The 72,089-nt window shown below is 37.8% G+C and overlaps 1 protein-coding gene across 1 annotated transcript; it reads right to left on the bottom strand.

Annotated features, from left to right (window-relative positions):
- Window positions 1-33,227: 33,227 nt before the first annotated feature.
- Window positions 33,228-54,722, bottom strand: MACC1 (MET transcriptional regulator MACC1). Its single transcript, XM_045865016.1, has 4 exons — window positions 54,608-54,722; window positions 50,884-52,925; window positions 46,488-46,676; window positions 33,228-33,440 (listed from the first exon to the last, which is right to left on the bottom strand). The coding sequence occupies exons 1-4, from the start codon at window positions 54,720-54,722 to the stop codon at window positions 33,228-33,230; spliced, it is 2,559 nt and encodes an 852-aa protein (XP_045720972.1).
- Between the last annotated feature and the right edge of the window lie 17,367 nt (window positions 54,723-72,089).

Raw genomic sequence — 72,089 nt, 5'->3', positions numbered from 1 at the left:
TAAATAAAGATTACATTTTTTAGAAAGTCAATTTAGTTCATTAATTCTCTAGTGATAAAACTAGTTCATGTACTAGCATATTGGAAGTATCTGATCAGTCAGGAAGAAAAGGTGTGTGATTCTACAGGATTGTTGAGCTTTCTGTAAGAATGAAGGAAAAAAACCACTTTTCCTTAAATATCTAACTTAAATTTCCCACTTCCTCTGTAAAGCTTTCCCCTCCCCCAGCTTCCTTCAACCTTTGGTCATCATCTGTTTCCCTTTAATGTTTTGTTTGTGTGATGGTCATAGCCCAAATTTGTATTTTGGTGCAATGTGTACAAATCTGTTCCCTAGCTAGTTGGTGGGCTACTGGAGAACAAGAAAAGCAACTATTCATTATATCCCTAGGGCCAGGAACATTGTGAGGGATCTATAGATATTGACTTGAATTAGAAGGTGAATTAACTTCATTTCCCTAAGACAAGCTGAACAGATTCTATTGATTTATTCCAAGGTCACAGATGTTGATGGTTTAGAATGAAGCTGATTCAGCTTTCCTGGTCTCATCTAAACAGGCTGATTTGATACATACCATTCAAGCATTTCATTAAACCATGTCCCTAAGAAAATCTACTAAGCTTTCCTAGTCACAGTATGCATAAACTTTGCATTTTAGTACACTACATATTGGATAAGGGAACATTTTTCTATCAAAATGGCTCTCAGATGCACACCATAGATGATCACGTATTTTCTCTGAGTCATTGTTCAGCAAAAGCCTGGACACACATAACCATCATACAATTTTTAGATCATAAGTTACACTTTTTAATTGCCTGGATATTTTCTCAGGATTGTTCCTTGCTAGGTAAAGAAACCACTATAAGCTTATTGAAATACAGCAAGCTGATACTATTATACCAGAATAGTTTAATAATAAATCAAAAGAAAATCTCCCATCCTGGGTTGAAAATGAGCAGACTAATAAAAAATACATCCAAAGGGCAAAATTAGATATTTCTGTAGCAGATTACTGACACCAATATTGCAAAATCTAAGACTAGGACACTGCCACGAGATACTGGTACCATTGGGTGATCAAACTTACATGGCGCTTAACTGGATTTAAAGATACAAAGCTAAATTCTGAAGTCATCTAAAGAAACACAGAAGCAAGAAAGTATGAGGCACAAACCTGTAGATCCTGGGTGGTTTAACTATGCCTCCTTATCCCTCTGCGGAGTTGATTAGCAGAAGCCTACACTCCCTGCCCTCCTAAAGAGAAGTGATTATGGATCAGAATGGACATCTGCTGAATAAAGAAAGCAATCAACCTAGGAATAGATTTCAGTGGTGTTAAGCCACTTCTGTCATACTCCCCCTTACCTTCCTTATGAATTTAGGGACTGAGCCCCCACAAGACCAGTTCTTTGGAGGGACACTCAATATATGAGAAATATGTACTGAATTATGAAGTGTATGAAGCAGAATACTTTGAAATTCTATGCCCAACTAAGTGACCTTCTACGTCTTCTGAGCTTTAGTTTTCTAATGAATAAAATTAAAGGACAGAATTTAATGATTTCATCTAGCTCCTTAAATAATAAGCAGATTGAAATCAACTTCATATATTTAGTTCTTCCTATACTTTATTTATTAGAATTTGTCCATAAGAGACAAATTCTTATGAACAAATTCCACTCACAGTTACTAGTGAGGAAAACTAAATAACCATCATCCTCATCACCACTACCATCATGATTACTGTTTTGTTATTATTATCATTATTACTATGTTCATGACAGCATAGCAAAATATTTCTCAGAGTTCCATCCTCAGTCTTAGGGCAGGCAATCTGGTATATTTGGAGTTAGAGTCCTTGACCAGTACAAAAGAAAAAAAACTCACCTCTTATGACCAGATCCTTACATAACTTTAAGTGAAGACCTATTTGTATATTTATTTTTATTATACTTCTTAAGCAAGCCACCTATCCTTCCTGACATCTCTTTCATCACTTAAAAGTTAAGATAATGGTTACTACATATGTAATGTAATAATAATAGTAATGATAAAAATTAATAATAACTTGGTGATTGATATTTCATAATATTTTCACTCAACTCAATTTTCTACATATCTTTTGCATTCTTTCTCAATTAGAATGTGTTACATAAGGAAGGACATCGTAGGGGTGGCTGGGTGGTTCAGTCGGTTAAGCATCTGCCTTCGGCTCAGGTCATGATCTCTGGGTCCTGGGATAGAGCCCTGCATTGGGCTCCCTGCTCAGTGGGGAGTCTGCTTCTCCCTCTCCCTCTGCCTCTCCCCCAGCTTGTGCTCTCTCACTCTATCTCTCAAATAAATTAAATTAAATTAAATTAAAAAAAAGGAGGGACATTTTAGATCTGTCTCCAGGCTTTGCTGCTATATACCAGATGCCAAAAATAATATACACTAGAACTCTGGAACTCTCTGAAGAAGCCATACAGAATATTAGTGATTCTTTTCTCTGTGTCCCTTGTAAAAAGCAGTTGATCTATTACTGTCACATTTGAGTCTTAGCTCAAGTTTGCATCGATTTTTTAAATTTTAGATATGAAAATAACTCAAATTATAAACAAGGGTTAAACACAACCCCCTTCCACTATCCCGGCTGTTGAATCAAATGCTGCCAGCTAATGTAATACATATTATTAACATGATTTCCTTAATCATTTAGAGCAACATTTTCACAATGACATAGTGACCTTCTAACATACAAATCTGACTATGACGTCATCTTTCCTAAAACACTTCAGTGTTGTTTCACACCTCTTTGTTGAAGTTAAAATTCCTTAGCATGAAATATAAGAGCTGTTGTTATTTTGCTCTTGCTTATTGCTCCATTCCTTGCCACTTATTGCCATATTCCACATTCTTTCTCTTTGCCTTCTAGCTCAGCCTGCAGTCTTGCTAAAGTGCTTACAGTTTTCCAAAACACACCATATCTCCAGCTCCCATTCCTGCCTCTGTTCATGTTCCTTGGAATGCCTGGAGACCCCACCTCCACCTCTTTATTTCCCTAACTCAATCAGAGGTCACATATCTGGAAATGTCAACCCTCTAGAATATTGACTAGAATCTGAGATAAAATTAAACAGGTCCCCAAATACGCTAAAATCAATGTTACGAACACCTAAGAGAAATCTAACTTAAGAGTCTGTTGACTCTAAGTTCCTATAAGAACTATTATCTGGTTTCTGTGTTTACAACAGATTAGAAAGAGCAACTTTGAAAAAAGAAGTGGGCTGACAGAGAAGCCTGGTTATCAGCAAGAGTTGCAATATGAAAAGCTGAACAACAGCAAAGGAAAAGACCAGAAAAAATTTAAAACTTTTATAGATTTTTATGGAGTGCAATATAGAGTAACCTACATCATTCAGAAATAAATTATTTTTAGTGTATACTTAATATACATTGGTAGGAGATTTTGTAAGACATTTTAGAAAGACTGTGATAAAATGTTTAAAAACCATGAAGGGGATGGTACATAAAGAATAGGACTTTATTATCTAAATGGATTAAACTTATGTGGAATATTACATAATCTAGATAAGTACAGTACTACTTTATTTGAAAATCTTGACATATAAGAATAAAGTTGTTCTATACCGGTGGAAGTTTCCAAATCGCCAATGGCCATATATTTCTTTCCTAACTGTACTGAATTTTGACAATAACTTTTCAAAGGAAAAAAATTTATGTCATTCATAGGTTTTTACCCTCAGTGATACCAATTCATGATATTTGTATTTAAAAGAGATCTTGGCAGGGGTGCAGAGGTGGGCTGGCTTAGTTAATAGAGCATGTGACTTTTGACCTCAGGGTCAGGAGTTTGAGCCCCACATTGAGCATAGAGATTATTCTATTTTTCTTTTAAAGATTTTATTTATTTATTTATTTATTTATTTATTTATTTATTTATTTATTTGAGAGGAAGTGGCGGTGGGGGCAGCAGAAGGAGAGGAGAGAGAGAATCCCAAGCAGACTCCACAAGGAACATGGAGCTCGAGGTGGAGCTCAATCCCACAATCCTGAGATCATGACCTGAGCTGAAATCAAGAATCAGATGTTCCACCGACTGAGGCACCCAGGAGCCCCTAGAGTTACTTTAAAAAAAAAAAAAAAAGGTTAAAAATAAATAAATAAAAAGAGATCTTAGGAGCAGGTCTCCATATATAATAGCAGTTTCAGTTTGCCTAAAGTATATTCTAAAATCTTAGCACAGATGTTTTATGATGTAAATACCTATAAGGCTATAGAGGCAAGAAAAACAGCATATAGGGACTTCCCAGGTGTCCTGAAGATACTGGAGTCACGCAGTTATAAGAATGAATGATAATTAACTTGACTGAATGAAATGGTAGCTCAGAAGGACATTCTATGCCCTTGCACAGTTCCCACACAAAATTTGGGAAAAGAAACATTAGTTTTCATTAATGCATATTTCTGTAAAAAAAAAAAAAATCCACAGGGGGTCTTGCATTCTGTCACAAGAACAGGAAACAATGTTTTCAATGACAAAGGGTCACTTTCTCTCTTAGCATTAACTAGATATTTCCTTCTGGGATGAATGATATCACTACTCAATTATTTCCTTCTGAGCTGTAACTAGAAAAACCCTTTCATTTCACTGCCTATTACCAAGTAGGGGTGAAAAGTGAGTCTCCCTAAATATTTCTGAATCACACTCTCCTTTTTCATTTCTCCATTGTGACCTGCCCACACATAACACATTTCTGTTATTTAAGGTTCTTCTTATAGTTCTTTTTTTAGCATTCCCCCAATACCATTTTATCTGTCTTTTTATATATATGATGAAATACATGCATTGAAAAAGAGTAAAGATATATATTCTCTGTAGCAACCTACTATTTCTCCTCCTAAAAGATTGAAATTTAAAAAAATAATTAAGAATTAAAATAGCAAACATATGTAGTACGTGCCTGGAAAATTTATAATAAATTCAGAAAATAATATTCTTATAATAGGTCCTTAATCAACAGCCTAATATCATCTGTGCCTTTTCTAATATCCCTATAGCCATCTCCACTGAAAGACAGTTGGGAGCCTCATTGCATATGAGAAACACTGAAGTAACTAGCTAAGGCAAGGCTGTTCAAAATGGACCCTGAATCCAGGTGGGGAGTCTTCCTTTTCAAAACTATCTTATTCACAAAATCCAAATGGAATCTGGGAGCAATAGCATCCTTGGATAAATTGCAGCCTTTTATAAGAACACTCTCCAAATGTGGTTCTGCGGGAATCCGAACACTCACTTTTAATTCCAGGGTCTATCACTTAACACAAGCTGTGTGACCATGAGTTATTTACTTCTTTGAGTTTCAGTGTCCTCACTGGTAAAACATATATGATAATAGTACCTATAACTCACACATAGGTACCATGTACATGTTAAAGCATTTATTAGCAATGCCTGTCATGCAGTTATTTCTATCATTAAGGTAAGTGGTTATGTAGAAAAGAGACACTGGTAAAATAAAGATCAGTTGTAGAATCCATTTTCGTTACTTTTAGGTGATAACATCAGAGAGTACACAATTATATCCTTACTCTCCTTAGCCACATATGGTTTCGTCATGGTCATTTCAGGAAGAGGTCTGGATATTCTGTGTTTGTGTAAGCCCCAAGTAAGGATAACACAAGAAAATACTCAGTTCCAGAAATGCCATCACTAATGGAAGGCTATCAGAAGCTTGGGGTCATTCTCGGAAGAGCCGCCTTCTAGCCATTACTCTTTTGAGACCAAAGCCACACTAAGAATACAGAGAGGACCACGTGCAAAAACAGAAGTCAGTTATCAGTTCTGTGTAATTTCCTTTCTGTCAGAAATAGTACTGCTTGTTTGTTCTTCCTTGTGAAAGGCAGCACAAAAGAGGAGATGGAAGAGTTTCAAAGATGTGGTTAGTTTTGTAGACTAGGGAGCCAGCTGAGGTGAATAAAAGGATTAGTATGAGACAAAAGGAACACAACAACTCAGTTTGGATTCTAAATCAGATTTCTGAGATCACCTGACTCAGCTCAATGCAAAGCCTCTTCATTCAAAATCTTTTTACACCCACTAACATGAGAAAAACGAGTAACCATAAAACAAAGTGAAACAAAAATTGATGTTGGAAGGACATGTTCAAGGGTATTAGCAAAGGAAAGTTGTGACCCTCACCGAAACAAAATGTTAATAAATGTGGACAACAGACTGGACTGGGGAGACAAACACCATACCTCTTTAAATGCCAGGGGCAGTGAAAAAGAGCAGTGTGCCACTCTTCTGCTCATAATAGTCTTCTCTCTTCTTGACTAAGGTCTTGGGTTGTTACCTGAATTATTTGAAATGTGAATTTCTTCCTTACATTTTCTAAAGAATAAAAGTAAAACATTAAATATCACAATTTTGAAATGCTGTGGTTTTTTACTTCAGGAAAGAGCAAGGTAATGGGAACTAATATGGATATTTTTAATTCTATGTATCACACACATAGGTAACCCTTTTTGATTAGTTACTTTGCTAAGTATTTGCACGAATTATCTTGTCAATCTTCACAATAATCCAGTAAGGTAGAGCTATTTTTTTCCTACTTTACGAATAAGGGAATAGTCTTAGAGAAGCTAAATAATTTGCTAAAATAAGCTCAGTAGCTTGTGGGAGGGGAAAGGTCCACCAAGATCCACCTGCCTGTGAATCTTGTTTGACTGTAGTTTGCCACAATGCTGGAGAGACTCGGGATAAACTGGCAGAGCCTGATTTCTACAAGGACTTAATGGCTAGCTTTCCAAGGGTGGCTGCCTTCCTACTAGGGAGGGAAGGCATTTACCATTCTAGACAACAATGGTGGGCAGTAAGTCTCTGCTCAAGGCTTACTTCCTCCTTTTGTGAGGGCTGAATTATCCTCCTGATTCAAACTAAAAAGCGTAAGACCAAATGCATTGCCACATTGAGCAGATCAGTAATGAGCATGCACAAGGATTCCTGGCAGAAAGGATTAAAAAGTAAATAGCTTATTTTGAAAGAGTATTTGAGCCTTAGGACAAATGAAATTCATTCTTTTAAGTGAGGGAATGTAGATTTTGGCACATAAACTTCTTTGCTTAAGAAAGAAGTTATTAATCCATGCCCCAAGTTGTAAATAATTAAGTCAGATTCTTTCAGAACCCAGAGCCCTCCGTGTTAATGATGAAAGCAATCAGGACTTTGTTATTCCATTCTGTTGTTAGCCTTGACAATGGCTGAGAGGAGACTAAGGTAACACTGGATCCTGAGATTTAGCTAGGTTCCCATGTTAGTTATTGAATCATCTTTGTTCCAGCTCACCTCCAACACTGTTGTATCTCATCCCCAATCTCCTCCTCTAGACTGGGTGTGAACCTCACCCATAGCTCTTCACCACATAAAGCCTTATATGGATTAGCAATGATCTCATGTAATTTACCTGTTATATCTGAATGACACTGTTAATTCCTCAAGGCCCAGGACCAGAGCATATATGTCTTCTCAATCCTGGGATGCAATGCAATAGTGTGAAAGTACTTTACATGTGATAAACCAAAATAAAACATTTGGTATTGTAAGTTTTCACAAGCCTAGCATGGTTCTGAGCATACAGAATCACAGCATTTTATCACGGCAATAAAAAGAGCTGAGCCCTTTAATATTTGTGAGGCACTTCAAATATGAAATAGTTATAAAAAATGCTATGCTTGTATTATGTTATTCAGTTCTCATAAACACCCTGTTAGGAAGGGATGACAGTCTGCTCCAGTATCATTCCAGAACCTACTTCTTTAACACTCTGCTACTTTGCCACCTATTGAAAGGACCCAGAGCTAGGAAGAATTTCAAGTCTTCAATTTACAGATGGAGAAGTAAAGACCCAGAGAGGGTAACCAGCTCGCATATGGTTAACTACTATTAAATGGCAGAACAGAGCCAGAACCTAGTCTCCTAGTCATCAACTCAGAGTTCTTCACAACACGACTCCCTGTATGGGAGGCAATCCATATATGTAATTTGTGTGCAGTTTTAGTGTTTTAAAGGAAAACTGAGTAATCTCAAAATTTCTTGGTTCCTCGCGTACTTAGTTATCTTTGCATATGAGTTATCTTTTACAAAACAGGGATACATAACTAATTGTTTTAAAGGTAGCATCCTTGCCACTTAATGTTGGCTGAAAGAGTATCTCTCAGCTACTAAGCAGAGAGGTCAGTGAAGAGAGTTGAATGATTTGAGATTCTGCTTGGTGAGGAATTCAAGTAAGATTCTGCTTGATGAGGCATTCTGCTAAAATTTTTTTCTAGCAGAAAAATGGGGTTTAGGCTTTTTTTTCAATTTGTTTTAATTTTTTTAGATTTATTTTTGCTTACCAGATATTTGAAACATAAGAAAAAGTACAGAATGTTTGTTCTGTTTGTTCATGTTCATACAAGCATCCATGTCCAAAAATAAGTAGATTAAACACATCTTAATATTTTACTGTATGTGGTTCAAAGCCCATTTAGAAAAAAAAAAAGTAATAGAAACAGCCAATGCCCCACTACTCATCTGTTTCTTCCTCTCTCTAAATGTGATTGCTCTTCTGAAATTGCCATGCATTTCCCCTATGCATGTCTTTAACACATTTACTACATAGGTAAATATGTACTCATAGATAATATAGAATAATTTTGCATACTCAGAAATGTATATGAAGGGCTACGTATTGTGTAAAACCTTTTTAACTGTACTTTCTTCACTCATCATGTTTTTGTTTTAGCTTTTAGTTAGAAGGAGTTGTCTTTAGGTACATAAATTATATCCTTAGGTGTGAAGGCATATGACAAGTGTGAGCATAAGATAGGATTATGAGGAAAAACACATATTTAAATGGCAGCTTCCCATAAGGCAAAGGCTATTGTGTATCTTAAATTATGTATTCATAATTTTGATGCAGGTGTTGTACTTCTTAAAGAAAAGGAGAAATTGACATAATAAAATTGGAGTGGAGACATAACAATGGCAAGTATTAGGCATAAGGAACCAAGCTGTAAAACATCGTAAGAGAATCTAGAACAGAGGAGACCCACCGAAGAAGGGTGAAGAATTCCAAACGGTCTGGGATCCTAGTCCTACTCAGCCCTTAGGCTAATTGCCCCTTCACTGCCTCACCCATACTCCTGCCCCTCCTGCCTCCATCTCTTGTGCTTACAATGACTCTTTATCCTCTCTCTGTCCAGTTTTGAGTTACAGTCCTGGCAAGAAACACCAGTGGAACCTCCTTCTCTTCCTTTCCTTTGAAACCTAGCCGCCCAACAAAATCTAGAAGTCCCCCACATGCCCCAGGAGCCCTCTTGCAAATGTCTTCCCTGTGACAAATTATTTTGCACTTCTTACTTGCTGCATTATTCATGCATTTAGTCTGAGAAAACTCCTCAAGGCATTTTATTCCTTTTGACACAAATTTCTCATTTCCCATACCTGTTGTTGTGTGACTAAAGCATAAGCAATTTTAAGTAATTTTAATAACTCAGTGGCTTCTTGGGTGATATTTCTCCAGGACTCTACTGTCATACCATATAAAATGTATGCTACTGGTTTTATTACGGGTAAAAAGATTAATAAGAAACTCTGAAGGTGAGACCAATAGGAGTGCTGGTCTCTCACCCAAATGCTAGATAAATGCCAGAAGCACCACCACGGGGAGCCAAGCTACCTACAAAGGAATGATCTGTGTACATCCTTAATCACTTTGCACATCACTGTTTACAATTCCTTATTTGATGTTCACAAGAGTAAGAGGTTAAAAAAAGAGTGATATTTAAAGCCGCAGACTGCTCTTCCTCCTAATTTGCCACTATCTTCACATGTATCATTACAGAGAACTGAGGCAAAAAGCTAGTTAGAGTCTTGCTTTTTGGAATGCCAAATCGAGGAGGTAAACACAGAATGCACTGAGTATAAGAAGCAGTATGAGGACAGTGTTCCCTAGAGGGGCCTGCTTACCCTGATAAGGTCCACTTGGCTGTCGGTATTTTAATGAAATAAATAAATTCGGCCTAATCAACCTAGATATCTGTAATAATATCTGGAAAGTTTTATAATTCCAAACTGCATTAAGATCACAAAAGATTAGGTGAGAATATAATAATCTGCAGTTGGGACTGGCAATTCTGTTTTGCTACTGTAACCCTAGCCACACATCTCTGATAGAAGGTGTAGAGTATGTGTGGCCCATAATAAACGTTCTTTCTCTTAGTCCCATACACACACACTGGCACCTGGAGAATGTTCTCTCACTCCACACGAAGTCTAGATAGTGCCTAGGACTTAGACATGTCTTCTCTAGTCTGTTTATATTTGCCTCTTACGTGCCTTACATGGCAATGTCATGGGTTAAATTATGACCTCCCCAAAATTCATATGTTGAAGTTCCAGTGCCCCATACCTCAGAATGTAGCTATATTGGGAGATAAGATTTGAAAAGAGATACCTTAGTTAAAATGAGGCCCTTAGGGTAGGGCCCAAATTCAATATGACTATGCCCTTGTAAGAAGAGGAAGGGACAACAGGGCTATCAGAGAGATGACCATGGGAAGAGACAGCAAAAGGAAGGCCAGCTACAAGCCAAAGAGAGAGACCTCAGGAGAAACCAACCCTGCTGGCACCTCAATCTTGGACTTGCAATTTCCAGGACTGTAAGAAAATAAATTCCTGCTGCTTAAGCCACCCAGTCTGTGGTATTTTGTTATGGCAGCCCTGGCTAATGAATCTAATGGCAAAGAACATAAGTCTTGGAAACTTTGAATGTACTAAATGGCCTACTCTGTAATCAAAAGAAAGCATCACTTGGGGTCTGGAGTTCTCAAAGACCCTCATCGACACACCCAACTCTTTGCGTTTTATCCTACACCAAGAACTGACTCTTCTTTTGTTCGGCTTTGTGCATGGCTTGTTAATCATCCTTTATATCATGGATTCTTGTGATTGATAAAGACCCAGCAGCTTTAGATCCTGAGCATTGAGAAGAAACAAATTCTACATGGTCTGCTCTCAGGCACACTATCTAAAAGATAATCAGAACTTTTCCATGAAGAATAACCTCTTGTCATCAGATCTTCTAGGTACAGAATATGTCTATCAACTTCTTCACTGTGATTTCCACTAATAAAACAACCTCCCTTTTGTTAAAAACTTTTATATACAATGCATTCTAAGCAGTTTCTTGAATTGGTTTTGGGCAGGGTTAGAAAATTCATCCTACCACACTCACAGTACTGTACAGTTAAATTTGGCATAAAAAGTATATCCTTGTCCGGTTTCTGAAATCACTCTGCAGCTTCCAGTTCCTTCTTATCAAGGTACCAGTGATGATCAGTAACTGAGGTAAGTTTCTGTTTTCATTCTGCCTGAACTCCTCTTCATCTAGTTTGTTTTTCATGCTGTTCTTTTCCCTTTGGGGATTGATCCCTTCTCAGTGTTTGGATCCTTACTTCTGAATCTCTGCTTATATAGTTCCCCAAAATGTATGCAAGAAGAACATTTAGCAATAAATGTCTATAAGCATTTTCATATATTTTTTTAAAGATTTATTTATTTATTTATTTGAGAGAGAGAGAATGAGAGAGAGCACATGAGAGGGGGGAGGGTCAGAAGGAGAAGCAGACTCCCTGCCGAGCAGGGAGCCCGATGCGGGACTCGATCCAGGGACTCCAGGATCATGACCTGAGCCGAAGGCAGTCGCTTAACCAACTGAGCCACCCAGGCACCCAGGTTTTTGTTTTTTAAAAACATGTATCTGTATTACCTATTTAAAATAGTTAAAAATTTTTAAAAGATTTTATTTATTTATTTGTCAGAGACAGAGAGAGAGCACAAGCAGGGGGAGTGACAAGCAGAGGGAGAGGGAGAGACAGGCTCCCCAGTGAGCAGGGAGTTTGATGTGGGACTCGATCCCAGGACCCTGGGATCATGACCTGAGCCGAAGGCAGACACTTAACTGACTGAGCCACCCAGGCGTCCCTAAACAATTACATTTTTTTTTAAAGATTTATTTATTTATCTGAGAGAGCTAGAATGAGAGAGAGAGCACATGAGAGGGGGGAGGGTCAGAGGGAGAAGCAGACCCCCCGCCGAGCAGGGAGTCCAATGTGCGACTCGATCCCGGGACTCCAGGATCATGACCTGAGCCGAAGGCAGTCGCCCAACCGACTGAGCCACCCAGGCGCCCAGCACTTTCATATTTTAAAACCTTGGCTACCTATGTATTTATCGCCTTGGAAATGACGCATTTTTCCAACTCAGCGATACTGCTCACCAACCCAAGCACCTGTGCCTTTTGCTCCATCATGGTGGGAGGACTGGAGGATCACTGTAAATCCCTCATGGGACGAGCCATTTCCAAATGATGTCTGAGCTGAAAGCTGATCTCATGGTGGAAAGGGTGATATTTACAATATTTAAAAACAAGTCAGGCCTAGGTACGGACTGATCAATACTGATAACTAGTGTCGTGCAGTGATAATAAGGCATCTTTAAAATGATCATAAGAAAGGCCCAAAGGTATATTAAAGTTCATCAAATATATTCTTGCAGGCCCTGGCTTTGTTAGGTGCATAACACCATAACACTTGCTAGTCACTCGAGAAGCACAGGATCAAGTCATAATTATAGCCACCCGTTTCACATTGGACTGGTACTCTTGCAATATCCCTGACACTGTTCGCAGCATTTCCCCATCACAGACTTAAAGCTTCATGAGGCTGCAAGAAACCCAAGTTCTGCTCCTGCCTATCAAGTAGACAGATCTTAATCTACTGAGGGTTGGTCAATTAGGTCCTTATCCATTCATTCGCTCACTCCACAAAAGTTAACTGAGTTCCAAATATGAACCAGGTACTAAATTTATTTTTAAAATCTAATGAATAAATGAAATAATATGAATAAGTGTATGAGTGAACAAATGACTTCAACCACTTTGCTCACTAACTTTCTTTGTAGCACAAGTATGAAATCTTCTCAAAATAAAAAGCCTTAACACAGAAAATGCAGTGGGCAGAAAACCTCCTCTCACTCACAGAGACTAAGAGAACCGAGAAGGGACATTTGTATCCAAGATGCCATTGATAAGCTGTGTTTACAGACTCAGAAGCTGTCATTATTTGAGAGGAAGAGGAGGAAACAAAAACAAAATGTTAATTAATAATGATGGCAACATGTAAAGCTATTTGACTTGTAACATAAATATGTGTATGTAGTCTTCTATTTTCAAATTAATACTGACTAGAGATATATTGGTTTTCCACAACTTACTACAACCCCAAAGAGGCTGATGTTCCATTTTACATATAAAGAAAGTGACTACTTTGTAGTTTGCATTGTTTCTCGGGTCTTCAGTTGCAGATTACTGGCTTAGCTCAGTGAATTTTGCTGTATTTGGGCCTGGATCTGGAACCACAATTCCCTAATCTAACACAAGAAGAATTAAGTCATAAGCCCCTGAACACCCATTTCCTTATCTGCAGAGGACAGTCAGAATTAACGGGATTGTGTTAGAAGAGCAGTTATTTGTGCATTCTGGAATTTCTTTTAGTACACGAACTTCTTGAAGACAGAAATTATGGTCATATTCACATTTGCCTGACACATGACAGGTGCTAAATAAGTGTTCTAAACAAATGATTGGATAGATCAGTATACTCTGGACAGACTTCCCCAAGAATGGGCTTAGTACTGGGCAAATATTTGAAGAAGAGCATGGGCAAACCACAGTAAAAGTGACAAATGCAGGGAAGAATCTGGAATTTCTTTATTTAAAATGAGGTAGCCTAATGGGCACGTAAGCCTAATGAGGAAATGTGTTAAAGTTGAAGAAATGTTGATTGTCTCAAATGTCTGAAAGAAGTAAATATAGAATAGTGCTGTTGGGATAGACTTTTCCCACTGACTGTAAGATCCATGAGAGCAGGAAATATGTCTCATTTATCATTTTATCCCCTTCACTCAATCAGTATTTATTAAATGATGAATGAATGAATGAATAAATGAATGAATTCAGTTATGATGTTCAAAAGGTAAGCTTTGTGCTTAAGCACAGACAACCTTAATCATAAAAGGAGAAATGATCAAAAGTAGAATGTCCTGCCTTTTGAGTGGGGAGTTTTTCAGTATTCAGGCTGTTGAAACAGAACCTGGATGATCATACAGTGGGTTTCTTTTCAGTGTAAGATCTTCTGACCTATGCACTGCATTTCCGATGAGTTACTATATATTTGCTGGGTCAACTGATTCTGATAATTATACCCAAAATGAATGTGACTGATATTCACTCAAACTGCTTCACCGGTGAGTTTATCCAACCATTTTGGAAGTCATGATATTAATCCAGGAACATCCTATGATTACATATGTTCCTACATAATACATAACTTTAGATAATCCTTTCACAGATATGCCTTGATAGTCCATGATTTCATTTGGTAGAGTGTTTTAGAGAGCTGCATGCATCAAGCCCCTTGCTCCAGGGATTCTTTCCAGTTACTTTATCCAATATCCAGAAAGTATTTATTTTTAAAATGTTTACTTTTTTTCCTAAACAGAGGAACAACTGTCAAAGTCACATCTTCAGAGTTGATTATAACTAGGCCTCTCTCAAGGTCTACTTCCTGTACAAAGTACTTTGTCACAGAACTATTTCTACTTAAGCACTGTTTAGTCAGGATTGTAGCTTTTCTAAAACTTTTTTAAACAGTGGAATGTTTTGGAAATGCAATCTCCTTTACTAATGTAAGAGCGCTGCCCGTAAACTTGAGTTAATTCTGTTGAGTCAGGACTTACTGATAGATTCCTGAATTTACCCAGAGTTTTAAACATTGTGTTCCAAGTGCCCTTTGCCCCTAAGGAATCAAGGAGCGCATTAATGTAGTTGTCACGGTAATATTTAATAAGGAACCTTGTGTAAGATTTTAGAAACTTGCCATTTGAAGGTGTTTTTTGCTCCTAAATAATACAGACACTATCAATATACAAATAGGGCTGGAAAGGCAGGAGAGCTGGTCGATTGTACTTACTCTGCATTCTCAGGACGCAGGAAAATTGGAATTTAAGGAGCAGGTAGTCCAGACAGTAGAAAAGTCTTCAAGTCCACTGTTTTTACTACGTGCAACAGTTGAAATTAACTGTCAAATGAACTTTGAATCTAGCTAAATGCAAGTATACAAAATAACAACTTATGGTTAACACAAGCACGTCTGCTGTTTGCCACAAAACCACAGGGGAAGCAACAGGACGGAATTGTGGTACCGATGACAACAGATCTCACTACTTTCCGTGTTTAGCATGTTTTGTAAGTCCTTTAAGATAATAAGCATTCATTCAAGGACTTTCTACATGTGAATTCAACCACTGACCAATTATTTTTTCTGCCATGTTTATAATTATCTGTTTACACGCTTAGCTCTTCCACTAGATAGAAGATGATGTAATAATGGAAAGATTTTATTTATGTCTCATGCTGTGTGTAATGATTTAGACATGGTAGACAAACAATGAATATTGTTTTCTCAGAAGTAGTTACTTCATGTATTGTTTTAAGAATAATAGGCCTACTTCCATTCACTTTGCCAATGAGAAAAAAGAAGAGGGAAAGAGGAAAAGGAGGAAGGTGAGGAGGAAGAGGAAGAAAAAGAAAAAAAAATTAGAGGAGCCTGGCATTGACTAGAATCCCATAATTAAAGTACTCAATTCCTAGTGAAATTTATTTGGATCATTGCTCCTGCATATGATGCCAGACAGCACAAATTGGTGATCCTTAAAGGCTAATTGACAGGTTGGTTGATAACTGCATCCATGTTAAGTCACTGTCATGTTCTAGGTAGCCCTGAGAAACATTTCCAAAGACTCTGCAAAAATTGCATTTAGACATTTAAAAGCTTTTCACATCTTCTCCATGTTTTAAATTTAATGTACAGATGAACACACCTAACACTGGTCTTCATAAATCAAAATAACCACTTCAGCAAATAAGCTTTCCATAAACCTGCCAGTAAAGTCACAACTGGTTTGACTACTACATATTCTTTTGACTGAGTTAAGTTAATAATTCAGTGTTTTGTAGTCAGTAAAATTGGCAACCGAGCAATAAACTCACAGATAAATATACTTAAAAGATTTTTCACATCAGCATGGTGTGGGTTTTATCAGGCCTGGCCCTCAGCCAAAATTTTAATTAGCAAGATCTGCTTCCAATATCTCTCCCTATCACCTTTGCACCTTGTATTTACTTCAAGTTTTGTCTTTTTCACAAAACAGCCTGTCTCCAAGTCAGGGGCACCTTCTTGCTACTTCTCATGACTCCCTTCACCTATAAAAATAGCCCATGTCCCTTCATTAACATGGGTTTAACTACTGTAATTACTTGAGATATGGTACAAAATGCCAGGCAACGATTTCAAAGTGTTATCCTTCCCAGTTGTCACTTTTATTTTTTATCAGTGACTTCCAGTGTTTTGCACCTGGGGTAGCCAACTGTCTCAGTTTGCCTGGGACTTTCCTGGTTTCAACAATGAAAATCCCAACTCTCAGGAAACCCCTCTGTCCTTGGCAAACTGAGAAGGTTGTTTAATCTAACCGCACTGGAAAGACTCTCAAAAAATGATAATTGGGGAACACTTTTTTACCCTTCTCTCTCCAATTGCAGTTCCCAGTTGGAGATTTTTCTACTTCCTCTCAAATCCCTGTTCAGAATCATCTATTTGGCCCCCTCAGGAGTCCAGCATATCCTGTCTTTCTTCCCCACCCACCACACTCTTCAAGACAAATTTCCCAGATTTGCTCAGTGTGCTTTCTGGGTGATCTAAGCCTTCTATTATTTCTGTTTGCGTAATAAGAGACATTTGCCTTCCCAGGCATCTCCATGTTCACATTAAAAAAATAAACAAATAAATAAAGGAGTCCAGATTTATATCACAGTCCCCACCCATGACACTCAGTCTGTTCTTAGACTGTCTTCATATTCCCCACCTGTCAAAAGAATGTACTTTATCTGCAGCACTCAGAACCTTTAGCGACAACAAAGAAAGTCCAAGGGAAATTCTCTATAAGTATGTATTATCTAGACCAATATTTTTCATTAGTTCTAATAAGCAGATTTAGATGTTATATCTTGCCTGAGGTAAAAAGACAATGCAGTGAAAGAGTTCCACCTTTCCGGTGTTATTTTTATTTATTTATTTATTTTTTTGTCAAGGGTCTGCCATCTCTTTACAATTCTGATCATCCTGTGGCTCTGGAGCACCAATCACTTCTCAAACATCTATGATTTGTCTGTGATAGAGAAACAAGGAAGCATAATTTTTAAAAGCTCATTACAGGATTGTTTAAAATTCATTTGAGAAGGTTCTGGGGGAAGATGGCATAGTAGGAGGACCCTCAGCTCACCTTGCCTCACAGACACAAGTAGATAACACTCACACCAGTGTAAATAACCTAGAAAATGACCCAAAGACAGGCAGAATAAATCTCACAACTAAATGCAGAGAACAGGCCACTTGGAAGAGGGCAGGAAGGGCAGAGACATGGTCAGGAACTAAACTCCCGGGACTGTCCACAGGAGGAAAGAGTGCTAGGGCGCCGAGATGGGAGAGAAACACACCCCTACATCAGGGAGCCCCTATGGGGAAGACAAACTCCCGTAACATTTGGCTTTGAAAACCAGAGAGGCTGGATTTTATGAGGTCTTACAACTAGTGGGACTTAAAACTCGGAATTTTAAAAGATCAGCAGGCTCAGCTTGAGGAGAGTGGGAGGGTGAGAGAAAACTGGCCCCACCCTTAAAAAGAGAGCACAAAAAACCAGTCTGTGGAGATACAGCATAGAAGCAGCAGTTTGAAAGGCATATATGGGATATATGGGAGGGAGAGTTATTTATTAATTTCAGAGCTTGCACAGAGGGACAGAAATCTCTGGGGAACTCCCCCAGGACAAAGGAACTAACAGGCACCGTTTCCCTGCCCCCTACACTCTCATCAGCATAAACACACGACCACCTGCTGGACTTGACACTTAACTCGCTAGCACTGCCATGCCATGCTCCTTTCCCATGCTGTGCTTCCTCTAATCTACCCCTCTGGACAGTCTGTCTCAGTCTTGGTGCTGCAGGGCCCCTCATGCAGAGGAGGTGCCACACCCAAGGCTTGTTAGCACTGCTACCCTGCTGCCCTACTCTGCTGTGCTGTGCTTCTACAGAAGTGGACAGGCCACTTCAATCCTGGCACTGCAGGGCCCCTCACAGAGAGGACCTGGGGCACACAAAGGTTGCTAGTGCTGCTGTCAGGCTGCATCCCCCATCTCCCCCGCTGTGCTTCAGGGGATCTGCCCTCTATAATATGCTCTTGACCAGAGCCAGATATCACAGGCGTGGCAGTATGCAATCAGCCCCATACAGTGGGAAGCACCACTCCAAAGTGACTCCTTCATAGACAGAGGGAAAGATAACCACATGCACAATTCAGATGGAGGCCCCAGGAATGGGCTAGAGGTAGACAACTGGTCTGACTGCAGGCCCGACCCACCAACAAAAGCTTCTCAGGGTACAATACAGGGAAAGCACCTTGCAGTTTGGTGCTACTGGATCTCTGGCAAATGCCTGCTCTGACTCAATTCAAGCCCAGGAAGTCCCCAGATTAGCCCACTACAGGGACCAAACATTGCCCACAACAAGCAAAAAGAGCCATTGCAGATGACTGGACTGAAGGAAAAAGCAGCTTAGCCATAACAGCAGGATGCATGCAACACACATAGGAGACACCCTTAAAGCACCAGGTTCTGGTGAAAGGGGACACTGCATGGCAGAGCACCACAGGACCTCTCTTTCATAACGCCATTACTTTCAAGAGCAGGAGACATAGCTGTCTTTCCTAACACATACAAACAGACATAGAGAATTAGACAAAATGAGGAAACAGAGGAATATGTCCCAAATGAAAGAATAGGACAAAAGCACAGCAAAAGACCTAATTGAAATGGAGATAATAATATGCCTGATAGAGAATTTAAAGTAATGATCATAAAGATACTCACTGGACTTGAGAAAAGAGTGGAGGACATCAATGAGACACTTAATGAGATAAAAAAAAAAAAAAGAACCAATCAGAGAAGAACACAATAAAGGAAATTAAAAATACACTAGATGGAATATATAGAAGACTAGAAACAGTAGAAGAACAAATCAGTGACCTGGAGGATAGAGTAACAGAAAGTAATCAAGATGAGCAGGTGAGATAAAAAATTAGGCAAAATGAGAATACACCTAGGGAACTCAGCAACACCATCAAGTATAACAACATTCACCATTATAGGGATCCCAGAAGGAGAAGAAAAAGAAAAGGGGGCAGAAAATTTATTTCAAGAAATAACAGCTGAAAACTTCTCAAATCTGGTGAAGGAAAGAGAAATCCAGATCCAAGAGGCACAAAGACCCCCAATAATATCAAACAAGGAAGTGCACACCAAGACACATAGTAATTAGGATGACAAAAAGCAGTGATAAAGAGAGAATTTTTAAGGCAGTTACATACAAGGGAAACCCAATAAGGCTATCTGTTGATTTTCTAGAAGAAACTTCATAGGCCAAAAGGCAGTGGCAATGATATATTCAAAGGAAAATATCTATAGTCAAGAATACCCTATCCAGCAAGGCTATCATTCAGTATAGTAGGAGAGGTAAATAGTTTCCCAAACAAACAAGTTAGAGGAATACGTGGCCACTAAATTAGCCCTACAAGAAATGTTAAAGGGAACTTTGGTAGTATATGTGTAAAAATCAGTCAAGGGACTCACAAAATAAATGGATGTGAAGTATGACACCACATACCTAAAATGTGGGGAGGAGAGGAGTAAAGAAGGGATTCAAACATAAGTGACCATCAACTTAATACAGACTGCTATATGCAGCAGATGTTATAGACAAACTGAATGGTAACCACAAATCAAAAACTAGTAATAGATATGCAAAAAATAAAGAGAAAGGAATCCAAGTATATCACTAAAGAAAGCTAACTAGTTGTGAGAGAAGACAGCAAGAGAAGAAAGGAATGGAGAAAAACTACAAAAACGACCTAAAACAAGTAACAAAATGGCAAAAAATACATAATTACTTTGAATGTAAATGGACTAAGTGCCCCAATTAAAAGACATAGGGTGACAGAATGGATTAAAAAAACCAAAAAACAAAAACACAAGATGCATCTATATACTGCCTACAAGAGGCTCATTTCAGAACTAAGAACACATGCAGACTGAAAGTGAAAGGATGGAGAAGTAATTTATCATGTAAATGGATGTGAACAGAAAGTTGCAGTAACAATACTTATATTGGACAAAATAGACTTTAAGCAAAGACTGTAACAAGAGACACAAAACAACACTATATAATTATTAAGGGGTCAATCCAACAAGAAGATCTAACAATTGTAAATACATATACACTCAACATGGGAGCATCCAAATACCTAAATCAGTTAACAACAACTATAAAGGAAGTAATCAAAAGCAGTACAATAATAGTAGGGGACTTTAACATCCCACTTACATCAACGGAAAGATCATCCAAACAGAAGAGCAACAAGGAAATAATCGCTTTGCATGACACATTGGACCAAGTGGATTTAACAGATATATTCAGAATATTCAATCCAAAAACAGCATAATACATATTCTTCTCAAAGGCACATTTAACATTCTCCAGAATAGATCACATATTAGTCCACAAAACAAGTTTCCACAAACTCAAAAAGATCAAAGTCATCCCATGCATCTTTTCTGACTACAGTGCTATGAAACTACAAATAAACCAGAAATTTTTTCCAGAAAAAAATCTGGAAAGAGCAAAAATACACGGAGATTAAATAACATGTTACTAAACCATGAATGGGCAAACCAAACAATCAACAAGGAAATAAAAAAATACATGGAGAAAAATAAAAATGAAAACACAGTAATCCAAAAATTTGGGGATGCAGCAAAAGCTGTTTGAAGAGGGAAGTTTATAGCAATACAGGCCCTTGAGAAGCAAGAAAAATCTCAAATGAACCTCACCTTACATATAAAGGAGCTAGAAAAAGAAGGACAAAATCTAAAACCAGTAGTAGAAAGGAAATAATAAATATTAGAGCACAAATAAGTGGAACAGAAATTTAAAAAAACAATAGAACAGATCAATGAAAGCAGGAGCTGGTTCTTTGAAAAGATCAACAAAATTGATAGCTACACTCATAAAAAAAAAATGTGTGTGAGAGAGAGAGAGGACTCAATTAAAATCAGAAGTAAAAGGGGAAAAATAACAACTGACACCATAGAAATACAATGGATTAGAAAAGAATATTATGAAAAATTATACGGCAACAAATATAGGAAACCTAGAAGTTACTAGACAACCTTGGACAACCTAGATGTTACTAGAAACATATAACCTCCCAAAATTTAATCAGGAAGAAATAGAAAATTAAACAGACTGATTACCAGCAATGAAACTGAATCAGTAATTAAAAAACTCCCATCAGACAAAAGTCCAGGACCACATGGCTTCAAGGCCATTCTACCAAACATTTAAGAAGAATTAATTCCAATAAATGAATGAATGAATGAATGAATAAATAAATAAATAAGTTATTTAATACCTATTCTTCTCAAACTATTCCAAAAAATAGAAGAGGGAGGAAAACGTCTAAATTCATTCTGTGAGGCCAGCATTACCCTGATACCAAAACCAAATAAAGACATTACAAGAAAAGAGAACCAAAATATCTCTGATGAGCATAGATGCAAAAATCCTCAACATAATATTAGCACTCTGAATCCAACAAAATATTTAAAAAAAATCATTCACCATGATCAAGTGGGATTTATTCCTGGGATGCAGGGTAGTTCAATATTTGCAAATCAATTAATGTGATATATCCCGTCAATAAGGTAAAAAACATACAATCATTTTAATAGATTCAGAAAAAACATTTGACAAAGTGTAACATCCATTCATGAAAAAACCCTCAACAAAGTAAGTTTAGAGGGAACATACCTCAAATAAAGTCCTTATATGAAAAACCCATGTGAACATCATACTCAATGGGGAAAAGCTGAGAACTTTTCCCCTAAGGTTAGGAACAACGCAAGGATGTCTACTCTCACCACTTTTATTTGATATAGTACTGGAAGTACTAGCCGCAGAAATCAGAGAAGAAAAAGGAATAAAAGGCAACCAAATTCTTAAGGAAGAAGTAAACTCACTATTTGCCAATGACATGACACTATATATAGAAAACCATGAAGACTCCACCGAAAAACTATTAGAACTGAGAAATGAATTCAGCAGAGTCACAGGATATAAAATCAATGTACAGAAATCCATTGCATTTCTATACACTAATAATGAGGCAACAGAAAGAGAAATTAAGAAAACAATCCCATTTACAATTTCACCAAAAATAATAAATGCTTAGGAATAAATTTAACCAGGTGAAAGACCTATACTCTGAAAACTATAAAACACTGATGAAGAAAATGAAGATGACACAAACAAATGGAAAGATAATCCATGCTCATAGATTGGAAGAATAAATATTGCTAAAATGTCCATACTGTCCAAAGCAATTTACAGATTTAATGCAATCCCTATCAAAATACCAACAGCATTTTTCACAGAACTAGAACAAATAATCCTAAAACTTGTACAGAACAATAAAAGAACCCAAATAGCCAAGACAATCTTGAAAAGGAAAAACAAAACTGGAAGTATCACAAATCCAGACTTCAGGTTATATTACAAAGCTGTAGTAATTAGATCAATGAAAAACACTGATCATAGACATTAGATCAATGAAAAAGGATATAAAGCCCAGAAACAAACCCAAGATTATATGGTCAAGAAATATTCAACAAAAGAGGTAAGAATATGCAATGGGAAAAAAGTCTCTTCAATAAATGGTGTTGGGAAAATTGGACAGCTACGAGCAAAAGAATGAAACTGGACCATTTTCTCACACCATACAAAAAAATAAACTCAAAATGGATTAAAGACCTGAATGTGAGACCCGAAACCATGAAAATCCTAGATGAGAACATAGGCAGTAATTTCTCTGACATTGGCCCTAGCGACATTTTTCTAGATATATTTGCTAAGGCAAGAGAAATATAAGCAAAAATCAACTTTTGGGACTACATCAAAATAAAAACTTCTGCACAGCAAAGGAAACAATCAACAAAACTAAAAGGCAACCTACTGACTGCAAATGCCATATCTGATAAAGAATTAGTATCCAAAATATATAAAGAACTTATACAACTCAACACCCAAAAAACAAATAATCTAATTAAAAAATGGGCAGAAGACATGAACAGACATTTCTCCAAAGAAGCCATCCAGAGATGGCCAACCAGACATGAAAAAACACTCAACATCACTCATCATCAGAGAAATACAAATCCAAACTACAATGAGGTATTACTTCACACCTGTCAGAATGGCTAAAATCAAAAACACAAGAAACAACAAATGTTGTTGAGGATGTGGAGAAAAAGGAATTCTCTTGCACTGTTGGTGGGAATGCAAAGTGGTGCAGCCACTGGAAAACAGTATGGGGGTTCTGAAAAAATTAAAAATAGACCTACCCTATGATCTAGTAATTGTACTCTTGGATATTTACTCAAAGAATACAAAAACACTAAATCAAAAGGATATATGCACCCCTATGTTTATAGCAGCATTATTTATAATAAAGCCAAATTATGGAACCAATCCAAATGTCCAACAACAAATGAATGGATAAAGAAGATGTGATATATATATTCCATGGAATATTCAGCCATAAAAAAGAATGAAATCCTGGTATTTGCAACAACATAGATGGAACCAGACAGTATAATGCTAAGCAAAATAAGTCACAGAAAGACAAAAACCATACAATTTCACTCATATGTGGAACCTAAGAAACCAAACAAATGAACAACGGAAAAAAAGAGAGAGAGAGACAAACCAAGAAACAGACTCCTAACTCTAGAGAACAAACTGATGGTTACTAGAGAGGAGGTAGGTTGGGGGGTGGGTGAAATAGATGAAGGGGATTAAGATTATCCTATGTGTACTTAATCATGATGTGTCCTGAGTAATGTATAGAATAGTCAAATCACTATATTGTACACCTGAAACTAATACCACACTGTATGTTACCTATATTGGAATTAAAATAAAAAACTTAATAAATAAAAAAACAATTTAAAGAAAAAAATGCATTTGAACAAAGCAGTTGATTTTAGTAAATAAAAAACAAAAACTGACCAAATCATTTTTGTTATGAGCTAACTGTGCCCCCTAAATTCATATGTTGAAGTCCTAACCCTCAGTACCTAACAGTGTGATTGTATTGGTGATAAGGTTTTTCATAGGTAATTAAATTAAAATGGGGTCACTAGGGTGGGCCTTAATCCAGCATGACTTGTGTCCTTAAAAGAAGAGATTGGGCCACAGACACATGCGCCAAGGTAAAACCGTGTAGGGACATGAGGAGAAGATAACCATCTCTAAGCCAGGAGTGAGGTGTGGAAGAGGTCCTTCCCTCATGGTCCCAGAAGAAACCAATGCTGCCAAAACTTCGATCTAGCTTCCAGAATTGTGAGAAAATAAATTTCTGCTGTTTAAGCCACCCAGTTGGTGGTACTTTGTTATGGCAGTGCTAGCAAATTAATACAGTTTTCCAGTAGATAAACAGAGAATATACCGAGTGGTCAAAATAGAGCTCTCATTAAAGATAGATTTCGAACCTTGCTGGAGGCAGGAACCCAGGGCAGGTGGATTAATTACTCGCAGCGCATTTGCAGCTCTCACATGGAAACTTGGATTCATCCTTAAGCACACAGTAATCTTCTCAGCAATGAAAATGGAGAGAAATACAAAGGTTCTCTAAGAGTGTGAAAGGAAGGTTTTAGATTTTTTTTTCTTCCAAACTATCAGTGAAACCTCTTAAAAATGGCTTTAGGAATGTAACATCAAGTCCTCTCTCCTAGTCTTCTCACAAATAACCTTGACTGCTAATCTCTTATTTTGCCACAACCCACGGTATTCCACTCCACCCTGAAAAACAGAAAAATATGACATTTCCTCCTGAAGAGAATTTCTCCACACAGAGCAAACTGTGACTATAACTGAACACATTTTAAACAGGAACTGTACATCAAGAAAAAAAAATGTTTATGGGTTCTTAAAAATGGACAGGGTGAATTGTGTGATCACGCGAATTATATCTTAAAAAGCTGGTATGTATGTATAACAAGCAAACACACCACCTTTGTCAGCGTATTTCTTTCCTTTGGCCCTCTTCTTCACTGATGTCTTGGAATCATCTAATTCACCTTGTTCATACTGCTGTTCGACTTCCCCCTTGGGCAGCATTTAGAAGTTACTATGGATTCAAAAGAGGAGATAAAATTCTCCAATGAAGATCAGATGGCTGAGAAAGAAATACCACTGACCTTGGGTGTGCTTTCATAACTGCCTTCAGAGAATATTCAAAAGATTTTGCCATGCTGTTTTTCACTGGTAGGTTATGCCACTCTATCCTAACTTTACAATTTTTATCAATCAGTCATTCTGGGAACTCCTCTGTCCCTCTCTTCCAGTCAGCTTCTTCCTGGCAGCAGGCGAGGTGATTCTATTAGGTTATGGGTCCTACTTTAAGAGCGAGGAATTAGGAGTAATAGATTTGCCCCTTGACCTCCTGGGTCAGGCGAACCCGTAATCTTGATGAGGTTTTAGACGGCTCTGTCATGCCATCAGCAATTTAGAAAGTGGTATGCAGACGATAGCTACTGCGGGTGAAATTCCATTTACTCTGATTTAGTGCAGCAGTTTATAGAAGCAGGCCCATTACCCAGTCTCGTAAGAAGGACTCAGATGACTATCTTCTTGAATTACACCTGAGGGAGAAAGTTTTCCTGTTACAGGAAATAGTGCAGAGGTTAATCTCACCTCACAGTTTTGGTTGAAAATTGCTGCTGGCCTCCTTAACATTCATCTCCTTCCATTTCCAAAAACATTTCGATTACACCTGGTGATCAATGACTCCCAAACCTGGCGCTCCGGATGTATTGTCAAAGGAGGAGCCTGCGACCAGTTCTGGCCAATCAATGACCACTGGTTACAGCTCTCCGTGATTGGCTGAGGGATGAGAACCGCACCTAAGTTGGTCCAATCAGAGGGACCATTCTTGGGAGGTTATCAGGAAATACTCTCTTGTCCTCCCTATAGATCAGTGTTTGCTCAGAAAAGCAGAACCATCAGCACGTGATGTACGCTGAGGATTTATCATGGTGATTTGACCTTCTCCATTTGTGAGAGCTGGTCAGAGTTTTGGCTGGCTCCTTCTTCTGTCTTGGTGCTGAGCCTGAAGTCATAGGTCAGGCTGGAAGAAAGCAAAGATGGACATGGACTGGGGAACAGCAGATGTAATTGAAATCTGTGTTTGTCGGACACTGGCACCTATGATGCTTTCTCCCTGTCTCCAAATGGGCAACTTTGCTGCGGAGCGGAACGCACATAAGTGGTGCTCTCACTGCCGACGGGCATCCACACCTGGCCCGGATTCGGCGAAGGGGAAGGAAGAAAGAGAACCTAGGGAAACCGGCGCCGCAGGCCAGGCAGCTGCCCCCCGACCCCCAGCCCGCCAACAAACCGAGTCAGGGTCTACAGTGGGGCCTGAACCAAACCCACCCTCCAAGTCACAGTGGCTACTGCTCTACCGTGACCTTCCAGATATTCCACAAAGTTCACTTGAGGCCAACCTTAACCAGAAATACTCAGTTGTGGAGAACTCTGGGAAACATAGTTTGGTTTAGCCAAGTTGACAGACTCCAAAGCTCAAACAGCCAGACTCGAAAACGGCAGGTGTTTGGCGGGAGGTGCTGCAGCTAACCTGAACGCTGAGAGATAGCCCAGAGCGGCTGTGCTGCTTTTGTGGAGCCCACGGATGAAACCAATGTAATCAAAGGCAGAGAGACGGGAGGAAGAAGCAATTCCATCACATCCTTCAAGCCCCAAATCCAGTAATGCCTGAAACTACCCTAGAGCTTTCAGAAGAGGGGGACAGTAAATTCTTTGTGCTTAAGCCAGTTTGAAGCGGCTTTTCTGACACCAGTTCCTCATAGCCTGCTAAAGGACGGTCTTAACCTAGGGCTGCTGTGTTTGCTTTAGCCGAACTTTCTCGGTCGTTGTAAAGAGCAATCTGAGGCAGTGGGAAATCTATCTTGGAGAAAACCAAGCAGCAGTTAATTTGTAACTTATTATTGACCAGGTAAGGAGAAAGAACGGAGGTATTTTCCAGTTTTGAAAAGATCCATTGTCCCTGAATAGTCTCCTTTTCTTAGACCATAATCAGACTTTTTTCTAAATCTCCCCTTCACTTTGCTTTCTTTCCACTGTGATGTAAGGTGCCTGGGTGAGCACTGAGTACATATTTCCTGGGAGTAAGAGTGTATTTTCCTCCCACAAAATGAATTTTTCTAAGAAGGAGTTTGTTAGATAATTCTCTTTTTTTTTTTTTTTTAGATTTTATTTATTCATTTGACAGAGAGACACAGCGAGAGGGGGAACACAAGCAGGGGGAGTGGTAGAGGGAGAAGCAGGCTTCCCGCTGAGCAGGGAGCCTTATGCGGGGCTCGATCCCAGGACCCTGGGATCATGACCTGAGCGGAAGGCAGACGCTTAACGACTGAGCCACCCAGGCGCCCCTAGATAATTCTCTTATGCCATTTAACCTAATATGTGTAAGATCAACCTACACCAAATTTGCCAATCCCAAAATCTGTTTAAAAGACTGAGCTTGGCAGAACCAGTTTAAGTAAAACTAGTAACTTCATCATGACTAAGTTTTGATTTTTAAGTACTAATCTTATATGGATATGCTAAATATCCCAGTACATTCCAAGGGTTCGAATGTAGACTTAAATATTAGGAACTTTTAAAAATCTGCTTCCAGTCACAAAAGGACAGTCTCAAATATCTCTACGAACAGAAAAAAAAAAAAAAAGTCATAGACCCTCCTAGTTACCCAAAGAAGAACAATTCAAAAAGGAAATGATGGCAGAGGATGAGATATGATACATAATGTTTAAGTGAGCTTGGCCGGGTCATCACCCTTCTCAGAGTCTCCTTCCCTTTAAATGTAGAACTACTCATTGGAAAGAGAACATCTGGCTACCTTATTTAACAAGTGCCTATAATCATTTTCCAATTCTACAACGAAAGTGAGGCATATAGATGGTTGTATTGATCACATTAGTTAAAAACATTTTTCCCAGTAGGGAAAATTAATTCAACAAGAAGTTTAACAAGCGATGGGCCAGTAAAAACAAGGCGTTCTCAAAAGAAACAAGGGCATCATTACATACATTTTGCAAAATCAACTTAACACATTGAAATTATTAATTACTAATCTCAAATTATTAACCTATTTTTACTCAAATGTGTTTACATTTCAAACAAGATGCCGAGTTATCTATTTCAATTAGCTTTTCAATCAAAATGATCATTTTGAAATAGTAAGGTTTATATTAATTCACTGTGAAAAGTTCACTTTAAATAAATGGAGGTATCATATAGGGTGATTTGGGTTTTTTTTTTTTTTATAATTTAAAAACGATTTCTCTGATGGAATGCCATAAAAATTTGTTTATCTAAAAGCAAGGTTTTCTGGCTTAACAAAGATTCTTTTATTTCTAGAGAAAGGAAGGAAACTGTAATTCAGTGGTTCTCAAAGTGGGGTCCCTGGGCCAGCAGCATCTGCATCACACGGGAACTTACCAGAAATGCAGGTTATTGGGTACCCCCACAGACCTGCTAAATCAGGAATTTGGGGGTGGGACCCAGCAATCTGTGTTCCAGCCAGCCCGCCACGGGATTCTGCTGTCACTGAAACTGGAGACTCCCTGCCGGAGAGGTTGCCCGGTCTGAGGCGTTGTAGGGAGACTGGAGCACGTCTGATGTTGTGCTTTGGGTCCGTGCTTGTAAAGCTGCTGCTGCCCTTCTAAGCAACCCTCACACACCACCGTCTAGTCTGTTTGAATAGTTGGGTGGTTTGCAGCTATTCAAAACAGTACACGCTGCAAAAGCAATTTCACTAGGTTATGTGAGTAATCGTGTAAAGCGCTGTGAAGTGCTTAGTATGTTCGTGTGTGTGTGCTGTGTGTGCCATGCCTCCCAGAGAGGGGACAGTATTTTGATGTAGATCATTAGTATTTAAATTATTGGTCTGGGTTCACATTCTCTTCCTGCGTACCAAACAAATAAACAAAAAACCATGAAATAGCCTACTCATTAAATACTCGACATTTAAACCCAAGGGGAACTTGTGAGGTTATCTAGTTCAAGCCCTTTGTTTTATGGGTGGGAAAACTGAAGGCCAGGGAGGCTGGGAGACAGGTCAAAGGTCCCTTAGGAAGTAATAGGCAAAGATTAGAAGCCACAGCTCTTGACTCCTAGACTACTGTTTTGCAGAGGAAGCCATTCTTGTTGTATTCACTACTACAACAGCAGGGCTTGCTCTGGGATTCTCTCCTTGGGCATTGCAAATTATTATCCAGTACTGATCTCTCCATCCTCACTCCCTCATATATGAACTGACACTATTATTCAGAATTGCAAAGCTGTTATGTTTAAAACCTTCTGGATTACATAAGCCTAGATATACATAAAGAGAAAATCAAGGTGAAAAATACATGCAGAAGCCACAAATTTGTACATTTTAGTAAAATCTTGATGCTGAATATGAGATAAACACCAGATGCTACATATGTGCAAGTTCAAGTTTCCTGTGTGCATATAGTCACTTTTTATTTTGTGTTGTGGACTACTAGATCTGCATGCAAGAAACCAACTTTCAACAATTATTTTATTCTGAAGAATGCCTTTGGGTTAACTGTACCTAGCATAATGCTAATATAAGATCTTTGGAACTTCACTAAGTTACACAGCAGTACATGGGAAACAACTTCATATGGAAGAGGGAAAATTATGTGCGAATCAGAAGAAAAAATAGCTATTTTAATTAGAAAAGCCTCTAGCCACATAATTTTTCATTATTCTCCTTTTTCTTTATATTGCTTCAAATATTCCTTAGACATTAAAAAATTACAGAAAATATAATTTACAGCAGCATTGTATGAAAATTCAAGTTCTGAACCTTCTAATTATAGCATAGTATGATTTGAATGTTCTCAATGGTATTTCCTTTTCCTTCTATTCTATTTCCATAGCACACATTCAAACCTGTTTATTGGCAGTGACATTTCTTAGACCAGTGCCATCCATTCATGTAGTACATGCTGCTCCTTCCAGAAGTCTAGTCATCCTCAAGGTCAAAACTTCATGTGGTATTTTGTATATTACAGGACATGAAAGTGTGCTGTATCCATTACGGGTATGAACAGTTAATTATCTGCTCTTGCGTGCACCTCCTTAATTGGCCTTCATAGAAGGGCTTTAACAGAGGAAGTGGAGGGTCTGTGGCTTACATAGAAAAATTGTTAAACGGCAAGCGAGCACTGAACTAAAATCTCGACCTAATGCATCATTAGAGAAAAAGCCTGAGGTACTGAAAGAACTATCTATGATATTTCCACTTCCGAAATGCTTAAAGAAGCTTTAGATTATGGCTCTTGATGCTTTTAATGATGTCAAGGCTGGGATTTAAGTGCCTTATTAATTCCCTTGATTTGCTGCCAAATATTAAAGGCAATCTGTGATTACTGAGTTAATCTTTTCTGATTATGAAATCCATTATAGGAAGAAAAATATAAAATTCAGAAAAGTAGAAATGATTTATAAAAATATTAGAATATATTTATAAGAACAGAATGTTTGGACATGGGTTTAAAATTCCTCTGGAAGGATTTGTTACAAGACTATAAGATATCTTTGTATATATTAATATTTAAGCCATTGCTTTATCCTTAAGTTGGACCTCATGTTTTTCATTTTTTAAACTCTTTTTAAACTTCCCAGCCACAGTCACAACACATGATGCGATATAAACCTGAAGTGATTTGTTTAATCTTACTACCCTAATCAGCTAACAGGATCTCTGTCTTCTCAGATCTTGGAGCCTGGAAAAACCCAGTTATTAATTCTGTACTATCTCTTCCCGAAATTCTCTGGTTTGCTGACATGTTAATAAGATTCCAAGAATGTTCTAAAGAAAGCAAAATCACCACTAAAAATGATTGTGTCCTGAACTTACACACTGGTTTTTTTTTTTCCTTGCTCTCTGAATTTATTTTCAACTAAAATAAATTCTGTCCTTGAATGTGTGTACATAATTCCCTGGGCAGGCTATGTTCTCTTATTATCAAATAGAAATATTGAAAGCCTTTAAGATTGTTCTTAAACCTAAATCAAATTACCTTTGCCAGCATAACAAATAACCCAGGGTGGGTGTATTAAAAGCTCTAAAAAGATTCTGATTTTACTTTTTAGCCAAATGGACATGTTTTATTCAAGATCCCCAAACAAAATCCTTATTCAGCTCATCATACTACCTTTGAGGGCGTATCTTTCCTTCCTTCACTCCTTCACCCTTTTAGGCCTGTCCCACTGCCTCCCTGCATCTCTTAAGCCCCCCTTCTGCCCAAGGGCTTCAGTGCATTGAGGACCTACCTCTTCTACCCTTCCAGACTAGAAGCAATGCCTGATTCTCCTTCGGACTCATCATTTCTTTCCCAGGGCAAACATGCCTGATCCTTTGGATTCCTGTGATGGCCCTCCATATCTCTATCCCTTGGCATCTCAGCCTGTCCCTTGCAGTTCTTATTACAGATCCAATTTTACATTTAACTATATAATGTTTTAAACTGTTGCCTCTCTCTGTCACTGGGCAGTACTGAAGTCAGGGATCATGTTGTTTCTTCTCTTGTTAAGCTCAAACATCTATGTGTCTGCCACAGAGTAGGTACACACATTCCATCTCTTGATTAAGTGACAATAAATGAATGACTGTCCAAAACACATCAACGCTGACAGGTGGCCAAAGGATTTAACATATGAGTAAGCACAAAACCATCTTTTTGTGAACTCTACCAGCAGTTAGCATTTTTACTGGCCTAAATTCCTATGTAGTCTCTGTTTTCCAAAAGCTTTATGAAGGGGTCTGGTAAACACACACACACACACACACACACAAACACCCACACATTTACATGAGCATTCACACACACAGATATCAGTGTTTTTGGTGGTTAAGATTGCTACACTCAACAGTGATAAATCAGGTTTCCAAAAACTAATTTTTCTTACTAAAACTCCCTGAGAGTTAAAGAACTACTCTGCACTATGATCCTGAAGAAAAAGTCCAAGTTAGGCAGGATTAGCTCTGTCCCAAAATGCTGGAAGAAGGTGGTGAAAACTACAGCCCATGGCTGCAGACAATGGATTTCTGATGATAAGTCATATCTCCTTCTGGCAGTCTTTCAAAAGATGGTAGAAAAGTCCAGCAAGCTTCACTTAAAATGAAGTAGCTACCCTGTCCCTATAAGTTTTAATATGCATTTTTAATTTTTACTATTTTGCTATGTGCCATGTTTTTTAGAAAAATAAATAAAACCAGGTTTTGCAGACGGAAAACTTACTTCACATTGCCAAATAGCCCTGAGTGTCCTTTCCAGTCCTTAGTCTCTTCAAATGAAAAATGGGAAGAATGTTAGCAAAACTCCACTGAGAAATAAAAGAGATCAAATATAGAAAGCTTGTAGCCCTGTGCCTGTCCACAGAGTATGTGTTTGCTTCTCCTCTCTCTCAACCTGCCTACTGGTAAAACTCCAGTGTTCACCCTGGAACCTCTAGTTTATCTGGGTATCTGTGTGATGTAATTATGCTAACAGTCACTTGTTTTAACTTAAAGAAATTAAAAATAACTTTGAAAGGGACAGAGGGTTTTATTTTCCTTTCTCAACAACAAAACAGCTTAATGTTTGTATTTGAAACTTATATAAAAAGACATGTTTGATTATAGAACCTATCCTTGGATTTTGTGTTAGGTTGTGCTTTCACCAGGAAAAAAAAAAAACTTTTTCAAACTTGAAAAAAATAAGTAAGACTTTTCTGAGATTCTTTACACACACACACACACACACACACACATCCCCCTACCATTCTCCCTTCCTCCCCAGAACATACCCTTCATTTTTATACTTCTTCAGAAGTAGAGAATGCAGTTGCTCTCAAAAACTCTAAGGAATGTATTAGTATTAAAGCTCCAGTTAAGTCTCGCCACTGTTTGGTCACAGGGTTTTTCATTCTGTCCAAAGCTGATTGAAGGTCTTGTAACACGTCTCTATAGCTGTTTCCATAGTGAGCACCCCAAGAATAGAGAAAATCATAGGCAGGTTTCCACATCATCTATAAAGAAAAAAAAATTAGACTGGAGTAGTGTGGAAGTAAAAGAGAGAAGAAAATAGATGCTTTAAAAAAAAGAAGCTTTAAAAGCCTCTTAAGACATAAAACAAAATGGAATACCAATTATGTGTGGATTTACTTAATGTCATGAAAAACATGTTTTAATAACTATCATTTCCCTCTTATATCCCTGTGTTTTTAAACCTAGAGGTTTTTAAAATAATGTCTACAAGTAGGGCCTCTTTTTTTTCTTGATCCATCATCTAAACATTGTTTATTGCCTTGATCTGAATATAAAATCCTTGCACAATTTTTTGATGATATTGAGATGTTACCGAGATAAACTTCTCACCCTCTGAGAGACTTTTAAGGTAAAAGTAATGACTCTTTTATTGTACTAGTATCTGCAGTGAGCTTTATGACACCACATATCAGAAGGAGCTATATAGTGTATTTAATTCTTTAAGTAAGTCATTTTATTTGAGCAAGTCTATAAACAAGGAAAAATGTACCTTCATGATCAGGTCAAAAGGAAAGCAAAAATACAGTTCACTAATTAAAAAAAATAATGAATCACTTTATGACCAAAAGAAAGATCAATATTCAATTCTTCATTATGCTTTCCCTGAGCCCCTACCCATGCCAATGACATCATTGTCTCCATAGAAATAAATGTACGTCAAAGAGGAACTTCATGTTCAAGCATGTATGTAATGGTAACCAAGGAAACCAGGCTCAAGGAGAATAAAGACAAAGGCTGAACAAATAAGACAAACTGCAGAATACACACACACATACATACACACACACACACACACACAGAAACACAACCAGCTTAAAATAAATTTTCTCTAAGAAAACAACAAAATCAACCATGCACTTATAATTGGAATATTTGGAATATAAGCTTTATTACCTGCTACTTATTTGGGTTCACGAAACTCATTCATTTGTGATTTTATCACTTGCAAAATGCAGGAACACAGACTGTGAGCTCAATATTATGCAGAGTTGCCCTCTTAAAATAGAGCCTCCATTAACAGTAATATCACATGAAGTAGGGCCTTGGGATATAATTTTTTACCCTGCTTTGATAGCCTCAAATACTCTACAATTGAAATTAAAAGGATGAAAGACCTAAATAAGGAGTTTCATTGTGTTTCAATTCAATCTACATAAAAGGCTAGGCATTGAACTCAAAAGACAGTTTGATGTTATTTGTCCAAGTTGGCATTCCTGAGAAACCCACAAACACTCATATCTTCATCTCTCTTAATGAAGCTTGATTCTGCAAGGTACTGAATAGAAAATAATTATCAAAGTTATACCATGTCCAGGTGGTCATGATGCATCGTCCCAAATGGTCCCAGATTTTTGTATGTAAGCTTTACCCTGTCCAACCGGGCTTATAAAGAACTGTCTCTTCCATCACTGATAGACTGTGAATGAGGTGTTCTCTCATCTATTTTTCTGAATACTCACTTTGAAACCAAACCTCCCAATTGCTGGTCACCACTAATACCTCCGCAATGGAAGATGAGTTGAGGCATATTAACAGAGATTCAATCTTGCCTGTCACTGCTCAGATGCAAAGACGCACTAAACGAGCAGATTATTTTGTAGTGAGTATATACTAATCCTCTGTAAAAGCTTTGAGACCTGTCTTCTATGTTGCATTCATTTAAAATGCCCTGATGCTCAACTAGTTGGCACGTTATTTTTCAACTTGTCATATGTTGTTTAAAATAATGATGTTTATAGCCAAAGTCTTCTAAGATTTTATGCTAAATCCCTTAGTAAGTGAATGATAAAAAGATGTATTTGAAGATATTTTATGATAAAGAGCAACTGGGAACATTTCAGTACCAAGATGATGGCATATATCACAAGAAAACAGATATCTCTTAAAGAATTGCAGTGGGTAATTCTCAGGTCATTCACTATTCTGTGTGCAGAGTCAGAGTAACTTCAGACAGGCAGCCAAAATGGCTGCCCTGCCCTTCCTGGTAGAAAAACTCTGCATTGCATATCTTTTTTTTTTTTTTTTAAGATTTTATTTATTTATTTGAGAGGGAGAATGAGAGAGAGAGCATGAGAGGGGTGAGGGTCAGAGGGAGAAGCAGACGCCCCGCCGAGCAGGGAGCCCGATGCGGGACTCGATCCAGGGACTCCAGGATCATGACCTGAGCCGAAGGCAGTCGCTTAACCAACTGAGCCACCCAGGCGCCCTCTGCATTGCATATCTTGCCGCAGCACGGGGGACTGCTGTGTATAGAAAAGCCCTGAGGCATGTTCAATCATGCAGCAGCCTCCAGATGCTGTCTGAAGCAGGAAATACACCCAGGTGATACAGGAATTGGAAACTACAGATTCAGAAGAAATCCAATGATACATTTATCTACTCCCTTATGCAGAGGGCTATCTAACACTCTCACATATGGCAATTTTTACTGAGAGAACATTTCAGTCAGCTCTTTCAATTCAGAGAAATTTGGAGAGATTTCTGAGCCTGGACCCTAATTAAGACATCCGAAAGTATAAAAGGATGCCCCAGGACAACTGTTAGTCAGAAAAGCAAGGAGAGATATTGCTTTAAACTCATTGGGGATCCTCTGGAGTCGAATCCATAAGCTACACAGAAATGGGCACAATAGCTCTGGGCTGAAAACACTAGGGCCATGGTAAACGTCATGATTTATACTAAAATGAGTATATATTGCATTCCATTTTTGCTTCTCTTTGCAGCAAACTAAATCTGAATATTCCTTCAGTGCAAAATCTGATCTTCTATATAAAACATCATTCGTGGCTCTCAATAGAGATGACAGAGAAACACTATTGTAGCACAAATACAATGAATATATTCAAAATACATTGTTCATTAATTCATTATTTCGCTTCTTAAAGAATTTTTGAGCAGCTACCACTACAAAGAATTTTGTTACAGAAAAGAATAAAATGATGAATATGGCATGGCTTGCTTTTAGAAGCTCTTAGCCGGGGCGCCTCGGTGGCTCAGTCGTTAAGCGTCTGCCTTCGGTTCAGGTCATGATCCCAGGGTCCTGGGATCGAGCCCCGCATCGGGCTCCCTGCTCAGCGGGGAGTCTACTTCTCCCTCTCCCACTCCCCCTGCTTGTGTTCCCTGTCACACTCTCTCTCTCTGTCAAATAAATAAATAAAATCTTAAAAAAAAGAAAAAATAAAACACCAACCATTTAAAAAAAAGAAGCTCTTAGCATAGGAGGGAGATAGATACTAGCACAAACCTGGCCCAGTGTATGATTAGACAGGATTTGGTTACTACTAACAGTTAAGAAAAACTCAAAAACTTACTTTGATATTTTCATTTAGTGTAATAAAAAATGATAGTTCCATTGACTGAGAAGCATTACGGTATAATAGAAAGAAAGATGAGTTTTGGGTTGACCTCTGAATTACGTTCCCTGTTGGATGGGTCACTTTGAGTAAATTAATCAAAGTATCTGAGCTTTGTATTTTGCACTCTATAAAATATAGTTAATAATGTCCAGGTTTGTATCCAAAGCACCTCCTAACGTGTCTGGCATATAGTTGGCACTTAATATTTTTAATAGGATATGAATGGGTAATTTGGGATGAGAGAAATATAAGGAGGTATTATGCTGAGCGAAATAAGTCAATCAGAGAAAGTATGTATCATATGACCTCACTGATACGATGAATTCTTACTCTCAGGAAACAAACTGAGGGTTGCTGGAGTGGTGGGGGGTGGGAGGGGTGGGGTGGCTGGGTGATAGACATTGGGGAGGGTATGTGCTATGGTGAGTGCTGTGAATTGTGTAAGACTGTTGAATCACAGACCTGTACCTCTGAAACAAATAATACATTATATGTTAAAAAAAAAAGAAGAAGAAGATAGGAAGGGAAAAATGAAGGGGGGGAAATCGGAGGGGGAGACGAACTATGAGAGACAATGGACTCTGAGAAACAAACTGAGGGTTCTAGAGGGGAGAGGGGTGGGGGGATGGGTTAGCCTGGTGATGGGTATTAAGGAGGGCACGTACTGAATGGAGCACTGGGTGTTATACGCAAACAATGAATCATGGAACACTACATCAAAAACTAATGATGTAATGTATGGTGATTAACATAAAAAAAAATATATAAGGAATCTAGCTTTAACCCTACTGCATATGAGGTAAAGGAAGGAGTATCTCTAGCTTCAGTAAGACATTGGGATAGAGATATGACCTCCAGGGAGCAGCCAAGAGTTTAGCATCACTCATGCTAAAGTGATGATGAAAGCATGAGAGTGGAGGAAAATGCCAGGGAAGAAAATGAAGGGATGGAAAACTTAATCCTCAATTAAGTCTACAGTTAGGGATCACAAATAAGAAATAGAAGGGGTGCCTGGGTGGCTCAATCGTTAAGCGTCTGCCTTCTGTTTGGGTCATGATCCCAGGGTCCTGGGATCAAGCCCCACATCGAGCTCCCTGCTCTGCGGGAAGCCTGCTTCTCCCTCTCCCACGCCCCCTGCTTGTGTTCCCTCTCTCGCTGTGTGTCTCTGTCAAATAAATAAATAAAATCTTAAAAAAAAAAAAAAAAAAGAAATAGAAGCAATAAAAAGATGGAGAGAACCTGGTGTCAGAAGAATAGAAAATTAAGCAGGGTACTTCATGGTGCAAAAATCAAGGGCTGATAGCATCCCAAAAAGGACATTCAGCTCACAGCAGCTTCTCAGAGCCTGTTGTTCACATAGCCTCCCAACTCGATGTTCAGTGGCACCACATGGAGAGGTTCCAATCACCAATGTTAGGAGTTTTTACACCATGACTTACAAAGCATGACAATAATCAGTGCAATAAATAATCAGTTGCTGTCCTTTGTGGCATAGCTATATGATATTTAACTCAAGTCCTTAAATATTTACACTTTTATTTCTTCAGCACTTCTTTCTATGTCATTCTACCTTCCTTACTCGGCAAGTGACCATGTGCTATCGAAGGCAAAGACCCAAGGGGAAACTTGCACACATTAATTTAACTACAGACTTTATGAAATTGTATCCAAAAATACACATTAAGAGCCACAAAGTATTCTCAGCTTTGTAATCATCAAAGAGAAAATGAAATCATTTTTTTTCTGGAAATGTCCGAATGAATAAAATAAGTAGAATAAACAATTTTCTTTCCAGGATGACCAAAGTCCTCCAAAAGCTGGAAGTGACTGTGGACTGCTAAGACCTCTTTCAGGTTTATGTTATCTTATATCTCTTCAGTGGTTTGAAATAGTTCTTCCGCTGAAGTAGTTCCTCCACTCTTGTTCAGTGTTATGCTTTAAGGAATGATGCGGAGAATCCCTGCACTGATGCTTAGACAAATCAAAAGGAGGCCATGCTCCTGAGAGTTTGTTTTTGTGGAATTATTCTTAATCACAAAACAAATTCTCTCAGCTTTCTCATCTCTGTCACAATTATTTGACACGCAGGCCTCATTCTTACTCCTCTACTCTTAGATTTTTATAAAGTTAACTTCCTGATGTTACGGGTTCATCTTTGAATAGGAAGCATGAGGCTGACAAAAGCATGGAGCTGTTAATTTCCTGGGGGTGTGTTTTGATCTCCCTCTGTAAGTGGCAGCAGCATCAGTAAGCATTTAACCTAGTGAAGGTTAACAGTTTCCAAAGTCCTAGCATTTGTGTAAAAGATTTATGTCTTTGGTTCCGCTTCCAGGTATCAAAGGACAAAGAAGAAGGTAAAAGAGCAATAAAAGAAGTAGCGAGATTTTAAATGAAAAGAATAGAGATTTAAAAAATCGTTTTCCAAATTTAGAGTGCTTAGTTCCAGAAGCCAGTAAGACTCATTAGATAATGTTCTAGATGATGAAATGCAACATGAATAAAAGCAATTCAGATCTGAGCACAGCATTCTATGTCTTTTTTTAGCTCATAAAACATGAATAGCATAAAGAATGCAGTTGGTTAACTACATTTGGATAATTACATTTTGCCACATTAAAAGATTCATAACCCACCTACTTTCCTCATAAAACTCTAGGAGCAATGTTTCATTTTAAGTGTAATTAGCTGAAGAAGTATTAAGGCAAATTTGCCTTATTAACGATTATAACATGTGTTCTATATTCAGTACATCATCTACAATATCCAAGTGGGCCTTCTATCACCTGTAATTGGTAACTACCTAAATATTGTTGAAGATGAGGCTGTTATCTTCAGAGAAGAAAGGAGGCTAACATATCAGGGGGTCCCTATTTCTTCAGAAGGGAGGTGGTACTTGGTTAAAACTTGATGTAAGATTCTCTTGGAAAAGTCTCTTTGGGTACAGCTAGCTCTGTTTCCTTTAGGAACAACCACTTGGAACATCAGGGAGTAAGCCTAAGCCAGAGGAAGATAGAGGACTCACTGCTTGCTAGTGCATGTACTCAGAACAGTTTAACATCTTCGGAGAACCTACTGGACAAGTCATTCTCACTGCGTCACTAACTCACTCACTAACCAGGAAGAGAGGTCAGGTCACCTCGCTATAAATCCAGGGTCATTTCATTAAAGTATAGCCACGGATTTATTTCAATGTTAAGCAGTTTTAATAAGTGCTGATTTACATCTTATACTTAGCTGGACTCTGGTTTTCTAAAATTCCTGGTTGTTTGTGATCCCTCAAAATAAACCTTAATAAAGAAAATCTAAAATCTAAATCAAATATTGGTGTCTCTAAATCCATTTTAAGATATCTTTATAATATTTAAACTTTAAAATATTTAATAATATGATTATTTCTATTTGATTTTCAGTGTGTAATAAGACATATAAGGTAGAATTAAACCAAAGATCATACGAATACAGTAATGATTTCTACTATGATGTGGTTTTTTCTTTATCTCATAATTTCAAAAAATGGAGTATCTTTTGGAATTAAAGATGGTAGCAACAAGCATTATAGTATTGTACAAAATAGACTATGATGATCTAATTATTATGTCACCATGTCAAATCTCTAGCACAAACAATGAAGAATTGAGCAATTATTCCACACATTTTACCACTGGTAGATGAATTTCCAGATAACACTTTCCCATTTTTTAAGAAATTTTAAATACATCTCTTCCTATAAAAGCCCATCAAACCATACATTTAAGTACCAAGGCTAGAACTGGACAATGCTACATCCCTGTAAGCAGAATCCAGGACTTGCTGTGTGAGCCAGAAAACCATAAGAGTTCAAGGACATTCCTTTTATCTTTTACAAGAAATATTTTCCAAGGAAAATTAAATGTTGTTAAACTGATTTAAAAAAAAAACAAACGCTGACCAGCCAAGATTTTTTTTCTCATTTTTTTCCATGCAATTCCATTCTGCCAGTTTCTCAGAAGAGAAACCTTGAAATCATTGCTGACTTTTTCCTTACCTATATTCTTTCTATAATTACTCTCAGCCATATTACTAAAAAATTACTATACTTTATTTCCTTTTCCAAAATCACTCAGTGTCACACAGTGTCAAATTCACCTCTTAGTCAAAATAGTAGATAATATGTATTTAGTTATTGCAAAGGGCAAAGCATTGTTCCAAATATTTCATATACATTGTTTCATTTAATCCTCCAAATATCCGATGAGCAAGATAGTATTTTTCACCTCATTTTACAATAAAAAAATTTTTTTTCTAGAAAAGTCCAGTAACTTGCTGAAGGTCTTAGGGCTAATAGATGATAGAGTTGGAACAGGAATCCAGACAGGAATCTTAACCACTATGGTCTGGCAGTCATTAAAGACTCTCTCTATCGACTTCCAATATATATATCTCTGACCAATATTTCTGACCATATCTCCCAATAATTACTAAAATGCTCTCCCTTGTAGCCCGCATATTCTCCTCAGTGGTCTTTAGAAGTCACTGGTATCGAGAAGCACTGAAATTCCCTTCCAATCCTCTCCAATTATTCAAATGCTACCCATCCTTCAGGACTAGGATATGTCTTCTGACAGTTCCTTCCCACTTTGATCTTCTTTTATAATTCTGAAAGGACTTATGATCAGTTGTGCATAGTGGATAGGACTGTGTGTAAAACATATCTGGGTCTGGATCCCAGTTCTATACCTAATAACCATGTAATTCTGGATAATTTACACAAATGCATTCACTCTCAGCATATTGTAAAAAGTGAATAGTTATAATGTCTTCCTTACAAAGTTTGTTAAATGAGATATGGTGAAGAAAATGCTCATAAAGATTAGCTGACACACAGTAAACATGCAATAAATTGCAACAACTATTACTATTTTCATTTTCATTTAGTTCAGCACCTAATCATATACTTCCTTAAAATAAAACAACTCAGATATTGGGGTGCCTGGGTGACTCAGTCGGTTAAGCAACTGACCCCTTGATTTCAGCTCAGGTCAGGATCTCAGGGTCATGGGATCAAGCCCCATGTCAGGCTCTGTGCTGGGCGTGGAACCTGCTTAAGATTCTCTGTCCCTCTTTCTCTGCCCCTCACTCTCTCTCTTAAAAAAAAAAAAAAAAAATTAACAGTTTATCTCAATTCCCAGGCCAATTAAAACTTGGCTTTAGAAAGAAAAAAGTCATATTTTTCATTGTTTGTGATTTTTGTAGCTCCTAATGTTCCAATGCTGAGAACTGATAGTCCTAGTAAATGTGTTAAGTGTACAGATGAATTAATTACTTCAAGAAAGGATTCAGAGGAAATATACTAAATAAGTAGGAAGAATTCCATATATACTTTTTATTCATGTATAAAAATAAATAAAATTAGCTATTTGAGGAATACCTACTTTGTCATTTTAAATCTAGACCTACAATAAAGTGCTTGGAACACTATAGCTGCCAGTAAAAAATGAGGAGGGACAAAGTTAAGGCTAGAAGATAAAACAGAAAATCAAATCCTCACTGACTGAGTGTTGACTACAAAAAGACTTATAAACACACCAGCCAGTCATAACTCTGTAGGTGAGTAGTTTCTGATGTGAAAATATATTACAATTAGCAATGTTGACTTCCTTAGGCTTCCATAGTTAGGGTGGCCCATTCTGGGAGGTCAGATAAGAAATCAGCCTTGACAGGCCTTATTTGTGCCTGTGGTTGAGGTGGACCCCAGTGGGGTAGAAGGAAATTTGATAAGAATAAGTGACCTTTTAGTGTCCTTGTTAAATAAGTGGCCTTATTGAATAAGATGGAGAGAGCATATTCTTTATTGTTAGGCAGGGGCCAATGGAAGACAGTTGCTAGGAAATGTGTCACATATACTATTAATCCCCAGAAGGAGAGGTAAAGAGTATTCACTTTAGGTTGAGAATATCTTAGCCCTGAAGTCCCCAGCATTTCCCCTTGTAAAATCCAATTTTTTTTAAATAGGCTATTTTTCTAGTATTCTGTTGATTCTGTTTTTGAGTTAAAGCTCTAAATATGTTCGGAAAAACTCCAATGAATTTTCATTAATTTTCACAGGAAAACCTTGGCAATGATTAAATATCTTGGTATAGCATAAATGTATTTTCTTTTCAAAAGAAATACTCTGACAAACATATTTCCCTTAGAATCAGATTCCAAGTTTTGTTGCTTTGCTTTTATGTAGGAAATGCAATTTCATTAGAAAAGTTGAATAACATTTCTTATAACTTAGGGAGATAGTTAGTTTGAAAAGTGACATCTCAGAAGTCTCCAGAGAGAAGCTTTTCTTTTTTCACTATTTTTAAAAAGATTTTATTTATTTGACAGAGAGAAAGAGAGAGCACAAGCAGGGGGAGTGGCAGGCAGAGGGAGAGGGAGAAGCAGGCTTCCCACTGAGCAGGGAGCCCGAAGTGGGACTCGATCCCAGGACCCTGGGATCATGACCTGAGCCAAAGGCAGGCCCCCAACCAACTGAGCCACCCAGGCACCCCCGGAGAGAAGCTTTTCTTTTCCACCTTATAAAAGAATAAGAAGTGGCCAAAAGTACTCAAGAAAAATCTGACATACTATTAATAATCTGTATTCTTTAACTGGATTGAAGCTTAATGAAAATGCAAAGGCAAATTTTGGTAGTATCCTATGATGGCTTGAAAAAAGAAAAAGAAAAAGAAAAAGTGAAATGAGTTCCCTACCCCCCAGTCCTGACCACATCTGGCTCTGCCACTCAGTGCCCATGGTGGATTTGGCGTGGGTGGGCAGAGTATAATAGTTAAAGTACAAGGGCCCCAAAACCAAAGCCTATGCTCCAAACCTGGTTCCATGACTTCCTAGCTATATATGTTTAAGCAAGTTACTTAGCCTCTCTACGTCTTAGATAGTATTAGTATCTGCCCCAGAAGCTTTTGTTGAAAGGACTAAATAAAGTTAATTTTTGTGATGCTCTTGGAACAGTGTCTGGCCCACAATAAGTGCTGGGTAACTGTCCTTGAGATAGAATAAAAATAGAACAAAAGGAAAAGGGAGAAATTGAAGAAGAAGGAAAGTGAGTGGAAGAGCCCGACTGTAGACATTGGCACACATAGAGAGGAATTGTTGGGAAGTGTGCCCTCTGAGAAGTGAGATAAGGGAAACCGAAGATGCATGGGAACCACCAGGCCTCGTTAGCTCCCTGCCCCGATGCTGGTTCCCTCCCTCTGCATGCCCTACCCAGAACTAGTATCAGCATGTTTTGAAATCATTTCTTGACTTGTAAATTGATTGTATTGAAAAATCAGCTCCTTCCTGACAGAAAAATAATTGTACAGCTGTTTTTTGTTTTTTGTTTTTCCCAGGAGGATAAAAATTAGCATACATTTACCCTTTGGTTTAAGTGGCCTCTAACAGGTAAAAACTGCCCTAGGCTACTGGGAATGGCTTTAGGCCCATATACCATGCATAATTGTCTAAGCATTTAATAACATGGATCAGAGTGATGATTTTTAGCCTTAGCCACAGTAAATTGAATGATAACCCCTAGAAAGACACCCAGGGATTTTCATTCCTGCTTCTGAGTATTTTATCAAACTCAGACATAGACTTAGTCATTTGTGATTTGGACTGTACAAAAAGTGAATAATGGAAAAGTAGGCTGTTTGTTGGCTTCCGTCAAGATTTGGGAGGAAGACAAAATATAAACAATCACAATTAGAGAGAAGTTAGATGCTTAACAAACCTGAGAGAATAAATAACTCTCTGGTAAATAATTCTCAAGAAAAGCTTTTTAAAAACAAAGAATTACTAAGAAAAAAAAAGTCTGGCTTTCAATTAGGCAACTTTTTGTAAAAGAATTATTTTTAGAGTAGTTTTAGGTTCACAGCAAAATTGAGAGGAAAGTACAAGATCTTCCAATGAATGCCTATTCATTTCTCCCTCCTGACACCTGGCAACCACTGATCTCTTTCCTATCTCTATAGTTTTGTCTTTTCCAGAATGTCATATATTTGGTATCATACAGTGTGAAGCGTTTTTCAGATTGGCTTCTTTCACTTAGTAATAGGCATTTAAAGTTCTTCCATGTCTTTTCATGGCTTGGTAGGTCATTTCTTTTTAACACTGAATAATATTCCATTGTTTGGATGCACCAGTGTATTTACCCATACACCTACAGAAGGACATCTTGTGTGGACAAAAGTTTTCAACTCTTTTGGGTAAATACCAAGGACTGTGACTGAGTGATCATATGCTAAGAGTATGTTTTGGAAGTGCCTTCCAAAGTGGCCGTTACCATTTTGCATTCCACCAGCAATGAAAGAGTTCCTATTGTTCCACATCCTCGACAGCATTCGGTGTCATCGGTGTTCTGGATTTTGGCCATTCTGATAGGTGGTGGTATCTCAATTAGACAACTTTTTAATCAATTTCACTGAAATATCAGAGTAGTATATCCCTCATAATGTTGTCTTTTTTCCTTCTTAAAGGTGTGTTGTCTTTTAGCTCATTCAGTAAAAACTCATTTGTAGATTGTAATGTCCTTTTTAGTGTATGGAGATAAATGTAGTCTAGAAGGGAGAAGTAGTCTATAAGGGGAAATAGGTCCTGGATGCTCTTGGCTAAAGAGTCTGTTTAGAGGAGTCTTTGCTGGAGAGCCAGGCTCCAGGAACCCTGAAGCTTCCACTGCAGCTGCTGGGACCCAACTGACTTGATCTGACTCTTCAAGCTTCATGGAACGGTTGTCTTGTTCTGCTCATCCAGCGGGCATAGTTGCTTCAAAATAAGAAAATTTTCTCAAGATATTAAAACCCAGCTCTACGCCCAAATAGGAAGTGGGGAACATAGCTTCTGCCTCCTACCAAGGCATCATCTAATCAGAGAGATCACCTTTCCTTAACTGAAATATCTTGAAAATGCTTTCACTCATGTAAGAGAAAGATACAGGACATTTTATATGTGCTCATCACTGGAATACTTTATTTAAGTCAATAAAAATGGATTCACTTTCTTTATGATAAATTGAAAAAATATTTATCTAACTTAGGCCCACCAATATACATTTGTTTTAATATTAATAAAAAATATTTGCATGGTTAATATTTACTTTGTACCAAGTGTTGTTATTCTGTATTTGATGTCTATAGTTCTTACTGTATACAAAATTGTGAGATAATGAAGCTCTTAGATATTTTTAGCTCTCATTACCAGTAACCCTGCACCATCCACTTCCTTAATGTTTGCCACCAAAATTATTTATTACAAATGACTAAGTCTGTGACTGAGGCTGATAAATACTTATTATTATATCTTCTTCCTTTGTTCTGATTTGGCCCCATTTCCTTCCGTCAAAGTTTATCTGTTCCCTGCCTCAAGTTCTTATAGCCCTGCTTACTGACTGACTAGCTATCCAATTTGGTCCAATTATTTGATCAAAGACCATGTTAATATGCAATCCAATAGGAGAAACATCAATGTATTTTAAAGGTTCTCGATGCCTTTGAAGAGCGATGTGTGTATATTTCAGATTATGTTGATGGTTATGGGGGCAGTGACTTCAGTTAGGGATCCTCTAGGACACTCCCTCAATTAATCCATGTATGTGGTATAGGCTTGATTACATTTAATTTACTTGGTCTGTAATTTTTTACTATCTAATTAGACAAACAGAAATCTTACCTCAACAGCAACATCTCCAGCTTTTCCTCGGTGAGGAATTTCATATGCCTCCATCTGTTGCTTTGTGAGTCGCACTAACTTTTCAGCTAGTTCCCTCCAGCCTTTTCCAAGCTTGACAGCTGAAGTCAAAATAGCAGCCTCTTGGATGAGATGTGCTACTAACCCTTGGCAATCCATCTTAATCAGAGCCTGCAGCAACAATTACATATCACAGTTAAAATCAACTCATTTGGTCTTTCTCCTATAAGTTAAATTTTTCATTGTATTTTCTAAAAACTGGAATCCTCTTTCTCACCACACGTATATTTGAGGTTTCTAGACTTCAAAAAGCTGATTTACTTTTAAGCAAATCCAACCAGCAAAATACAGAGGGTATGATTAGACCAAAATTAAGGGAGATTTAAGCCCAACTCAGTGACTAATTATAGGGCCTTGGGTAAACCACTCGACTAATATGTTTCTTAATATCCTAATTGGAAAGGGAGGAAGTTGAACTAGACACTTACAAAAATACCCTGAGGTTCTAGCAGTCTATAATTTATCAACCCAGGGATGATTATTCACTCTGCAAAAAATAATTCCTTTCCTTACCAGAGAATTGGCTACAGGATTTCTCTAAAGAATAAGCACACTGGTGCTGGCAAATATTATTTTACTCTTCATCAAAATGTGATTTAAAACTCCCCAGAATAATGCCTCTTGCACAAAAAATGAGATACTACTATAACTGTGAACAAAGCTATAGATATTTAGACTTTAGAAAATCAACTCTCTCCCTTCACCATCAGTGTAACTGTGTTAAATAGAACCACAACTTAGTAAAGATAAAACACTTAGTCTTCAACAATGCAAAATGGAAAACCATCAGACAGTCTTCCCTTCCCTTCCTTCCCTTCCTTCCCTTCCTTTCTTTCCCCTTCTCCCCTTCCTACCTTTCCCTTCCCTTCCCTTCCCCTCCTTCCCTTCCATTCCTTCCCTTCCATTCCTTTCCTTCCCCTCCTTCCCTTCCTTCCCTTCCCTCCTTAGTTAGGCATCTGAGCTTTGTCAATCACCATGCATATTTCAAACAAATCTATGAGTTTCCCTTTGCCTTGAATAGGTTTTTAAAACACGGGATTAGATCTATCTATATCTCTTCCCTGTTCAAATAAGCAAATAAACATGTGCGATAGTGCCTCGTCATTTAACAGCACTAAAAAGCTTTATCTATCACTATGAAACAATAAGTAAAAATGAATGGCCAAGTAAGGCAACTAGTAAAGCCCATAGAGTATTCATTCCTATGGAAGCATTAGAAAGACCACCCATGGTTTTTATACATTGACTGTATTGGTCCATAAATTTATGGTGAGGAGTTATGACCTCAGAAAAAAGCAGCACTGAGCCAGCAGGCCCTGGAAGGCACTTTTAGTAAATGGTAGAATGGTTTTAGCAATGCTCATTCCAGTTTCTTGTTTTAAGGAAAAGAAATCTGCAGTTGGAGTTACAAAATCTGAGTTTAAAATCCAATGCCACAAAGTATAGGACTTTAGATAAATCACAAAATATCTCTGTTTAATGATTTTTAAAATGGATACCGTGGTAACACCACCCTCTCTAGTGGCCTATAATCTTTATGAAAATTGAATCAGATATTCAAGTGCTTTAGGAAATGTCAAGTGTCAAGTATATAAGGACAACCAGTCTCAATGTCTAGATATGACTGAGGGTTTTTTGAACCCACAGTCTCTATTAGTTCCCTTCCAGCACTAAAAATTAATACATAGTTCAAGAAAAACATGTACTTATTATACAAATAAAGTTTCAAGAGATGGCCTCTATAGCCCACGCTCCATCATCTTCTGGTCAGATAACCAGGCCCAACCCCCCTCCATACAGAAATCCTCAAGCCTTCACTGAGGCATGTTATGAGTTTTTAGGAACTACTGCCTTGAATGAGCTCTCCACCAGCACTGCTTAGTCGGTCACCAGAGCCACTCACTTACTTAGCATACACCAATATAGTGCAGATATGATTAGACTACAATTTCCAGACCATTTGGCCAAAATAACCTTTTTTTGTCACTAAGAGACACAAGAAAGCAATTTTCAATTCAAGCCTTCATGAGTTGATGCTGAACATGAGCTAATGTAGAGGTAATGAGAGGTAATGAGCTGCTGTAAAAGGCACATGCAGCTTCACCCAGGTGGATCAGCCAATGACTCTGAATGGCCTAGATGGAGAATTCAGCACACCGTCATAAGACTATCTCCTTAACAACCGGATATTGGGGCTTGGAAAATTCAACCCTGTCAGTATCACTGTAGAATCATAAAAATAATAAAGGAAAGAAGATGTTTTACATATACAATTCCTTGGTAAATTATTGTTGATGTCTCAGAATAAATTCCTCTCCAGAAATCTCTCTTCTCCACATGCACCTGCATTAGAGCTGTCCTCCTCTCTGTGAACCTGCTGGTGTAATCCTACTCATCTCTCATAGGGCACTGGCCTTGCACATTAAAACGGCATTTACTACACATACCACTACACGTAGTCACACAAGCTTCTACACCACACCACGCACACACACATTCATAACTGTTATAGGAAAGTAGAGTAGTTTCAAGTGTGGCTTTAGAACCAAAATGGTCTCAAACCGCATCTCTGATACTAACCAACTGTGGGATCTTGGGCAAGTTTCCTAGCCTCTCAAGACTGTTGGTAAGATGAAACTCCTAGCTAGCTATACTTACTCTGAAGAGTTGTTATGGCTAAGTGAGAGAGTGTGTTTAGAGAGTTCAGCACAGGGTCAAATACACAGAGAACCCTACAGGAGTGTTAGCTATCATTATTATTATTTATACATTCATATTACAGCCACTTTTAGGAATATACTCTTGATTTTTCTTTTTACTTTTATAAAATACTGAATTTCCACTTTAAAGGCAAAACAGTTCTTTATCTTCTTTATGACTCTCCACTGAGCCTTACACTGAAGTAAATGCTATGTTGAAAAAAACAAATAATCCTGAGAGTTCTATTAAAACATGAAGATTATGAAGAGAATTAGCAATATCAATTTTTGGGTTGTGATGCATTACATACACAAGAAGAATATTAAACTGATAAAGTGAAGGACATTGATAATAAGGGTTTTTTAATTTTGATGATATATTTTAAAAACAAGACACTGCAAATTAAAAAAAAAAAACACTAAATAGTGGACCTATAAGAATGGACAAGTTAATTAATCTTGTTTCAGTTTGCTTTTTTTAAAAAAGATTATTTATTTTTAGAGAGTTGGAGAGAGCAGGGGTGGAGGAGCAGAGGTAGAGGGAGAGAGAGAATCTCAAGCAGATTACACACAGAACACAGAGCCCAACAGGGGGCTCAATCCCAGGACCCTAAGATCATGACCTGATCTGAAATCAAGAGTCAGACACTTAACCAACTGAGCCACTCAGGCTCCCTAGAAAGAAAGCTTGAGCAGGGGCTGGGAGCAGAGGGAGAGAGACAAGCCGACTCTGGGTTCAATCTCACAAGGGCTCAATCTCACAACCCCAAGATCATGACCTGAGCCAAAACCAAGAGTCTGACGCTTAACCAAGTGAGCCACCCAGGTGCCCCGGCAGTTTGCCTTTATTTACTTTCATGTTATTGAAGCTGCTCTGATATTTTAAGAGCTATTCAACTACTTGAGAGAGGAGGAGAAGAGATCTCTTAAGTGATCTCTTAACAAACAATCTTTAAACATCTTTTGAAAGATGATTCTTGGAAGCCTAGTTTCTGGGAAAATCACACTTGAATTTTAAAACTAAGAAATTGGGTGCCTGGGGGCGCCTGGGTGGCTCAGTTGGTTAAGCGACTGCCTTCGGCTCAGGTCATGATCCTGGAGTGCTGGGATCGAGTCCCGCGTCGGGCTCCCTGCTCGGTAGGGAGCCTGCTTCTCCCTCTGACCCTCCCCCCTCTCATGTGCTCTCTGTCTCTCTCATTCTCTCTGTCTCAAATAAATAAATAAAATCTTAAAAAAAAAAAAAAAAGAAATTGGGTGCCTGGGTGGCTCAGTCCTTTAAGCATCTGCCTTCAGCTCAGGTCATGATCCCAAGGTCCTGGGATCGAGTCCCACATCCGGCTCCCGGCTTAGTGGGGAGTCTCCTTCCCCCTTGCTTGTGATTTCTCTCACATTCTCTCTCTCAAATAAATAAATAAAATCTTTTAAAATAAATAAATAAATGAAACTAAGAAATCAATTATATGATCTTGTAAGAAAATATCTATATTTGCTATAAAGTGACTTTAGTTTATTTGAAACTGCTGAGAATTTTTTAACTTCTCTTGTATGTTTCTATAAATATTCCCAAGTTAATAAAGTTCTCTACGGTAAACAAATTACTGTGATCAAGCAATACTCACCACAATAAGTTCATAAAGAAACTTCCTGGTATTTTTATCTGCATGGCAATCTTCCTTTAACTTCTTTACAATATAGGAAACTTTTTCTGATTCTTTGTCTGCTTGTGTTTGGTCAAAATCTTCTAGTGCCAGATGTGAGTAACCCAAGACATCAGCTAAAACTTTCCAATCATAAACTTTTTCTGACACCAAAGTCAATACAACTGAGTAGATGTAAGTCAGTTTTTTAAAGGGTAGGGTAATTTGTTCAAGAAGATTTCTGGTTGTGAAGACATTATCAGACATAGATATTACTTGTTCTTTGGCAATCACCTTGACATTTTTGCAATGTACAAGTCCAACTTTTCCTCTTAGGACTCCCACATACCAATCTTTCACTTTGGACTGCCCAATGGCTTTTACCTTACCCTTTCCAATAAGAGCTACTGTGTCCCCTTTGAAATATTCAAGTAAGTAGTCAATCTTTTTTTGTCTTAGCACTGCCTTCAGGGTTACCCCATAGTTGGTAAAGTTCATTTTTTTGTCTTGAAATGTGGGATATTTCACACACACTGTTGGTAATAATGGAGCAGACTTGATTTTCTTCTCTTCCTGCAAATCGCCTGGCAGATATGAGAGCCTTTTTAGGTTCGGAGCTGGATCAGGTGTAGTGACAAAGAACTGTGTAACTGCTCTACCTTTGGGAGGCTCCACCTGAACACGGAAAACAAACAAGTGCATTTCTCTGGAGTCAACTAAGGAAAATAAAAATTGTTGATTAACTACTTCGCCTGCTAGCAACTGCTTTTGCTTAATTTCTTTCCTTTCTCTTTCTGCCTTTACTTCAAAATCAGGATCACATGTAGAAACAGAAATATTTAAATCTTGTGGCTTGTCAAGTGAGAACGAATGCTTCCCCCAGAGCTGAAACACAACTGGGGATGTGTTTTTTCCACCCTTCTTAATATCAGAGATTGTAAGCTTTCCTGGCATGTAACTGTGTCCACAAACTGTGAAAATAGCAGTGAAACTGGGATGAATATATCTGGGTCCATAAATTCCAATGGAGGTGGTTTTGTGGATACAATCCCAAATGGTGGCAGCTGGTGACTGAGTAGCTTTAATTTGTGCAGCAACCACGAGATACATCACCCGGCTCAAGTCTATTAGCTTGACTTGGATGATGTCTTTATAAATATAACAGTTGTTTAACACTTTGAAAGGGCCTTCTTTACCCAGGCTGTGTAAACACACCATTTCTGTCATGACTTGACTGAAAGGATCCTTTCTCACTTCAGCCCCTATTTTCATCTCCAGCAAAATGGCTTCCATCGTATTGAGGTTGCCTAACATGATTTCCAATAGTGGGCTTACAGTGCATGAGAGATCATGGTTAAGCATTTGTGGAGGTTCAAGGAATGCCCTTAGAGACACCTCTTGGAATTCGCCCACAGCTACATGGCCTTGGGGCACATGAACAGTGATATCTGATTCAGGTAATTGTACTGACCCTCCTTGGTGGCTTAATTTGCAAACTACCACGGTCTCTGCAACTTGGGTTTGGGCCCATCCGGGACTCTGATTAATTGTATTCAAATCCAGGCAGGAACGGGCCAGCTGGCGTTGACTTAACCAAGCCATTTTATAAGCCTCTCTATCATTCTGAAGCCATTCTAAGTCTTGTTCTAGGATCTGGCCAGAGTTTTGTGTACTCTGATGGGCATGTTCTGTGTCATCTAAAATGTCCAAAAGTTCTGAAACACTTTTAGATCTTCCAGATGCCTGTGAGGAAGACTGCCTAAGCAACTGATGCGCATATAGTTCATCACCGGAGGAATCAAAAGAATTTCCAGTTTCTATTTCTCTAAAAAAAAGAAAAGGGTCTTCTTTCAAGATGGAAACATTATCTCTCTTCCGGTTATTTCTTAGCTGAGTTATGTCATCCAAAAACGGGTTAGAAGCAGACAGTTCATTCCAGAACGGATTTGTAGCCTTGGAAGAATTATTGCCATGACGTGTGAAAGGATCTGGCCAATTGAGAAGAAATCCTGGGTCTGGACATTCTTGTTATTTAGACAAAAACAAAACAAAACAAAGATGAGGTGGCATCCTGGGATACAACCAACTAATTCTTATTATAGCTTAAAAATTGAAGACTTTTTATTTTGTTTTTTTATCTCTAGTCTAATAGCTCCTGCAAAATTAATGTTAAATTTGCTCAAATCTTCATGTTATGAGGAAAGAGAAACTGTTCTGCCAGTTTATTTTGACTATGTTCAATGTTATTTTATCTTAAGACACTATGATTTACAAATAAGTGTTCAAAAATTTAGATAATAATCATTTGAACACATTTAAAAAAATTTTTTTTTTTAAGATTTTATTTATTTATCAGAGAGACAGAGGCAGGCAGAGGGAGAAGCAGGCCCCTTGCTGAGCAAGGAGGCCGATGTGGGACTCAATCCCAGGACACTGGGATCATGACCTGAGCCGAAGGCAGACGCTTAACCGACTGAGCCACCCAGGCGTCCCCATTTGAACACATTTCCTTGAAAATTACCCAGACTACCTACACTTATGCCTTATTGTTTTATGTTTCATTTTCACAAAAGAAAATCTCTGAACAACAGAATAATTCAGTCAACTCTCCAAATTTTTCTAAACACTGAATAGTCAATCTCATTATATCTAGATTATTCATTTAATGTTTTTCTTTTCTGATAATAGTTTCCCTGTAAAAAAATCAAATGCACCTGTTAATAGCTAAAGTAATTTAGAAAAACAATATGCCAAATTAGAGAGTAATGCATTTCTTAAATTATTTCCTGTAGCTTTGCACTGATAAATTTTAATAACATTGAAATTTTTTCATGAAAAATAAACACTTCATGAAAATGAACATTGAAAAATAGATCACCATTAGATTTACTATTTGAAGGAATTCATTGAGATTTTCCAAGTTTAAAATGACAAAGAACAGGCTTACCACTATGAAATGAAAACATGTTATTACTTTGGAAAGTGAATATTTTAAGAATTGGCAGCACATGAAAATATTTACATATGAACCATAAGGAATTTCTATATATCTCACAAGTATTAGTCATTTTTAAATGTTTAGAGCAACTCATACTTGGTCATTTCTCAATAAATACTGGTAATGATTCTGTGGACTTAGTGAAACTGGTGTTGCTTTCATGAAAATGAAAGCCCAACTGGCCAGCCAAAATTGAAAAATGAATTCAAGCAAACTTACAGACTTTTTTGTTTAATATATATAGAACTACATCTAAATTGAAATGGGTTTTAACATCACATATTAAAAATTAGAATAAGCATTTGAAAAATAAAAGTTGTATTTCTCTCATTTCCATGTTTCTTCAATCTGGTTTCATCTAACTCTCTTCAAACTTACCTTTCCTCTGAGGATCAGTTCAATTCTTTCATTCTTCATGAAGATTTCTTAGCCCACTCCACCCTCTAGAGATCTCGTTAACCCTCAAATTCATTATATTTACTGCATATATCATTCACTTAATAATGAATTTTTGCCTTCTCATAAGATTTATATAATCCGTTGGCTGTGCTATTTTAATTTGCTCATCTTTTTAATGATAGTGTAAGTATTTCCATGATAATTTTATAATTTTATAATTCTTTTAATCCTCTGTAGCTTTTTTCAGAGGTAGACCTCCAACAGTTATCAGTGCTGGGTAAAAAAATTACAAATTATGAATTCTCGTACCTGTAAAATGGAAATTTCTTGAGGATTTTTGAGCTTCCATGTCAAACAAATTTCCTTCAGACTTACTTCGTGAAATTCCTCCTAACCAAAAATGGGCTCTTGCATCGGTTGTCATTTTTCCACCTACAAAATAAATAAATAAATAAATAAATACTTTTTATAAGCATACATACACAGGTTGGCAGAGAAACTAAACTTAAAGTATTCACACATACTTATATAGAAAACTTCAGGGTACCTGGGTGACTCAGTCAGTTAAATATCTGCCTTAGGGTCAGGTCATGATCCCAGGAGTCCAGGGATCAAGCTCCACATCAGGCTCCCTGCTCAACGGGGAGTCTGCTTCTCTCTCTCTCTCCCTGTACCCCTCCCCATGCTCTTTCTCTCTCTCAAATAAATAAATAAAATCTTTAAAAAAAATAGAAAAATGCATATAAAAATACTCCACGTAGATCCTTTACTTCTGGTGGGATGCTGGACTGGATATCCTAAAATATGTATTGGCACTTCACTGAAAGATGCTTAGACTCTGGATTAATACCAACAAGCAAAATTAGAATGTATTACTGATCCTATTTAAAAAAGGTAATTAATGAAAATCCCAAGGATAACAAAAAAGAATAAGCTGAAACTTCAATAAATAGGAAATCCCTATTTGGTGAATGGAAGACAAATATTCACAAAACTGGAAATTCTCCCCTAAGTTCTGCTATACATTCAATGCAGTTCCAAGAGAAATCATAACATGTTATGTATATATATGTGTTTGTAACTTCTTAAGCTATTTTAAAATTTATATAGAAAAGCAAAGGGCTAATATTCAAGACAATCCAGAAAAAGAAAAAGAAGGAAGTGGAGTATGCCACCAGCATTTTTTATAAATACATGCTAAGTAAGACGTGAAATGGGAACAGAAATAGCCTCAGGACACACAATACCCCTACAAACAGACCCACCCTCACATGAAAACTTGATGTATGACAGAATTCACCACACAGAGCACTGTAGAAATGACAGATTATTCAATAAATGGTGAAGATACAACTGGTTGTCCATGCTTAAATAAATTACATTGATTATACACAAAAAATCAATTCTAAGAGATTTAAAGACTAAAAAGCAAAACTTTACAATAGAGTCTAAAGAATGATCTTCATGCTTTCTAGGAAGTAGAGAATTTCTTAAGCAAAGCACAAGCACAAAATGCAAACCATATTTAAAAAGAATGAGAAATCGTACAGGTAGATCAAAGGACATCATTTACAAAAAGTAACAACATAAGCCAAAAAGTGGGAGAAGACATTTCCATTACATGACCGAAAAAGAAGAAAAGGATTGGATTCTAAAAGACTCCTACAAATCTGGGGCACCTGGGTAGCTCAGTCAGTTAAGCATCTGACTCCTGATCACAGCTCAGGTCTTGATCTGGGGTCCTGAGTTCAGGCCCTGCATTGGACTCCATGCAGGGTGTGGAGCCTACTTAACAATAATAAGAAGAAGAAGAAGAAATTTAAAAGACTCCTATAAATCAATAAGCAAAATAAAAACAAAATTATAGAAAATTTTGAATAGATCTAAGTATTTCTTTAAAAAGTAAACACAAATGATCCAAAAGTATATTAAAATATGTTCAATTTATTGGAAATCAGGGGAATGCTAAATGAGACCACATGAAGTGCAATTACACCCATCAAATTTGCCAGAATTTTAAAATCTGCAACACCAATTTTTGGCAAAGATGTGGAGAAAGGGGGACATCCTGTACACTCCTAGTGGAAGTGTCATTAGGTATAACCACTTAAAAATCAATCTGGCATCATCTAGGAAAGATGCTTATACGCTAGTACCCAGCAATTCCAATCTCAGTTACTGGTGCTACTAAAACCTTGTATATGTATGTCAGAAAAGATATTCATGAATATTCATTATGTTATATTAACAAAAAACTGTAATCACCCAAATTATTCTTTTTCATATGAATGGATAAATAAATATAGTGTTTTAATTCACTAAAGTACCATGAAACTATGAAAACAGATGAACTACAATTAAAAGCATCAGGATATACTAACTGTAAGCAGCCCATTGTTGAGACTCAGCCTTCTTTACATATATGTTTTCTCTTTGTCCCATGACAAACCCTGAAAAATAGATATTTTCAGTAAGATTTTACAGAGTACAATAGCTAATCTCAGCAACGGTGCATAATTAACCTACCAGGTCAAACAGCTGGTGAGTGACTGACCCAGACATAATTCTCATGAACATTATGGCTACTCCATACAGCCCGTGACTTAGGATGCCCTACACCCCTTCTCAGACTCAAGGTTCCCAACACTACATTCTGAAACTATCCCACCTTCTAGTTCAAACTGCCAGGCATGCTAAACTTTTACTTCTTTTTCTCCTTTAGGTGTTAACCACACCTCTTTCACCTTTGACTCTTCTTGTCATACTCTTCTTTCAGGTTCTTGACATTTTATTTCAAAGACATTTATTCTATTTTTTAAAGAAATCAAAAGCCTTTTCTGGTGTCAAGAAGTAAAGAACAAAATTAAATGAGGAGAGATGAGGAAAGGGAAGAAAGGAAAGGAAAGAATGGGGAGAAACATGTTTTCCAAACATAATGGATAAACAAATGTAAAACTTATCTCATAATGTGGCATACTTAAAAAAATCAAATGGTGAAATAGCAATTTTTTTCTCCAGTAGGTGAAACTACATGGGAAGGTTGGGTGAAAAGCCAAATTGTGCAATATGCAATTTATACTGAAACCTCAAGTTTCCTAGCAGATCTTCAAAATTCTGAGGTTGATTTTACCAAATATAATGTCCAAAACTAAAGTCCTTGGCACACCACGGGTAGCCAAAGCTTTAGGATAGAAAACTCAGTACACATCCTTGAGCAAAATTAAGCAAATCAAATTTAAATGAGTAAAAAAAGGTTTAAATTAAAAAGTATTTTTCAAAAAGATAAAAATATTTTTAATGGAAAATCCATTTAGACAGAAAGCTCCCTAAACCCCTTAATTTCTTGTGGAGGAAAGAGCAGAAAGGAACACTATATCTAGGATTCCTTTGAGGCTAACAACCCCTGATGTAAAAAAAAAAAAAAAAAAAATAGTTATAACCTAGTGAAATACAGTTAGAAGTCCTCAGCAACATAAGAACCAGAATGGTGACTTATGCAGCTGGGGTCCTGGAGGCTCATAACATTTCAGGAACAAAGACATAGGTGGTTATTAGCTAGAATTCTCTGGGAGTAGCCTTCTTCAGTCACCAAGCAGATCTTCACTATCCATTATGCCAGTGGTTCTAAACCTCAGTGGCACCAGAATCACCTGGAGGGTTTGTTCAAAGACAGTTTGCTGGACCCACTCTGTATCTCTGATCCAGAAAGTCTGGGGTGGCACCCGAGAGTTTGCATTTCTAACAAAGTGCCCAAGGGATGTGGTGCTGTGGTTCTGAGTGGGAGAAGGGCACCTTTGAGAACCACACTCTGAAAACCACCATGCTAAGTTCTTTCCCTGGCCAAATAGATTTCTCCTTATTCTCTGGCTGTTCCCGCTATCCCCCAACAAACCCTTCTCTGAATCTTTTTGTTTACACTCACGCGCACGTGCACACACACAATCTCACAGGACTTCATCCTAAATAGGACTTTTTGTCTTTGAATACAGGGAGGAGAGGTGGTATACCGGAAAAGCCTTTGACTGAAAGGACCATGGTGGTGACCTATGGAGGGCAGTGCTTGTTTACACAGGTGCAAATAGCACCCACCATTTTTATCATTTCCCTGGGTTTTCTTACAATTAGGTGTCATACTCAATGGCAATTGCTCTCCCAAAAGGGAATTTCTAAAATTTTTTCTAAAGAAGCATGAGTCAGTCTTGGCTAGAATGAATAAGTGGGAAGAGAGCAGTCTACTACTCATTTAACTGGGGACACATTCTTGTCAAACATGACTTTTACTTATTCTGATTCTACATGACCCATTATTTTTTTCTTAAAAACAAACAAACAACAAACAAAGTCTTGCTCTTCATTTATTTTACTGTTTAAACTAAGCCTTAAGCAGTTAGGAATATTTACCAGCTGTACAAATTAGGAAAAGATACCAGAAAATTTGGGGGTTGGGGGGAGAGGACTGGTTGCGAGAAAGAGTAGCCAGGGAAGCAATATCATTTAAAATAACTGGTCCTTTAAAATGTGTTCCTTTGTTGGGCTAAATAGGTGAGGGGATTCAGGAGTGCCTGAGTAGAGCCCTGCCTGGAGCCTTGCATTGAGCCCCCTGAGCCCAGGGGCTGGCTCTGCTCTCAGCTCAGAGTCTGTTTGTCCCTCTCCCTCCCTCTCTGCTCCTCCCTGTGTGCTCTCTCTCTCAAATAAAATTTTAAAAATCTATAAATAAATAAATAAATAAATAAATAAATAAATAAATAAATAGTCTGAAAGGCTCATAAAGGAATCGTAATCAGCTGATGCTCACCCGGTATGATTTTACTTGATGTTACCCCCAGAGCACTTTCTGATGGGCTAGTGGCATTTTCCGATTGGTAGTGTATATACCCTACAAGCCGATAGGTAAATAGTTTGTTACCTCTGGTCATTATGATCAAAGATTTAAAAAACCTGATAGGGCGGTTTTTCCCCAAGGAAAGTGGTTTTACAAGATTCTCAGGGTGGGCAGCAGGGACCCTGGAACTTTAAGCAGTATTAGTAATGCACAGTAATTTCTATGATGCCTCTAATCTTGGTAACTCAAAATATTCCATCCTGTTAATTAATATTACCATATCAAGATGTCTATCACTTCCTTTATATGTTATTACCCTTCCATCACTTGCAGAATTGAAGTTCAGAAAAATTATGATAATTGTTCAGGCTAACATCATATTAGTGAGCACAAATCAAGAACAGAGAAACAGTTGATCAAAAATTGTTTTATGTTCAGCTTAATGATGTAGCCAAGGAACCTTCGCAGAAACCTCAGTGTGAAAGGGAAAAAGTAAAGGACTCTAAATAGATACACAAAAGAAGTATTTAAGGCTTGTAAACTAATAATAAAAATTTACTGTCATAATGATATTCACTTTTAGGATGGAGTTTGTGTGTGTGTGTGCACGTGAGCATACACACACACCCCTTTCCTTGATTTAAAAAGAATTTGAAAATGTTTACAAATACTCAAACAATACAATGTGTTTAAACAACAAGCAAGTGTATATTATTTATCAGCAAGAAAGTTAAAAAACAGTTAAGTGATTAGGGTGATACTTACAGAGAGTTGGTAGGAAACCCAAAATAAATAATTTTACAAACATCATGCTTTAAGATCCATATATTGCTAGCAATAAACCACAAATTTGGCTCTCCCTTTCTCAAAGAGACCACAACAAGGAAAACACTGTTAGCTACAAGCCTCACAGTGTGACCATAAAATATAAATAAATCACTTAGCAGAAGCACCAGCATCATCAGAACTGCTGGGAACAACACCCTCACCCCACCCTTTACCCTAAGTTCAACACTGGGTCTCTTTCATGGAACTCTTTCTTTTTTTTTTTTTTTTTAAAGATTTTATTTATTTATTTGACAGAGAGAGACACAGTGAGAGAGGGAACACAAGCAAGGGGGGCCGGAGAGGGAGAAGCAGGCTTCCCGTGGAGCAGAGAGCCCGATGTGGGACTCGATCCCAGGACCCTGGGACCATGACCTGAGCCGAAGGCAGTTGCTTAACGACTGAGCCACCCAGGTGCCCTCATGGAACTCTTTCTTAATGTGCACTGATGGCATCTTGCCCAAGAGCAATCGTGTCAGATTGGATGGAGAGCAGTGAGTCCAGCTAAGCAGCCATCTGCCTCCTGATCCAGATATGGATACAAGAATACACGTTAGGTTACAAAAAAACAGGACAGGTCATCCTGTCTGGTAAAACCCACCATATTTAGTTTCTTTCAACTGACTTTGTTTCCATTTCTCAACAACCCACGTGGAGTTAGATGTTCCAGCTCCTGATCAGGATAGAGAACAGCACTTCCTCTTGAAGACACAAACAATCAGCTAAGTTAAAGATGAGAATCACACTCTTGTGAAAATTGAGACAAGTGGGTCAAATGTAGGCCTAAATAGAAGATCATTCTACCTCTGTATATGGTGGCTGTAACATGGGCTGAAATGTCCCTCTGAACACAGTTGCGTTACTGCTCCCCCACAAAAGATATGAGTACTAACCTCATAAGTCACAGAGCAAGGCTTTAGTACTTTCATTGTGGAAAACATTAATAACTTTGTTATCAAATGCTCACTGTTGCCATATAATATTCCCAATGATGTGTCTCTCACATTTAACTTTAAGTGATGCATGCTCCTAGAAAATCTTCAAAGATAAATTAGCTATAAAACCTGTCCCTAGTAACTGAACAAGTTTGATTGTTGCGTGGGTTCTTGGATACAATTTTGGCTATGTAACAGTGACCTTACACCTTTTTTTTTCTTGCACCTTCTGTGCAAGAGAAGTTTCCAGGCTTATATTTTTCAAAAGATACAGAGATCAACTACTGATTCTAAAGGGGTGGAACCTGAGTCGAATTTACAGTGTGGCTAATGAAGCTGAATCTGTGGGACCCTCGCTTGCACAACCCTCTCCAAGGCCCTGAGCCTAATTCTTTGTTTTCTTGTAAGCTTCATATCCTGCAAAACTCCACCACTTTATAGAATATTTGACATCATGAGATCTGCTTTTCACCTATCAGCAGTATTTTTTGGTTATTTCTTATATGTAAATGCATTTTTGGCAAAGTATAGAAAATACAGGCTTTGGAATTAGAATGCTCTTGTTTCAGAACCTGGGTATAAACTTGAGAAAGTTACTAAACATTTCTGTGATTTTATTTGTCATCTGTAAAGAAGAAGAAGAAGAAGGAGGAGGAGGAGGAGGAGGAGGAGGAGGAGGAGGAGAGAAGGAAGAAGAGGAGGAGGAGGGGAGGAGGAGGAGGAGAAGGGGAGGAGGAAGAATTGCAAGTATTACTATGTATTACTTTTATTATTATATACTGAGCACAAAGTCTTCACAGTACTGCTTTAATAGTCAAATGGAATACTGTATAAAAAGTGCCACAACCAGCTGACTCCTTTTCTTTTCTTTTCCTCTGATTTCTCCTTCCTGTTATTCCTGAACATATAGAAACAATTTCTCCAACCGGACCCACTCGAGAAGCTTGAGTTGCTCTCCCTCAGATGGCTTGAGACTTTGACCTCACTCCCTAAGAGAAAAAAATGACTACTGACCCGTTGTATCTTGGGACTCAATCTCCTCTTCATCACTCCCTACAGAACATTTTAAGAGCTATTTGCATTACTCCTGCCAAAAAGAGTGCTGGGCTTGTGACAACAGAGGCAGTAGGATACAACAGAAAGAATACAGGCTTTGAAATTAGACAGATGGGTTTGAAACAAAGCTTACAAATGAATACAGTGGTCTGAGCATCACTTTTTCTCATTGATAGAGTGTAAAAATACCTAGTTTAAGTAGTTACAGCAATGGTATGTGAATTACATCTCAATTAAGCTGTATTTAAAAAAACAAGCTGTTGTGCAGATTAAATACCATAAATCTCCAATTAATACCAATCACTGTTTAAAATTGTTTGTTTTATTTTCTCACATCTGTGTCAGTTCTGTTAGTTTTAGCAAGAGTAAGAGTGGCTACTGACAAAAATGCTTAAGGAATACTGGAAAAAGAGAAAGGAGGAAAGGCACTGTGGAAGTTTCATTGCCATTTTAGCTTAATTGAGTATTCAACCCGATAATGCTCTTTTCACCTCTAAAGAGGATAATTGAAAAAATACTGAATTATTTCCCAACTAGAGTTTATCAATCCCTTTCAACAAAAATTAACATTTTTCAGCTAATACTTGCCCCACTGTTAGTGGATAGAATTAATTATAAGATTCCCAATATTCTTTGCCAAGAGAAAAACACCCTCTGACAAACATTTTGTATACACCCACAGGCTTTCTTGGTTTGAACTTAGAACACTGGTATGAATCATCTACGTATCATCTGACAAGTCTACCTTCTTGACAGAAAGAAAATATCAGTGTTCAGTGGCTGTTAAATGAGAACAGAGTGTTCATGATAATTGCTGTGAGAAGGAGCACGTGGATGAAGTTTGGTAGAACCGGGAAGATTTTAAAAAAGGAACACTCATTATGGCACATCATCCAATGCGTAAAGCAAGAGTTTCCCCTAAGTTCTCCACAATTTATCATGTCTAATTTTTAATGTTTCAGGGACTCACCATGTTCGTTTGTTTGTTTGTTTTTTAAGAGAGACTTTTTTTTAAGATTTTATTTATTTATTTATTTGAGAGAGAGAGAGAGAGAAAGAAACAGCATGAGAGGGGAGAGGGTCCGAGGGAGAAGCAGGCTCCTCGCCGAGCCAGGAGCCCGATGTGGGACTCGATCCCAGGACTCCGGGACCATGACCTGAGCCGAAGGCAGTCGCTTAACCAACTGAGCCACCCAGGCTCCCGGGACTCACCATGTTTTTATTTGTCAATTTTGTAAACTGAGAATCGGGTGCAAAGTATGAAGTCTTTATCAAAGTACAAACTTGAAAAATACTAATATGTGTACTTATATGAATATATGTATTCAGATAGATGGATGGATGAATGGATAGATAGATGGGTAGTTTTATAGATATATATGACAGATTATGTATCTATATCTATATAAATATATATATATACACACAATTGGTCAAACAAGAAATATTTTTGTTACTAATAATGCTTCGCTGTTCTCTGAATACTGGGAAACTAGAAGATTATTTCTATTCTGAGAGACAGTTAAATCTTCAAAATTTCACTTATTTGAAGACCGTATCAAGTAGTGATGGAGTGTACAAGAAGTCTAAAGAAAGAAGTTGAAAGAAACCAAAATTTTCCTGTGTAAGAATGGGAACCAACTGATGGGGTGGAAGGTTGGGACTGCAGGTGATTGCAGCCTTAAAGGGAGATGGGGAATAAGAAGATGTAACTGATAAGAATAATCTCAAGGAAACACTGAGGGGTCTCCATTGCCAACCCTACCATCTAGTTCTCACATATAATCTGCAGAAATATCCACATGACTTACTGATGCAAAAAAAGTTTATACTGAGTTAGAGGTGTTGAGTCCTACTTAGAAGGATGAATAACAGAAAAACACAGCTTCCCAAGTGAACCTATGGGTTACAGGTAGGTAGACCAACCATCCATCTGAGTTTGCCCCAGACTATCCAGGTCTAGTTCCGAAACCTCACAGCCCAGTGAAAACCAGGATGGTTGGTCACTGTAATTATAAATATGAGGGTACAAATACATGCTCTCACATGGAAGATGTAAAATATGCAATGATGTAAATTCCTTCTATCTGTACAAATTTTTAAAATATTTGAAACCATCATGAGAAAGATATATATATATGTATATATACATATATATATATAAAGAGAAGTGTATATATATATAAGTGTGTGTGTGTATATATATATCTGAGCTGTACAGGAATGATCACTTTTAATGTTTTAAATTCTGTTTTATTATTCTATTTTCAGGTATTATTCTAATGGAACAGCAAATTAAACACAAAGGAAATCCTCCAGAATGGAGTGAATGGAATTATCCATCACTGTCCTTTTTATTTCATTAAATCAGCCCGAAAAATTGAACCCACTCACTTAGCAGTCCAAATGGACTGCAAACCTTTCCAAGAACAAGCCCTTTCTCTCTCTTCCTCTCCATGCCCCCTTCTTTAAAAACAGGGGTAATACTCAGGTTTAAGAGTTGTTTATCGGGGCGCCTGGGTGGCTCAGTCGTTGAGCGTCTGCCTTCGGCTCAGGTCATGATCCCAGGGTCCTGGGATCAAGCCCCGCATCAGGAAGCCTGCTTCTCCCTCTCCCACTCCCCCTGCTTGTGTTCCCTCTCACGCTGTGTCTCTCTCTGTCAAATAAATAAATAAAATCTTTAAAAAAATTTGTTTCTCTCTGCTGAGACCCTTACTGCTTAGTGGGAGCAGTGGGCTCCTCAGGTACAGATGGAGAAAATGGCAGGAGGCTCTGACTTGTGTCCATAGCACCACCTGGTGCCAGGTCAGGGTCCTCCTGGACTGCTGTTCTGGAGCTTTGTCCTGGTCAGCACCCCCGCCTGTTTGCCCTCACCAGGTTAGTGTAAAATGGTGGTTCTCAATGGTTTCTTTGCCTCAAAATCAACTTCAGAGCCTTAAAAAAATTATATGTAGATGCCCAAAACCTATCCCAAGATCCTGGGATGGAACCCAGGTATCAATATTTTTATAAAAAGCTCTCAGGAGATTCTAATGTACAAGGAAGATTGAGAGCCACTAAATCATAATTATGAGGTGTTAAAAATATATTTGTTTTCATTTTGTTTGTTAGGCAAACATATTCCTGGACATAATAAAATATATGGCAGCTCAAGATGCCCACCCCTACAAGGCAACACTTCCAGGGGCAAAAACATGTATTAGGACATTGTACTAGACATGGGATATCAGGGTGATAAAGGAAGACTGTAAGACTCTCTCCTCCCTGTGGGTGGCGTGGCCTTTCCTGGTATAGCCCAGGAATTGTATCTAAGACCAGTTCTGCTCTAGATTAGGGACAAAGGCTCTCTCCTTCCCACTGCTTTGCCAGGGTTCAGGTCTCTCTGTCTTTACTTAGAATTGTAAGATCTAGATGGAGGCACTTTTGGATATTAAGAAAACATAAAAGCCGGCTTTTAGCATAAGTCTTGGTTCTACCTGTAGCTTAGGATGAAGGAGTTTGCTCGTGCTCCAACTGGCATTTTCTAGTGCTTGCTGGCTCGCTCGCTCTCTCTCTCACTCTCTCACCCACACACGTATATCCCCAAAAATATCTCTCTGGTTAACATTTTCCCAGTAAAAGCCTCTTAGCTTTTAATACATAAACCTTACAGAAATATGAATCTCTCATTACAATATTTTGGCCAACTGTCTTTCTAGGGAAAGAATACTTATTTCCCTAAACTCAAAGGAACATTTTTAGCTAAACAAGAAAGCCTAAAGTTTCATTTCAAATCCAACCAATACAACACTGGAACCATAGTAGCCATTTCAAAATCAAGGTAGTGTAAGTAAAGGACATGTGAATTTTGAAACTACTGGTACTAGGCCATATTGAGTTTTTTATTTCTTTGTTTTTATACGACTACATTAACTGTGTGGTATTTAACATGTATGTTTGTTTTACTATTTTTTTGTTACATTTTTAGGAAAGGAGTTGAGGGTTTGGGATGATATATGATGCATTATCACTTTTCTCATTTAAAAAGTTGGAAATATAGAACCAGAATGCCTGAAATCAAAGAACAAATCATTAACTTCAGGTAGGAAATTCCTGAGTCCCTTTGTGTCTATCAGGTGACATTTTAATTATTTTATTTTATTTTATTTTTAAAGATTTTATTTATTTATTTGACAGAGAGAGACACAGCAAGAGAGGGAACACAAGCAGGGGACGTGGGAGAGGGAGAAGCAGGCTCCCCACTGAGCCAGGAGCCAGATGTGGGGCTCGATCCCAGGACCCTGGGATCATGACCTGAGCCGAAGGCAGACGCTAAACAACTGAGACACCCAGGCGCCCCTATTAGGTGACATTTTTAAACTATGCTGTTCAAGTATGTTCTGTGGTTATAATTATTTTACAATTGTGTGATTTATAAGTTTCTGCTGGAGATGTGATAAAATTTCCAGCCATAATTTTTAAGGCGTTAAATTTTCTTGTAATTCAGTCAGTTTTTGCTTTATAAGGTTCAGGGCTTTGTTGTTAAGCCCATGTTAAGTATGCAAAGGCTATGTTTTCTTAATGGATTTTCTTTTTATTCTCCTCTAGTGTTTCTATTTATCCCTGTAAATGCTTTTTGACCTAAATTTATTTCATGTGATATTAATATTGCCATACCAGCTCTCTTTTCATTATTGTATTTTACAATTTTAAGACACTTTTTTACACAGTTTAATATCTCTAGAAATCAAGATGCACATGCAATTGATGTCAGATTTTAATTGGCTTTGTTTTTTTCACTATGGTATTACATAAAATAAGAGTGTGTCTTAAATTGGACGGTATCTTAAATTCAAAGAAATACAGTATTTACCTGACATACCTTTTATAACCTCTTTATTTCAACCCCTCTGGCTGATTATTAGGTATGCCAGTATAAACAACAAATAGCTGGGAATTTTAAAAATTTGTGCTTTTTATTAACCTCTGTCTTTAAGTAGTTGAGTGCTATCCTTCTATAGTCACTTAAAAACTCCTGATTTTTACTCATTTTTACCATCTTATGTTGTTTTACTTATTTGCTTCTATTTTTCTCTTCCTTCTCTTGGATTGATAAAATTTGCAATATTCCCTTGTGTTCCCTATTCCACATTTCTAAACACATATCTATTTTCTCTTCAACCTCCCAGTAAGACCATAGAGGAGAAATAGTACGGTCCTCTCTAAAAAGTAGAAAAACTGAATCTGAATCGCCAAAAAATTGATATTTGTACGGAGGCCTACAATTTGTTGTTATGATAAATGAACTAATAAGAGACAAATGCTTTTTAAAAGTCTATCAATATCCTAGCCACTTACCTCCTATAGACTTTTATAACACTATATTAAAACATTTATTACTCCAGCATACATCTTTCGGTATTCAAACAATAGCCAAAATGAGCATTTCAATTAAACTCACACAGAGAGACATAAACTAAAATGAAAATGACATGTAATCATGGAAAAGAGGCAAGAAATAGGGAAGAGTCTTAAAACTGGTTTGGATGTCCAAGCTAACAATGAGATGGCACTTATCTGGAAGGGAATAGAAACATTCCCTTAAACACATGTTAACTATGAATAAAAATGAAAAAGAAAATTAGTTCTGCTGAATTACCAAAGGAAGAGGATGAAAACAGAGGACAAAGTGAGAAAAACTCACTTTTAATATTTTTAAATCATTGCGAATAAAATGCAGTAATAGAAAATAAAGACACTGGAAACAAGAGAAATCAGACAGAAACGGGAAAAAGGCTGTCTAATGTAGATGAACTTAAATTTGCAATAACTATGGACAGCTAGCACTCACTGGGCATCCTCTGTGCCAGGCAGTGTTCCAAGTCCTTTGTATCTGTTGTATCTCTAACCCTCAGGGCTAGGGGGCATATTATCGTCTCCTTTTGGCAGATGGGGAAACTCAGATACATAGAGATTAATTCACTTATCCAACATCATACTGTAGGAAGAAAAGGGGACTGAAGCCAAAGCCCAAGAATCTTGCTCCAGAATCCACACTCCCAATGGCTACATGCAGAGTCGTCTGTGGGCAATGTCCCTGAAGACTGGGATGCAGAAGGCCTGGAATAGGGAACTTCTAAGCCAACAATTACAAGAATTACCACCCCGTGGCCAGAGCTCCTATTACATCTGCAAGGGGGTCCCAGTGCAGGAAAGCCTTGCTCATGGGCTCCTCGAGTTGTTTTCCTTCCTTACTTCCTCATGTTGCCTCTCCTTGTAATCTAAAAGCATCTTTGACACTCTTAGGCTCAAAGGAACTTGCTAACCCGGATGTTAATTTTCAGCTTTGCAATATAAGGAGGATGAGGCATTAACCAACAGCATTCTAAATGATTCTGGAAACACTAGCCAGAAAAAAAAAAAAAAAAAACTGGCCCCAAAATATAAAATATTTATTCACTGTACTAACTAAAAATTGAAATAAATTATTAACTTAACACTGTGTGAATTTATGGCTGGCAGTCAGAATGGAACATCATAAAAATGTCAAATCATATAGAAAAGTGGGTAAAATAATAAAATAAATACAGGAGCCAGAAATACTGAAAATGTAAGATCAGTCTGTTATACTTAAATCCAGTGGGAGAGTTATTAAAATACGATGTGGAAACTTTCAGAGGATTCACATAAAACAAAAATATCTAAGGATAGATTTGAGGAATTTGGATTATTTTGTTTGAAAAAAGGGAATGAATTTATAAAGATTCCTAAGGGTATCTAAATAATAATATTTTAATTATACATAGTGATATTCATCACTACACAATTTCAATACCAAAGTAAATTAATATAAATATCTTACAGACAAAATAGAATAAATTATGAAACATTGCCTCACCAGAATATTATGCAGTTGTTAAAGATAGAAAAACTTAAAACATGGTCCAAAATCAGATGCATAGAATTATTATTATTATGTTTTATAAAATCAGAGGAAGGGAGATAAGACTGGAACAACATATTCAAAAGTACTAGCAGGACATGTGTGTAAGTGGTAAGAATCTTAATACTGATTTTTGTTTTCCTTTTGTCTATTTTCCAATGTTTAATGAGATATATTCTCTTATTATGAAAATTGTTTTTACATAAAGTGGGTCATGGTGATTAAATCATAGTTTGTTTCTAAAGAGGGACACATTTAGAGTAAAACAGGATAAAGAGGAAACCACAACGAGAACAAAGAAAATTTCTTAAAACTGATAAATTCTAACTTAAATTAGTATTTCATGGCAAACCCTTGATTCCAATAATCCTTTCACCTTACAGGACAAGCAACCTATTGATCTTACCACGGTTTCACTGCCCCCCACTCCAGCTGCCTCCCCCACAAACCAGTCTTTCGTATTCCAAAGTGACTTAATAATAAAATAAGGACATCTAGGACATAGAATAACTATAAATAAGTGGTACTTTAAAGGTAGAAAGATAAATATACAATTAATAGCCATAGGACCAGGCTTAAAATGGTAAAAAAATAAATCAAGACCACTCTACATGTTTATTCAAATGTATGTATACCAGATTATTTTTGCTGAATATAAAAGATAATTACAATTATGCCACAGTAAATGTTCCTTTTTTTTTAAAGATTTTGTTTATTTGACAGAGAGAGAGAGACAGTGAGAGAGAGCACAAGCAGGGGGAGCTGCAGGCAAAGGGAGAAGCAGGCTCCCCGCCGAGCAAGGAGCCCAGGACCCCGGGATCACAACCCAAGCCAAAGGCAGCCGCTTAACCGACTGAGCCACCCAGGCGCCCCTAAATGTTTAATTTTAAGTAGTTTTCTTCTTACCTTCCTTTATTCGAAACATTTTGACCTACTATTTTAATTATTATTTAGCATTTGTATAATATTTGAAACCACAAATTAACTAATAAACTAACAAAGCACTAATATATTGTTCCTGGATCCTGACAATAAATAAAAAATTTTTGCTTGGGGCGCCTGGGTGGCTCAGTCGTTAAGCATCCCAGGGTCCTGGGATCGAGCCCCGCATTGGGCTCCCTTCTCCGCGGGAAGCCTGCTTCTCCCTCTCTCACTCCCCCTGCTTGTGTTCCCTCTCTCACTTTGTCTCTGTCAAATAAATAAATAAAAATCTTTAAAAAAAATAATAAAATAAAATAAAAATTTTTGCTCGATTCAAATTTTGCAGAACCAACAAAGAAGATGAGAGTCAAGGCATTGACAAATAAACATTACCCTATTGATTCTTTTGTTCAAAAAGGAATTAGCAGTGCCTTTTTCCATTCCCACAGACTGCACAGATTCAATTCTAAAGCATGAAAATCCTGGAGCAGTTCATTTCTTCAAATGGCAACTAAGTTTTTGTCAAACTACAAAAAAAAAGGGGGGGGGGGAGGTTTTGATCACAAGCTTGTTTTCTAATAATAACCCACTTTTTCATTTTTGAGAGCCTGCCTATGAACTGGTAATGATGGACTGAGCAGCGGATGTATTCCTGTGATTTCTGCTGTTAAAAATTCAGCTTGACTACTGACAAGAAGAATAAGTATTGCTCCCAATAATGTTTGCTTTCTGTTTTGTGAGATTACAGTCTTCCCTTGCAAAACACAATGGGTCCTGGGACACAAAGCCTACAAATTAGGGAGGGTATTAAAAACACAGAAAACAAAGCTCCAGTATCTCATGAATGACTTGCTCACATTTCTGTCACGCCAGTTGCACTAATCTAAACATTCTTCCTTGGACATTTTATCCATGTCTACAAAGGACTAGCAGTAACGAGCACCTACAGCATCCTGTAAGGAAAATAGAAACCAGGTAAGGTCCTTCATACCTCAGCTGGAGGTAAGGAAGCGGGTGCAAGGTGTGTTACACTGGGTCTGAAAACCTAGCCAGGGCCAGGATAATGGTGCTGGCTCCGTCATGGACGTACCACTCACCTGAGCCGAGGCTACCCACGGGCTCTTCTTGCAGGGGCCAGGATGGCCAAGGGGAGCACCACTTGGCAGGTGCTAGGATATCTGAGGTGGTATTGGTCATGAAACCAAGGGAAAAAATTCTGCATAATGGGTAACTGGAATGGCCAGAGGATGCTGGAGTCCATAGTTTTTGCTGCTGAGGTTGGAGACCCAAAAGCTCATTGCAAATCCCTATGACTCTACATTAGCCTTTAGTGATCTGCGTGACTAATAGGAGTCAGGAGGAACTAGGATTGCTGGGATTGTCAAGTCTAGATCATAACACACCTTGCAGCCTCTGCCCAGGTCTCTTTGAAAACTTATTCTGGGGGAAAAAAAAAAAAGAACGAACGGAAGAATGAAAGGAAGGAAGGAAGGAAGAAAAGAAGGAAGGGAGAGAGGGAGAAAACTTACTGTGGATTAAACCAGCTGCCATGTAAGAAATCCAACTGCCCTGGGGCCACCTTGCTGGAGATATGAATGTGGTGAACTCCTAGTCAGCCGCTGCAAGGTGACAAGCATGAATGTGAAGCCAAGTTGAACCCTCCACACCAGCCCATCTGCAAGCCAAGACACACAGTCCATGCCATGATGAGCAGAAAACCACCCAGCGGATCCCTACCTAAATCTTTCAGCTATCAAATTGTGAGATATAATAAAATGCTTATTTTGAGCCACTAAGTTTTGGGATAATTTGTTACGTAGCAAGAGATGATGGGTCATGGTCTTTCTAAGACCGAAAGAAATGTACACAAAAGCAAATTATCCATATTAAAGGTACCCAGGTTATGCTGGCTAATGTAATTAAATCACAAAATACAGTATTCAGGGATGAAGTGTTCTCATATCTTAATGATGGATTTGGAAATTAATACAATATTTGAAGGAAAATCTTTGACAATATGAAATTGATACAAGTTGAGCTTATGGCTCCTTACTGTAATGAGTCCCTTCAAGGTACTGGGAGGGCCCCTAAAAATTTATGTTTATAATTTGTCTTCTTTTTCTCAAAGGGTCCCCTTCCCAGGTTGTATAAATTTCAGGACCCACAAAATAGAGTCTTTCCCTGGGGAATGCACATTAATAATCCAAAACTCTTTTAGCCCTTCTCAGTAATTTATATTTTCCCCAAGAAAATAATTCAGAAAGAAGAAGGACAGCTAAGTTTATAAGACTCATTATCAGAGCATTATAT

Source organism: Mirounga angustirostris, unplaced genomic scaffold (assembly GCF_029215605.1).
Source record: "Mirounga angustirostris isolate CCGP_5_RB_7025 unplaced genomic scaffold, mMirAng1.0.hap1 SCAF_12, whole genome shotgun sequence".
Taxonomy (NCBI): Eukaryota; Metazoa; Chordata; class Mammalia; order Carnivora; family Phocidae; genus Mirounga; species Mirounga angustirostris.
Note: the sequence above shows the minus strand (reverse complement) of the source record. Positions and strands in the feature narration are given on the sequence as shown.

Coding starts and splice junctions, on each gene's coding strand:
- MACC1 (XM_045865016.1), bottom strand. CDS start 54,722: ATGACAACCGATGCAAGAGCCCATTTTTGGTTAGGAGGAATTTCACGA. Junction 52,926..54,607: donor AAGAAATTTCCATTTTACAG/GTACGAGAATTC, acceptor CTAAATAACAAG/AATGTCCAGACCCAGGATTT. Junction 33,441..46,487: donor CTGGAGATGTTGCTGTTGAG/GTAAGATTTCTG, acceptor TTTTCTTTATAG/ATGATGTGGAAACCTGCCTA.